Genomic DNA, 72,089 nt, shown 5'->3' with positions numbered 1-72,089 from the left:
TCAGCGGTAGAAGAATCAGCGTCAAGAATCCCACTGCTTTCATGTGAAGTGTTAGCGTGATATTCAATAGTTTGAGCCACAAGACACTTAACTTCATTGTACGAAGAGATTTCCTTTTCAAAGTGTGACCATCATCTCTTGAGCAGTTGAGCAGTTTTGGACCAAATGATAAAAAGAAAAAGGAAAAGAGTTTCCAATGCCAATTCTACCTTTTACATCAAGACTTAGCATCCTTTCCCTTCCTTGTTATAACATGGAACATGCTTCCCTTTCAGATTACTTCCATATGCACCATTGTTTGATGATTGATGTAAAGCGACTATAGGACCTTTGTTTACGATATCGAGCATATCAAAATTCATGAACTCTAGAACATTCATGGCCTTTTATTTCCAATTAGAGAAGTTGTATTGATCAAATGGAGGGATATTGTTACAAAAAGATGACTTAGGAACTAAGGAAGACGACATGATTACTTGAGTGTATCACAAACCTGCTCTGATACCAACTGAAGGTTTGTGATTGATCAGATACAATTCACGTGCGAATGAAATAATCAACAGAAATAAATGACACAAGAGCTCTCTAAATGTTCCTTTCACAAAGAAAAGAGGTTTTATCTTCACAAAGAAGACAGATTTCTCACCAAGACAATTGACACAAAGCTACGAACACTAGCACAACATTAGGGTTTTCCCTAATATGGTATATATACTAATCTATACATGTATATCCCTTGATTGACGGGATTGAATCTAATCTGTACTAAGAACCGATCTTATCATAAAGATATGGGATCTAATCTCGTATGTATTTATCTATAATAACTGCCTAATATACAAAAGATTACAATCGAACAACTATACTATAAACTTAAGTTGTTGAATTTGTTAAGCTGGCGCTGGCACTGTTGACTTGTAGATGCTGACACTGATGGATCAGCAGATCATAAGGTATGACCTTACACTCATCGGCTGAGAAATTAACTGACATTTAAATTCGATAGGTAGTTGCTCATCATGGGGTACTTGTGTCTATAGTCTTGGATCAGGATGTTCTCTTTACTTCCATGTTCTCAAAGAGGCTTCATGAGAAGATAGGTACAAAACTACACTTTGGTACTACTTATCATCCATAGAAAGATGGCCAAAGCGAGAGGACGATTCAGACTCTCTAGGATATGTTGACGGCCTACATCATTTATTTTGGTAGGAGTTGGGACTCCTACCTTTTGTTGGCTGATTTTTGTATGACAACAACTATCATGCCATAATTAGCATACCTCCCTATGATCTTCTATACAGGAGGAAGTTGCTCGTGAGAGGTTGGGCAGAGAGTCATAAGGAGTAGATAGGTGGTACTTAAGACAACCAGGCTTATTCAACAGGTTAGACAGAGATGTTGATGGCTCAAAGCCGGTAAAAGAGCTATGTGGACCAAGTTACCACGGATGACCAAGGGACTCGATGTGTTTGGGTTATTGTTGATCGTTTGAACAAGAGAGTCCATTTCCTTACTATTCGGGAGAGCTCGTCGGCCGAGAAATTGGTTGACATTTATATTTGAGAGGTATTTGCTCGTCACTGGGTACTTGTGTCTATAGTCTTGGATCAGGATGTTCGATTTACTTCCAGGTTTTGGAAGAGGTTTCATGAGGAGCTGGGCACCAGACTACACTTTGGTACTGCTTAACATCTGCAGATAGATGGCCAGAGTGAAAGGATGATTCAAATTCTTGAGGATATGTTGATTGCCTGCATCATTGATTTTGGTAGGAGTTGGGACTCTTAACTTCTTTTGACTGATTTTTTGTACACAAAAAACTATCATGCCAACATTGGCATGCCTCCCTACAATCTTCTTTATAGGAGGAAGTGTCGGACCCAGATTTTCTAGGGAGAAGTTGGGCGATGAGTCATGGGGAGTAGATAGGTGGCACTCAAGATGACCAAGCTTATTCTATTGGTTAGATAGAGATTGTTGATGGATCAAAGCCGGTAAAAGAGCTATGCGGACCAACGCCATTCAGGGTCGGAGATTCAAGTTAGGGGTACAGAACTTTTGAAAGTATCTTCTTGGAAGGGTATTATTCGCTTCAGGAAGCGGGGGGAAGTTGAGCCCCAGTTTTATCGGTTCGTTCTGAGTTGTGGATACGGTTGGCAAGGTAGCATACCTAATGGATCTACCGGAGAAGCTAAATCAGATTCACAACACTTTTCATGTTTCCCAGTTGAGGAAACGTGTGAACAATGAGTTTGTTGTCGTTTCATTAAATGTTATCTAGCTTGATGATCACTTGAATTATATTGAGCGACGTGTGACAATTCTTGATAAGAAGACGATTGCCTCGCGCAACAAGGTGGTACCCTTGGTCATGGTGTAGTGGCATCATCGGAAGGGCTCATAGTGGACCTGGGAGCCTGAGGCGGAAGTGCACGAGCACTACCTGGATCGGTTTTTATTTGAGGATTTTGATGGCAAAGTCCAATTCTTGTAGACGAGAGTTGTAACAACTATTCCAGGTAAATGATTCATTTATGTTTTTGGTCAATTAAAACTATAAATTATGGATTTTGAGACGGTCAGGACGTGATGAAGGATACATCACGAATTTGTCATCGATGCGTAAAACATGCATCCATTATGTGGGTCACGATGTGACAAGCAGGTCACGAGGTGAAGAACATGTAACGTCCCAATTTTCAGGTCCAGAAATTTCGTTTTTAAAACTTTACTTAGAAAACACTAATAATTAAAACATTGTTTAATTAAACCATTTCACATTGAAAACCCCAATTCGAAATCCACAACATGTAAACAACCAAAATATCAGAGTATCAATCCCAGAATAAACTCATAACTGCGGAAATAAGAGTGTGTGTGATATGCTGCTACCGCGCCGACTCCTTTCCTTTAGCTGAAGAGGTACCTGAAACCAAAACTGAAAACTATAAGCACGAAGCTTAGTGAGTTCCCCCACTATACCACATACCATATAATCACATAACATACATAAATTGTCAGGCATATCTGGGTGCCCGATCTACCCCTTCGGTCCTCTCGATGGATGTTGCGTAGCATATCTGGGTGCTGGCCTCCCCTTCGATCCTCTCGACCGGATACTGCCTAGCATATCTGGGTGCTGGCCTCCCCTTCGGTCCTCTCGACCGGATACTGGGGACTATTTCACCCCCTACTACTACCACATAACACATATATCACATAGTCTATCTAGCATGGTTGGGCATGACCGCCCCTTCGGCCCTATTGACCAGTATTCTGGGGGACTATCTCCCCCTACTGTCACTAACACATAAACATAACACAGGTAGTAGCAACCCTAGATGAATATCACAAACACAATCAGCTAATCATACATCTCCTACTGGTGGGTCGGCATTGTGGCCTTAGACCCACCGCTACTGGAAGGTAACTCACCTCAAAATAGTTGTTGATCTGATCGGAAAATGACTGTCTACTGCTACTGCGGACGCCCTCCGGCTATAATTCCCACAAAACGATCAGTCAAACACTGCTAGATGTACTTAGGGTAAAATGACCCTTCTACCCTTGACCAAGTAGAAATCCAAGTCAAAGTCAACTTCCAGTTGATTGGACTCGCCGAGTCCTTCCCTTACTAATCCGGTCCTACTCGCCAAGTCCCTCTCCCACTCACTGAGTCACCCTTGACTCACCACTCGGGACTATGGGGCCGACTCGAGTACCGACTCGCCGAGTCCGCGAGCAACTCGCCAAGTTCCTCGAGCGGATCCCCTACTCGCTTCCAATCCACACCAGAACACCCCATACAAGGGTTTGGGGTTTTGGGGACTTCGCTACACGGTTAATTCCGCGTGCGGTTACGAAGGGTTGACCCTTCAACGCTTAAACCCCTCTAGCTCTGCGAAAGTTCATATGACTCGCCGAGTTTGAAGAACAACTCGGTGAGCTCCAGGCAATCTTCATAGGACTCGCCGAGTCTAAGACCATCTTCATAGAACTCGCCGAGTTCCACTTTGGGACTCGCCGAGTTCCTCGACCCATTTTCCAAGTAGGCCAGATCTGAGACATGCAATGCTTCAAAACCACAGATCTAAGGTCCTAGGGCATGATTACCACGTAAAGTTGCAAACTTTACGTGCATGCACGGCCCTATGAGCTCAACATGCAATTCCAAGCTCTTTAAGAGGTCCTACACTCAATAGGGACCTCAATCACCTCAACCACAAAGACTTTATGCTACTAGGATGTCCTAAAGGTCCAAATCTGAAGTCCTTGCAGAGCATTAACCATAAACACATAGAGATTTAGGTTCTTAAGGCTTAAAACCTCTTTTTAGGGACAAGAAGGGGGTTCAATGAACTAAAGATCAAGGTAGGAACTTTTCTACCTGAATAGAAGCCCTTCACAGAGTATATTCCGGATCTTCTTCCCTTCTTGCACTCTTCAACCTTCTCCTTCTTCTCCCAAGCTCCAAACCACCTTCAAAATGCTAAAAACCACCCACAAGGACACAAAGGGGCTAGGGTTTCGTTCTACATATCTATGGGAGTGCTAGGGGAAATGGAGGCTGGGTTAGATCGTTTAAATAGGGTGCAAACACTCGGGTTAGTGTTTCAGTCCAGACAGGGTCTACTCGTCGAGTCCCACGGGCCTACTCGCCGAGTAGACAGAGCTGAACCCGTGTCTAGACCTGCTTCTACTCGGCGAGTTAGTCCTTCAACTCACCGAGTCCAAGGTTAAAATGTAATACATAAGAAGAGTTAATAATCAAGAATACATACCAGGAACCAGGTGCTACAGAACACCTAGGTGTTAAACTTAATTCCAGGACCTATTTAATGGAAGTGAGGGCTAGGGTTTGCACAACATCAACCTCCATCACCTCCTTTTTCTCTCTAGAATTTTTTCACTTTTACCAATGTTTTAGGAGGTTTAAATGTCAGTATCTCATAAAGTTAACAACATTATAAGTTATAGCAGCTCCATTGTGATCACATATCCTAGATCTGGAAAGTTAATGAGTTGTGAGTCCATGCATGAGATTTGATCTCATTTTTCCTTCATTTTAACCTACCTTGTGTTCAAGACATGCATTGGACATGCATGTCTAAAAAGCAATGATTTTTATGGTGATTTGCGATGGATATTTTTTTTTGAAAGTTTGAGTGCTTGACTTTAAGGATTAAGAGCTTAAACATTAAGTTGTGTAGAGCTGTTCCCCGATGTGACGAGTTGATTGTCACGACGTAACCATGGACAGCTTCCCAACTGTTTTGTCCTAATGCTATCATGACGTGACCAATGAGTGACCACAACGTGATGACCAACTGGGGGCTGACTTTTACCGTTGACTTTTGACAATGGTTAACTTTTGGTCAATTTAAGGATTTTAGGGTGTAGACTAAGAGTGTACTTCTTTATTGTTATTAGTTGTCTCATTTTACCTGTCTTCTTTGTGAGAGTTGTTATATGTAGCTGCTATTTGCGAGATGAGTCTTCTCACTGTATTACTTATGCCATAGTGTGTATGCATGCTGACCAGTTGGGTCTTACTTGCTGATTGATGTTATGTGTTACTAAGTTGTTGATAGCTCTACGGCATGCTCTTAGCCCAATGGGATTGTTGATAGTCATCATGGTTGCTGATAACTCACAAGGCATGTTGTTAGACCACATTTAACCTATTGGGACTGTTGATAGTCTCCAGGGTTGTTGATAACCCATAGTTGTTTATTTATGTTGTGTTGTATGTGATATTTTTGGGAACTCACTAAGCCTAATTCTTATAGTTGTAGATTTAAATGTGTTTCTAAGTACTTCAGATGATCGCAGGAAGGCGAATGCTTCACTGTACACACTCTTCGGTAGTTTCTCATGCTTCCATATTTGTGATACTCTAATTTTGGGATGATTGTATTTTGATACTTATGCCTTTCTTAACTTGCCTTTCTCGGAAACTATGTTTTATCTAATTTAAAAATGAAAATTTTGGTTGTGATTTTCGGGACGTTACAAATATTTGTCTGCTTGTCGTACTCTTGGATGGTATTTTTAGGATATATGATCTGCTATTCAGAGGTTAAGTACTTCAATAAACAAATTTAAGGGTAAACTCATTTCATAAATTTTTGCTCCTTTTTGTTTCATGGGATCAATGATCCTTATATAGATATTATTTTATAGACACGACACTTGACTAACTATTGTTAGTCAATTACACATATTATTCTACATTACTGCATTATTACAAAAGATACATACCTAACAAACACATATAAGATGTTACTATGCATAATTAACCTATGTGTCATACACAAAATACATTTGCTATTACATTTGAAAAAAATAGATATATCATAATTATTAAAAATAAGTAATTACAGTATCGTGTTTGAACAGTAATGTCATGTGCTTGATCTCTCCCCCGCGAATACTCGAAATTTTGATGCCATTGTCCCCCTGATATGGGCATATTTAGTTATAAAATCCATGCATTATCTTAATACTTTATATTGTTTTTGTTTCATTTAATGAACAAAAGGTCCTTAATTAGATTAAATATTTCATTTTCAGCAACAAAGACATGCTCGAAAGGAAAATGAAGCGGAACTAGCGATTGGAGGCTTGGATCTTGGATTTTGAAGAAAGAAGGATGTTGCTGGACAGCTTGACCCCTCGTCAGTGTTTTGGCCATATCTCATGAACCGTAACTCCTATTGATGAGATTCAAAATGTTCTGAAAAGTAGACACAATTTCGGACGACTTTCATGTTTTGAGAAAATGCTAATTGGAAACGTACTCGGCGAGTAGGTTCGATTACTCGGCGAGTAGTATCGAACTTTCGCGATTCTGGACGCGCTGACTTGCCGTACACGGGTTTTAAGTGACGGACTCGCCGAGTAGGTCACTGGACTCGGCGAGTAGCCCCTGTTTTTGTGAAAATCTATATAAAGGGACTTTCAGATCGATACCCTAGGATATAGATGAACCCTTGGAGGCCAATTGTCGACTAAAGGTGCTGCTGGAGCGTGGGAAGCAAGGGAATCAAGCCTACATTCAATTTTAAGGAGAATCAAGTCAAAATCAAGTTTAATCTTACCTAATCTCTTGTTTGAACTATGTTTTTACCAATTGATTTCGTTTTTGTGCTTGTTTCTGCTATAATCATGAGCTAAAAACTCATAACTTCTGTTTAGGTAGATGAATTTGTGAGCATGGGTTGATTATTTGATTAGGATTAATTTTAATTGGTGATTATGTTTTATTAAGCTTGTTAAAGAACCTTATGTGTTAACAATAACTATTCTTTTGTTAATAAATTAGTAATTAAGTTGTATGAACATCTCTTAGTTGCTAGTTTCATATGATTTACGTGATCACATGGTTGTATGTCTAGGAATAACGAATGTGAAACTAGAATTAATTAGAAGATAGGTAAGTTAATGTGTGAGCTTGTGTGATACACCATCAACAAGAGGTTAATTGAATCAACAATTTGATTAGCTAATTACAAGTCTTTCTAAACCCGAATCAACAAACTAGGAAATTGAATTAAATTAGACAACTGTCCATTGTTTGAGTTAGTTTGTTTCCTAAGGAATAGTAATAGCGAACGTGAAACTAATCATCTTAGTCGGTAGCCAATGAAGAATTAATCTGATAAATTGAAATCATCCATGGGAACAAATGAGTCGAACCTAAACAGAAGTCCTCTTTATTATTGAATTTAGTTGATTTTTATTTGCTTAGCTCTTAGTTTCCCCATCTCCCCTCTCTTATTTTCATGGTGAACTGACACATTTGCCTTGGTGCGAGTTAAGGGTCTATGTGTGGTGAACTTGACATGCTTGGAGAACCCCCTTGGTGCATCCTAGAGAATTTTTTTCATTCCATGCGTTATAAATTTATATGAACAGGAAGACGCAAATGAAAAAAATTCGGAGAAAAAAATTTGTTGTATAGGTTATTTTTGTACAATTAGCAAGATTAAATTAAAAGGAAATAGAAAAACATTTGTTGTAGAATTAGGCTTGAGAGAGTGGTGCCACCGAAACCGCACTTTCTTCATTGCCACATGTGTGCCACGTTACTTTTTACCACACAGGTGTGGTTTCTTGCCACACACAAGGAATGGTGCCACACTTTTTTTTAATAATTTAATTAAATAAAACTTTAATTTTAATAAAAAAAACATAATTTTTCAATACTTCAAAATAAAAAAAAAACATTACATTTCATTACTAAAAATAAAAAATAAACACACACACATAACATTAAAAAAATCCTACAAATTTAAGAAACACATATCAAACGATTAAAATAACTTTTAAAAAAACACAAATAAAATAACTAAACCATTTTATATAAAGTCGTTCTCCGAGAACTCGTCTTCCAAGTCATCCGGTGGATCCAAATTAAGGTTAATGTGTTGAATCCCGTAAATGTGTTCCACCAAGTCCTTGTAAAGATTGTGAAATCTTTCAGTGCAACGTATCTCTGCTCTCTAGTTCATATACTCTTCGCCACCAATTTCTATTGGTTGTGTCTCAGGTATGGTTTCTTCCTCGTCAAACACATATATCGTTCTTCCTTCGTCTTCAATAATCAGATTATGCAATATGAGACATGTATACATGATTTCTTGAAGTTTTTCTCGCTGAAATAAATTGCTGATTTTTTCGATATGAACCAATCTTAAGAGCTCCAAAAGCACGTTCGACGTCCTTCCTAGCTCTTTCTTGAGCTCTCTTGAATTTTTTTTCGTCTATAACCATGTGGACACGTAAACGATTTAACAAACATAGCATACTCGGGATAGATCTCATCAACAAGATAATAACCATACTTATATGGCGTTCCATGCACTTCAAAAGAAGAATTTGTGCAGATCTGTCATGTATGTTGTTAAATATAGACGAACAATTAAGAACGTTGATGTTGTTAATCGAACCGAGAAAACCAAAAAAAGCATGTCAAATCCACACATCATGTGATGCAACTGCTTTAAGTATGACCGTTGGGTGATCATGATCACCTTGGGCAAATTGTCACATGGTGTGAGGTAGGGCAATTTTCTCATGCCTAATGGAGACAATCTAAACTATCCAGAATTCCAAGAAACTCATGCATACTATCATGATGAGCTTGCAATCGTAAGATGTCATTAGGTGTAGGCTTACGTAAATATTTTAGACCATAAAACTGAATCACAATTTTGCAAAATAAATGGAGACTATCTCGTGCAATCCTAGCAGACATCCTAAAACTCTCGTCCAATGCATCAGGCGTAATGTCATATGCTAACTGACGAAGTGCGGCTATGCATTTTATTAAGGGAGTGAAACCGGGTGTACCTCTAGCATCGGAACGTTTTTGTTGGAAAAACTGCACTACCTCATTACATCTTCAACTATAAACGTTTGTACATTCTGAAACGCCTACGTAAATTGTACCCTTAATAAGTGACATTCTTTTGAAAATAATCTTGTACCAAACATTGGTTGGCTTCTTTACAATTTATGCAAATATATATTCGTGTTCTCCATTGAGAACTTTCAACTGCGTTATTGCATAAAGCATCATACGTTTGTTCCGTCATTTGAGCACAAGCAATAGCAGCATAAAAAAATAACTTGAAATTCTTCAAAAGATGAAGAAGATGAGATTTTCTATTAATTTTGAGAGAGTAAATAATAAAGAATGTAAAAGTTTGGTTTTGGTTTGAACAAATGAAATGGACTGTTTAATTTATAAGGAAAAAAACTAAATGTTAACAGTTTTGACCGTTCAACGATCAAATTTACCATTACCCAATAAAAAACAAGGTCAAAAAGGGTGATGTGTAGCTTATTCGAACTCAAAACCGTATAGGGGGACGGTGTCCCCTACCTATGTGGCAAAGTGTTATTTAGATGTATTTGAATATTGGAGTTTGTGTTTTCTTTTGAGTTTCAAAACCTAATTTATCTTTTTGTTATATAGATTATTGGAGTGGCTCAAGAATGATAGTGTTATGAGTTGTTAGCGTAACTTATGTAACAAGTAAGCAACATTGCACCAATTATTGCATTAACTAAGTGGGGATTTTTTGTTTAAAGAAAATTATTACAAACAATACATAAGTTCATTTTAGTTTCAAAAACCCAAAATCTAAAACAGACATGATATTTTTATACTTAAATAGAAAATGCGAACTTAATTTCTGTTTATCATACTCAAGTTCTTTATTTTATTATAAGTTTATATTATGAAATTTATTAAATATTTAAGATAATGTTTTTTAAGTTACATGTATAAAACTAAATAATTTATTTTATGTACACTTTATTATGTGTAAAAAAAGTTTAAATATAAAATAATTGATTTGGAACTACACTATAGTTTAAATTTTAAATAATAATTAAAAAAAAACTCATTCACTTTCGAATGAAGTGATCATGTAACCACTCCTTCAAAGTATCATTTTATAAAAGAAAACTGGCGTTTAAGTTTTTTTTTTTAGCAAACAAAAAAAATGAAAATTGGAATGTTCGACTAGGAATGATGAATATAAAATGAGTTCTTGACTTAATTGATATTGAAGTTTTAGGAATGTAGTATTTAAAGATTATTTATCGTTTAAAAAAAATAGTTCTAATTAAACCCTTCAAATGTCAAAAACAAAAAGCAACTAATTTATTTAGCCATGTAACTAATTATATCATGTTGGATACAAGTAAAACTTTTGATTTAGTTCATCAACAAAAACATCATTATCTAACTATCTCCTTTCTTCTACAATTTTATAACTTTTTTAGAATACATATGAAAAAAATATATATAACCAATTATATATTTATATATAGAAAAAATCTTATATTATTATTTACATTTCAAATAAAATAAAATTATAAAATTGAGAATAATTGACCAACTAAAAATATGATATAACATACATGTCTCTTTATCAATAATATATGAAAACAAGTCGATGCTTAAATATTTAAGATAATGTTTTCTAAGTTACATGTATAAAACTAAATAATTTATTTTATGTACAATTTATTATGTGTAAAAGAAGTTTAAATATAAAATAATTGATTTGGAACTACATTATAGTTTAAACTATAAATAATAATAAAAAAAAACTCATTCACTTTCAAATAAAGTGATCACGTAACCACTCCTTCAAAGTATCATTTTATAAAAGAAAACTGAGGTTTAAGTTTTCTTTCTTAGCAAACAAAAAAAAAAGTGAAAATTGGAATGTTCGACTAGGAATGATGAATATAAAATGAGTTCTTGACTTAATTGATATTGAAGTTTTAGGAATGTAGTATTTAAGGATTATTTGTCGTTTAATAAAAAATAGTTCTAGTTAAACCCTTCAAATGTCAAAAACAAAAAACAAATAATTTATTTAGCCATGTAAGTAATTATATCTTGTTGGATAAAAGTAAAACTTTTGATTTAGTTCATCAACAAAAACGTTCGTTATCTAACTATCTCCTTTCTTCTACAATTTTATAATTTTTTTAGAATATATATGAAAAAAATACAACCAATTATATATTTATAAATAGAAAAAATCTTATATTATTATTTACATTTCAAATAAAATAAAATTGTAAATTTAAGAATAATTGACCAACTAAAAATATGATATAACATACATGCCTCTTTATAATAATATATGAAAACAAGTCCATTGCTTAAATATCTAAGATAACGTTTTTTAAGTTACATATATAAAACTAAATAATTTATTTTATGTACAATTTATTATTTGTAAAAAAAGTTTAAATATAAAATAATTGATTTGGAACTACACTATAGTTTAAACTTTAAATAATAATAAATAAAAAAAAAAAACTCATTCACTTTCAAATGAAGTGATCACGTAACCACTCCTTCAAAGTATCATTTTATAAAAGAAACTGACGTTTAAGTGTGAAACTCAAACCAATTAGTGAAGAGACATATTTCAAAATATAGATGGTAAATATATTTAAAGTTATATGGTTAAAGTGTAATAGTGATAAAGTTCAATGTTTTTAGTTGTTGGTTTTGATACCTTGCTATAGTTGAAGAAATAAATTAGCCATGAAAATCTTTAAAACGGGAAATAAGTTTGTTCAGTAGGTGCATTATTTAAAGGATTTAAAACCGCAGTAGGTCATAAAGGTATTGGTTTTACAATGTAGAATAGACTTGTATTTTATACAACATGAACACATGACTATAAACATGAACATTAAACACTTTAAATACTACAAATTAAAAAGTAAAAGTCATTAGATATCATACTAATTCATAGATACAATAAATAATTACAACAATTGTTCGTATTTTTTTGTTTTAATATGATAGTTTCTATTGAATATTTACAAATTATTGTTTATTAACATAATATGAGAGTTTTATTAAATATGGACGAAAAGAAAAATATATAAAGAGAGTATAGGTTAACTGTACGTACGGTGTGAAAAGATTACATAGTTTCAATATTGTTTGGCATGTGTTCCTTCCTTTGCTTTTCCATGGTTTTTGTATTTCTCTCGTTTGGGACGTGGTGTTTTTGGTGTATCTGTGAAATGTAATATGTTGTTACATGTAAGATATGAATAAACTGATTTAAGTTGTTTTTACCTCTTTGTTCCATCTGAATGCGTTTTTCGGTTTCACGTGATTTAGTAGGGGTGAGGGACTCCATAGTTGTTGAGGTTTGTTGTTCCATTGTTGTTGCAGGTGTTGTTTGTGTTTTTTTGTTGATATGATTGTTGGTTGCGGAGTATGTATGTCAGTGATTGTGGTGACTGTGAAATGGATATTATTAGTGGATGAAAGTTTTGTGCATTTCACATAGACATTCTTTGTCAACCCTTTACAACGTTCGAGTGGTTCAGGCAAAGTTTTTCTATCTTGACTGGGAAAGCGGTCAATGAGTTCTTGTGCACTTGCATTTACCAAAGTACGGGTTGCTTTGTTAGACATGAAAACTATTGTGGTATCTGTATTGTCTACGAGTACTGTTGAGATTTTATATCTGTGGAAAAAGAAGTGATGTGCGTGTGTGTTTTTTATAGATACTCTTCTACAAAGTATTCATGTATAAAACCACCCTAACACATTTATTTGAGCAGCGAGATACAATTCAACTACTAGCACAAAAGACAAATGAAGGAGGCAAAGAAACTTCATTAATAGTCTTTCGATGTTATTGTATTAAGGACTATACATGCACTGAGCCATACAATATCAAAAGGTGTTAAATCACCCAGTACACATGAATATTGGTGAAGCATCAACAATTGAGGAAATTCCAAACCACAGTGCCCTTCCTCTAACATGGTTCCGCTTCAGTCCAAGATCACACTTTCAAATTATAGCAGACAAGAACTTGGAGCATCCAGGTACATTTATAACATCAACCCAACACATCATCACTTCTATGGAAAGATTTCTAATGTTCTAAATTTCTTACTAATATTAAACTTACAATTACATTCAAATTTCATAGGCGTACTCATTGACATGAAAGATCGCGAAAAAAAACAAAGAACCTTTCATGGTTATCACTTTAAGTGATGAAAAGTAAGTACATATCTCTTCATACCAAAACGTATTACCTACTTTATTTCCTTTAATAAATGTTGATGACAACACCAGTTCAAGTGCGGAGGAGATTACCATACTCTTATGGAAGGAATGCATAGATTCGCCAATGGTAGACTTGCATATGTACATAGGACTACCACAACACATAGTAATAGATACTACAAAGGCATGTAAGTAGGATAAAGTTTACTGAAACAATGAGGTAACCCAGATTTTGAATAGACAACAATGTCATAGATAACCCCAGTAACATCATCACCACATACAATACAACCTAAACTTCTAGGGGCCGGTGGCCCATATCTTTTGCCAGGTACAACATTAAATAAACATACACCATATGAATCTAAATTCATTGACTGATCTATTTCTTTCGCTATCTTAAATGTACGAACATACTCATTATGTGTATGTAACATATGGCTTAAGGATTCTACAACATCTGCAGATAAAAGTACTTCCCCCTCACCATGAAACGAATGAAGTCTATTAGCAACCTCATTTTCAGTATCACACATGTACAATTGGAGAAAACGGGTTTGATGAACGTCTTGAGGATAAAAAGATCCTATCCAATGGTATATCTGACCACTAACCTTAAACACATATGGTGCACGACCTTTGTTGATTGAGTCGTCTTCGTTTGCACCAAAAGACGTCATAGAGAACATGGAATTATACGCTCTTATGTTATGCATGAAGTGATCGTCTTCGTAGAATTGCATAAGCACATTAGGCGGACGAAGAGGGTAAGGAAGAACTACATTACCCGACTTACAACATTTTGTATATCGTGGATGATTGGCTCGGGATAAAAACAATACTCTCTCATCATACAAAAAGAAAAGCCCCACAATACTCACATATGCAGGTACAATTCCCACAGTCATAATAAAAAGGCAATGTTGGTATCTCTTCCAAAAGTGAACTCCTACGTGATCGACGTGAACGACAAGGTACTATCGTATTGGAAGTAGAATCCATATGTCGTCGTTTTGGAGCCATTTGAAGAAAGCATTTACTGAAATGGAAATCCAAAAGTTATCGACATTTAACATACTTTATATGAATTTAAATTGGAAAATTAGACTTTAAATAAGTATTTTTGAAACAAAATTTTCTGATTAGTAACTTTTTATTGGAGTAGTTTTAACACATTTGAGAAGAGATTAATAGGCTGTTTAGATTGTATTAGATGATGAAATCTTTTGTAAAGATACATGGTAGAGTTGAATTTTAAAAGGCTATATACTAAAATTTAAAATTTTTATATTAACACTAATCTAGTACTTTGCAAAGTTTCATGTATTTTATTTAGAAGTTTAATTACAATTGCATACTATATAAATTCACGATGTGAATAATTGACCTAATTATATAACCATATAAAGAGCAAAGTTACATCTATTTTGAGTAAAAAGTACGGGTCAATATTATCATTGAGATATAGAGAAGAAAGTTAGCATTATAACTCCTCAAGTGTTTGTAGTTATCAAATATTTACTAATAGTGATAATCTAATGCACTTACCGTTTATAATAGATTGTAAAAAATCCATTATTATATGACTGTGGTTGACCATGGGTTCAACACTACTTGTTTTTTAATTAGATTAACTTTTATATAACCATTTAGCTTTAAAAATTACAATTAAGTGCATTATGTGGTTATGTGAAAATGCAATATAAAATCATAAGATATATTGGTTAGGGTTTTTACAGCTTTTCTTAGGTAAAAATTCAAGTAAAAAAAAGAAATAATAATGGTCAGTGGAATTTTTGTCAATGCAAAAAATGAATGCTAAAATCGGTCTAAATTTTTAAAATGCATTAATATAACTTGATTGTTAGAGGCATGTAGTATGATCTTAGAAATTATTAGTAGATTGAATGAAGTTGGAAGGATAGGATCAACAAAATTGCAATATATCTAAATCTTTCCATCGGACATCTACTTTTTTTTTATTGAGTAATGGTTATGAGTAATATAGAATGTAATGAGAAACTTACCTTTTACAATATTTTTTTATTTACATATTTATTGTATGTTTATGAGCTAGATAGTTTTATAAGGTTTTGAAAACTTTGTGATAGAAAACCTATCACGTAAATTTTACATCTAGCATTATTAAATACGGTTAAATGCTTTATTGTCGTTTGGTGAAAATGTAATATAATTTCTTTCTTTTTTTTTTCAAAATAAACTACTTGTAAACCCATTTTACCTTCAATTTATAATTACTTTTACAATGAATTTCATACTCATTCCCAAGGGGGTTTTATATAGTTTTACAGATTTGGTCGTTAAATAGTTTTTGGGTTTCCATGTCAATTTGTTACAAAATGGTCATGTGTTAAGAATCTATTTAATTTTCGCTCATTTTTTTTTAATCATATAAGTTGTAAATTCTTAAATTTATATTTTTGTTTTAGTTTGAAATTATATTATTCCCTTTAGTTTGAAAAATATATAAGTATGATTATGTTTTGGTATAGGAATTTTGAATCATTGCAAGTAATAGTAATTCGTTCCAGTTTTAGACAAAACATGGTAAAAGTCCAAACCCATGGACTATTTTTGTAAATATGTATTGAGAATTTGTGTTTCATTGTAATATTGACTCCTATCTTGAAATGCCATTCTATTTAGTTTTTTTTTTATTAGTATAATGCTATCGTAGGTTTAGTTTTGCTATAAATTGTAAAGTTTAGAATTTGAATCTTTTTATTGTCAAAACTTATTTGTGTTGGAAATTGAAATTTACATTTTATTATATGGATTATAGATTTGCCGAGGCTTAATATGGTGTCAAAGGAGAAGGGTGATCTGGTGGTTGCTGCATCATTTTTATTTAAATTGTTTAAGTTTTCTTTTTTGGTCTTGTTTGAAACAGGAGGCAGAGCTTTGGATGAAAAAATTACAATTAATATTTCAAGGATTTGAAGAAATTTTTCATGGAAATAAAGAACCTGGAAAGTTTTTTTGTGATTTAGTTGAAAAAACGGTTCTAGGGGCATTTTGAGACAAATTTGGATATAATGTGTACTCTATATCTTTCCATATAACAGCAACATAGTTTAATACCAATAACCTTGTTTTTTTTTCTAAAAAATGGCATAGTCATCAAAATTATGTAAAAATTGATTTTTTTTTTAAGGATTTCAATTTAGTACAATTAGGGAGAATGATTTATGACATTGGACTGGCCCTATATAAACGTATCGTTGGATAATTCCAAATCTGGGACAAAAAGAGTTCCAGGGGTATTTTAGGAAGTTTTTTGTTTGTATTCTTGACAGGAGGCAGAGATTTGGATGAAAAAATTACAATTGATATTTCAATGGATTTGAAGAAATTTTGCATGAAAATAGAGAACCTGGAAAGTTTTTCTGTGATTTAGTTAAAAAACAGCTCCAGGGGCATTTTGGGAGAAATTTAGATATATAGGGCTTATGCATCCTTCACAAAATGTAAGGCCCATACAATTAACAGGAGGGTTTCACACCTAGATCTATAGAGTAATTAATTTTTTTTTTTATTTGGAATATATGAAGATGTTGTCTTTTGATTAGAAACTTTTACTTCCAAATGAAAAAAGAAACATAATAAACCTAGGAGGTGTTGATACATGTTGATATGGTCTCAAGTATATTAATGAGATGTCACCACCAGTGGGTGATTGATATTGCCATATTTATACTTATTTTTAGGCAGTATTTAAGTACATTTTTATTAATAAATTGATAATATGTGTAGAATAGTGATATTTATGAGTTTAAATTGTTATTTTCAGTCAATACAAAGGATTTTCGAAGAGAGGGACCAGAGGTGACAAAATGGGGAACATGGGAGGCTTGGAAGACAAGAAAATAATAATTTCATAATAAGAGCTTAATCCACGATGTGGCGGTGCATCCCACGACGTGGCACGGGTGTTCCAGTAGATAAACATTGCGACGCGGAGGATTTCCTTGAAGGATACGTTTTACTTGGAGCCCACGACGTAGCGCATATGGCCACGACGTGGCGCAGGTTTTTGAGGATTATATAAGTTCTCCTATTATTACGAATAAAGGGACTTTTGGCAGAAGAAAAGGAGTTCCAGGAGACGTTTCAGACGAGAAGAAAGGTCCTGAAAGAGGGATTTCAACACCAAAAGAAGTAAAGTTTTATATTTAGTTGATTATAAACATGTTTTTCATTAGTTTTAGTTGTGCTAGTTTAATTACTATGATGAGCAGCTAAATCTAGCTACTTTTGCTTAGCTAGATGAAGCTTTGAACTTATGAATAGTTATATGTTTATGGATTAATTTGAGTTGGTAAGAGTTGTTTGTGTTTGATTTGTATAACCTAGCATGTTATTATTTGCTTATCTAATTGCTAGATTGCATGTTCTGTGTAGCTTAGTGACTATGAAACCACATGAACTTGTTTACCTAATAATTTAGTGAACATTAAATTGTTAGAGCTAGGATTGACCAATCTTAGTTAGTAATTAGGCTAAATAAATCTTAGCTGTGCTAGAGAACGTAAATTGTGACCATAATTGCGTTTATACAACAAATCTTACATAGCATATTCACATTCATAATTAGTTCTGTGTTTAATTATGTGTGAACATACATGGTTTAACATGAATTAGTTATTTATTGGTAAGATAGAACTAAATTACTAATATAACTAAAACCCAACTTAATAACCCATAATCATTAGCTAGCCATAAGGAAGAAGTGGATTCAACTAAGCAAGAGTGTGTTTTTATTAATTTGATTAAGTTCATTTGATCTTGCAAAATCAGATAAAACCCCCTTATTAAATTTGTTAATAAATTAGGTTAATTTATTAGTAATTAGGTTAATTAGTAACACCGTTCCCTGTGATCGACACCCGACTTACCTAAGCTATACTGTAATCTGACTAGGTACACTGCCTATAAGTGCATAGTTAGTCTTAGTTTGTTAGGTTATAAATATTAAAATTAGTGGGTACTTTCGTGCACATCAAGTTTTTGGCGCCGTTGCCGGGGAACGGTGCAGATTATTAGTTTATTTAGTTGCATTAGATTAATCGTTTTTTTTTAGGAATAAAATCTGCAGAAAGCTTAATTGGTTATTTATTTTGCTAGTTTATCTTAGTTTAATTATTGTTTTGTTTGTCACAGAGTTCACGACGTGAGATTTAGTATACTCACGACATGAAATCTGAGAGTTCATTTTTAGTTTTTCTTATTTTAGTCCAGTTTTACGTTTTAGTTTAGCAAGTTGCAGGAGTTAATGACCAGAGGCTCAAACACACCATTGGTGCCACCACTAGAAGATCCCGAGTTTGCAATTCACAAGAAAAAGACGCCCTTGCAAGAATTGAAGTCAGCCTTCTCTAAGAAATCAGGAAAGAAGACAGGAGAGTCAAGTTCCTCAACGAAGCATGAGAGCAATCTTGAGCATTTGGATCATTCACCCGTGCAAACCGAGTACGAAAGCGACACTGAGCCAGAATTTGAAGAACACACGAGTAAACTCGAGAACGAGCCAAGGAACGAGATGGCAAATATTGAAGAAATGTCCATGGGAGCTTAAAAGAAGCGGATCCGCGAAGATGTGGGTCCCGGATTAGTCCAACCCGCAATACCTGCCAATGCCACATTCGAGCTGAAGGGACACATATTGACTGCGCTGAAGGACATCCCATTTTTCGGGAAAGACCATGAGGATGCTTTTAAGCATCTAGATGAAGTCAATGACATTGCTGATTACTTCAATGTACCAAATGTCAACAGGAACACCGTCCTGCTTAGGATGCTGCCCGTTACTTTCAAAGGAACTGCTAAGGAATGGTTAAAAGCACTCCCACCGGGTACAATCACCACTTGGGCTCAAATGCGTGAGCAATTCCTAGACCAGTTTTGCTCGCCATCCAAGATAGCCAAACTCAAGAAGGCAATAGCCAACTTTGAGCAACAGCCGGGGGAGTCACTGTACGAAGCGTGGGAGCGGTACAAGGGCTTACTCAGAAACTGCCCGCAACATGACCTAAATGTGCAGCAAGAGATGTCAATCTTTTATGATGGGGTCAATGTGATGACAAGACAACTCCTTGATTCTCAAGGACCGTTGACAAGGAAAAATCCAAGGGAGGTCAAGGAGCTAATTGAAGAATTCGCGAAACACTCCCGCGAATACCATAACCCGAGGCAGGATGGAAGCAAAGGCGGTGGAGGAGCCCAAACTGAAGAAATTGCAGCTGTCATGGCCATGCTGAATAACATGGATCGCAGGATAACACAAATGGACCAGTCGATACACGCTATAAGAGCGATGCAATGGTCCACACTTGACCAAGGACTGCAACGTGGATGAATTTGGGAACAGAAAAGCTCAAGTGTGCTACTCTAATGGGGATAAGTTTGAAGAGGACTGGAGGAAACCGAAGAAGGAGTGGCTTCCATATGAAGAATATAGGAAGCAAAAAGAAGAGAAGTATAGGCAGACAGGTCGAGGCCTCTATCAAAAGGAGCAGCCACCAGCCGAGAAGAAACCCGACCTAGAGACCATTTTAATGAAATTTATGGAAGCATCGGAAAAGCGACACGAGGCCACGGATTCCGCTATCATGGAACAACAAACATTGATCAAGAACCAACAAGCCTCCATCCATAACCTTGAAGTACAATTTGGTCAACTAGCAACTTTAGTTCATGAAAAAATTTCCCCGAAGAGTCCCGAAGTACAAGCCCAATCTCACGTAATGGCCATCAATACTGAAGAAGATACAATATCTGAGTTCCTGGAGGCATTGGAAGAAGAACCGAAACAGCCCAAGAAATTAAGGATCGACAATGGAGAAAGTGCTGAACCAGGCAACCCACGACGTGACTCTCCTCTCGCCACGACGTGGCGCAAGTCTGAGCAAAAACCCTTTGCGCCTATTCCAGCTTATCATCCACTTATGCCATTTCCCACCCGCGCAGCACTTAGTCGACTGGAGAAGGAACATTTAGAGTTTGTGAAGCGTGTGAAAGGGATCCCAATTAATACTCCCTATGTTGAATCCTTATCCAAAGCTTCCGAAAACCAGAAATTACTGCAAGACTTGATAGATACGCGAAGGCAATTAAAGAAGCAGTCTACAGTGATTCTGAGTGAACAAACTTCAAAAGTTGTTTTGGGAGAAACACCAGAAAAGATGGGGGATCTTGGACGCCTCACTCTTCCATGCGAGTTTGGGAATAAAATGAAGGTTAATGCTTTAGCCGATTCTGGGGCTAGCATTAATTTAATGCCTTTTTCATTTTATCAAAAATTGGAGATTCAGAAGATGAAGGCTACAAAAATGAAGATTCACATAGCGAACCGTTCGGTGACACAACCCCGAGGCATAGTGGAGGATATTTTGGTGAGAATTGGAAAATTTATTTTTCCAATAGACTTTGTAGTCATGGACATGAAAGAAGATCCAGATGTTCCGATAATCCTAGGACGGCCATTGCTCAACACTGTTGGTGCCCTTGTTAATATCCGCGAGTCGAAGCTAACTTTGAGGGTTGGAGATGAACAAGAAGTCTTTGGGATAAAGGATGACTTTCAAGAAAATAAAGAAGAGGTGTTCACAATTAATGAAGAGAATGAACTAGAAGAACTGGAAAAGCTTATGGAAGAAGAGATAAAAGTAGTTCATCAAGTCAAAATGACAAAATCAAAGGCATTTGTTCCATATTGGATTGAAGTCATAGCCTACAAGAGTCCGCCTTCTTGGGTAAGCAAAGAGGATGAGGAAATAACAAGTGATGAAGAGGAGGTCACTTCAAGAGTAACAAAGCCGGTGGTGAAAGCAGAAGAGAATGACATAAAGTACAAGGAGGAAACCACGGGCACAAAACGCAAGCTTGAAGAAAAGGGAAAAGCTAAAAAGGAGAATTCAAAGAAGGCGTATAAAAGGAGAATTCAAGCTTACAAAAGGCGGTTCAAGGAACAAAAGATCTTGGTAGAGGACTCTTCCGAAGATTCAACGTAGAAGGCACGGAGTCCAGCTCAAGACTCCAAGAAAAAGAAGCGCTTCTCGGGAGGCAACCTGAGTTTGGTTTGCATTTTCTTTTTAAAATTTTCTTTCTTTTCTTTTTAAGTAGGAAAGACATCGATTCATCATCTAAAAAAAAAACCGGTAACTAGTAGAAAATTAGCTGTAGGGAACTTTAAATAATGATTGATATGCAAAATAATTAATTAATATGATAAACATTATTGAGACTTTTGCATCTGGCAGTCTCCACGACGTGGGCATAGCCCAGCCACGTCGTGGGAAAAAGGGAATGCGCGACTGACAAAAACAACAATTTAAGGTCCACGACGTGGGCATCACCCGCCACGTCGTGGCCTTTAAAAATCAGGGGGGACCAGTTGTTTAAAACCCTTTGACTGATAACTCTCATTCCCACTTGAGGCTGCCGCACGAACGGAAACATTGTAACCCCACAGCTAATTTCGTATTCTACTTCTAATTTCCTTGCAAGATCTTGCCAATTAATCCATTTGGTACGTGTTTTCTTTATTATTTTGTAGTAATTCTTCTAATTTCAAGTTTTCATGGTTAGGGTTTGTATGATTCACGAAATTGGTTGAATCTAATGGTTGATTTTAGATTAAATATACCTTTAATGGTCATAGGAACAAACCCCAACCATTGATTTTAGTAGAAATCGCATGCAATTAGATCGATCAGCACGCTGTGAACGACGCGACCCACGACGTGGCGCAGCCTGGTCACGTCGTGACTTCTGTCAAATTATTTAAACTGTTTAATGTGTTGGTTGTTTGCTGTTTTGGTTTGTTCTGATTGCAGAAATGGGACCACGACGAGCTGTTCCGTAGGAAGAAGACCCGATAGATGTCGCAAGCATACATCCTTTATACCAGTTTCCTCAAAACATTCCCCGACCGTTGTTAACAACCTACGAGAATCGGCTTGGATGGTTATATAATAGGGAGTTTGCAATAGCCCCGATTATTGATTGGGGATGGCTAGGTGGAGTGGGCATGGTAGCGGAGCTGGGACGTTATTGGTCAAAGACTTATGTTGGAGATCAATTTTCGTTTACTTGTCACGGGTGGAGGAATTTATTCACCATTCAAGAACCCGTGTACCGGGAATTATCGGTAGAATTTTTCTCTACCGTATGTTTCGAAGAACGCACCCTTGATGCCACCTACAATAGAGCACTTGTTTTTCGTTTGGGTGGTGTATATCGTGAGTGTAGCCTTCGGGAATTTGCTTGGCGTATGGGGCTCTATACGGAAGTGGAGACGCAATCTCCGTTTTTTATCCCTTTCTTGCTTGGATGTGCGCGGAATTTTACTCCGGGTACCTTGGATGTGCAGTTTTGGCGGGGCATTTCTAACCATGAATACAACACTCGTGACTCAAGTGAGTCACAAATTCGGAATCCTGTTCTCCGATTTTTGCACCGCCTCATCACGTTTTCAATCAATCACAAGCATCATGGTGACAAGGTCCCCATCCAGAATCTATTTTATTTATGGACTCTTATTACCCCGGGGGTTTGCTGTGATTTGCCTTATATGTTGACAAGGTTTATGGGGAAGAAAGCGGCCAACTCTAGGCCTGGGAGCCCGATTACTGGGGGGCATTTGGTTACTCGCCTGGCTAGGTCATATCATATTTTGACCCATGACTTTGTGAGGAATCTTACTCGATTCCCGGATACCGACTTGACCATTCAAATCTTGGGTGTGATGCGAGCAGTGGTGAATATCGGGGGTTGTTTTATGATACCACCAATAGATAACGAGGAAGAGGAGGGGCAGCCGAGACAGCAACCACCCGTTAGGCCGAGGCATCGAAATGTGCGGGCTAGAGGCGCGGTTGAGCGAGAGCGTGCTGCTTCACAGAATGTGCAGGGAGTGCCCACCGACCCTTTTCAGAGTCGGGTTGGAACATATTTGGATAATCTACGGGGTCATGCCATTTACCATACCCAGCTTACCGAGGGTATTTATTCACATTTGGGTGTGACCCGCCCACCTGCTATGCCACCGCAGTATCCCTATTTTCCGACATGGGAGGAGTTATGGCGTCCGCAAAATGATGAGGCAGGGCCAAGTGGAGCACAAGATCAAGATGATGATTGATTTTATTTTATTTTATTTTATTTTTTTAGTTTGACTTTGGTGTGTAATGTAAAACCTTATTAAAACTATGATGTTACTTTTTGTTTCTTTTGGGTTGTTCTAACTTTTCAGATTAGCGTTGGAATTCTAAGGAGCATAGTCGGTTATCTTTCGAGTCGTGTTTGTCTAGTCAAGGAAGCTTAGAGTTGTGAGTCCGAGTCCACAATTCAAGATAAGTATGGGGTATATTAGGAGAGAGGTTCTAGTTGGGACATATATTTGCATAGAAGTGTCGGACACCAGTTAGCCATTGGTCAACGATGCTAGAGTAAATAACGCCAATAAGTCATTTTCTACTGATGCTTAGTTCCACGACGTGAATTCCTTATGCCACGTCGTGGCATGCTTGCAGTTTGTAGTAGTTCAGCATTTTGGTGTTCGTAGTTTACACCCGAATCACGACGTGTCCAGATATATGCCACGACGTGATCCAGTTTATCATTGCCATATTTTTCATTACCAATACCCACTTTGACGAATTGAAGTTCGAGTCATGTTCGTGGTTTATTTACATATTCACCCAGTTCTACACCGAGTTTCTATTTTTGGAAGTCCAATTCCGCATTTTCCACACTTTTCGAGATGCTCATGCCGCTATTCCAGGGGAGTCTGTTCCTTTTTCTCCCTTTTCTTTAATTTTGATTTGTTTTGATACATACAATGAGGGCATTGTATGAAATAAGTGTGGGGTAGGGGTAGAAAAAGTAAATTGCTAGGAAATTTTGAAAATTCAAATTTTTATTAATTGAATCTAGTAATAATAATTTAAGCTATAATTGCTAGTATTATGTGGGATGATCCGGTGAAAGTTCAAATGTTTAGTTAAACCAATATACGTTATAGTGCATTTGTGGCTTCCCTTATTTTAGTGAAATCATGGAACAAAAACATAACCCCGCTCGGTTTGAAGGATGCAATATGTTTAGCAGCCTAAACCTGAAATGTAACCAGGAAAATTATTATCATTAACCAATAAAGGTTGAGGTTGAGCGCCTCTGCTTAAGCATGTAGGTTTTGAGCGAAAAAAGAGAGGTACATGTAAAAAAAAAAGAAGAGAAAGAATTACGAAAAAGTTTGAAGAATTTTGGAGCAAATAAAGTGAAGATCAAAAGATCAAAATTCTGAAGAAATCCAAAAAGTTGAAGATACCATAAATGAATTCAAATAAGGTGTGAATTCAAAGAAATCGAAGATCAAAATGTTCAGAAAGTGAAGCATTCAAAGAAAGCTCCATAGTGGTATCGGAAAATTGTAATTCTAGATTATGTATGCTTAGGTTGCTCAACTAAAAATACCTTGAGGTTATGAGGTTTTCTGAGGATGGATTCGGAGGGTTGCATAAAATGAGCATTGTTCGGAAAAAGTGGGCAAGTGTTTATGAAGATTGTGAGTATTTAAAGTATGGGGGGGTACTTAGGAAAATTTTAGACACAAATGCATGCGTTGAGGTCTTGGCATAATGGCTGAACTAGAGTTGGATTGTTCTGTGTAGTGTTAGTAATTAAGAATTAAGTGTAAATTTGCTTGAGGGCAAGCAAAGCTTAAGTGTGGGGTATTTTGATATTGCCATATTTATACTTATTTTTAGGCAGTATTTAAGTATATTTTTATTAATAAATTGATAATATGTGCAGAATAGTGATATTTATGAGTTTAACTTGTTATTTTCAGTCAATACAAAGGATTTTCGAAGAGAGGGACCATAGGTGACAAAATGGGGAACATGGGAGGCTTGGAAGACAAGAAAATAATAATTTCATAATAAGAGCTTAATCCACGATGTGGCGGCGCATCCCACGACGTGGCACGGGTGTTCCAGTAGATAAACATTGCGACGCGGAGGATTTCCTTGAAGGATGCGTTTTACTTGGAGCCCACGACGTGGCGCAGGTTTTTGAGGATTATATAAGTTCTCCTATTATTACGAATAAAGGGACTTTTGGCAGAAGAAAAGGAGTTCCAGGAGACGTTTCAGAAGAGAAGAAAGGTCCTGAAAGAGGGATTTCAACACCAAAAGAAGTAAAGTTTTATATTTAGTTGATTATAAACATGTTTTTCATTAGTTTTAGCTGTGCTAGTTTAATTACTATGATGAGAAGCTAAATCTAGCTACTTTTGCTTAACTAGATGAAGCTTTGAACTTATGAATAGTTATATGTTTATGGATTAATTTGAGTTGGTAAGAGTTGTTTGTGTTTGATTTGTATAACCTAGCATGTTATTATTTGCTTATCTAATTGCTAGATTGCATGTTCTGTGTAGCTTAGTGACTATGAAACTACATGAACTTGTTTACCTAATAATTTAGTGAATATTAAATTGTTAGAGCTAGGATTGACCAATCTTAGTTAGTAATTAGGCTAAATAAATCTTAGCTGTGCTAGAGAACGTAAATTGTGACCATAATTGCGTTTATACAACAAATCTTACATAGCATATTCACATTCATAATTAGTTATGTGTTTAATTATGTGTGAACATACATGGTTTAACATGAATTAGTTACTTATTGGTAAGATAGAACTAAATTACTAATATAACTAAAACCCAACTTAATAACCCATAATCATTAGCTAGCCATAAGGAAGAAGTGGATTCAACTAAGCAAGAGTGTGTTTTTATTAATTTGATTAAGTTCATTTGATCTTGCAAAATCAGATAAAACCCCCTTATTAAATTTGTTAATAAATTAGGTTAATTTATTAGTAATTAGGTTAATTAGTAACACTGTTCCCTGTGATCGACACCCGACTTACTTAAGCTATATTGTAATCTGACTAGGTACACTGCCTATAAGTGCATAGTTAGTCTTAGTTTGTTAGGTTATAAATATTAAAATTAGTGGGTACTTTCGTGCACATCAGTGATGTTGAAAAGACCATCCACATAGGTTAATTACTTTTTTTGGACAACTATATCAAAAAGTATTTTTAATCTTTTTTCTATAGTTGTTATGGTGGATGCATGTATGTATCAATTCATGTCTATGGTTGCCTTTACCAATCAAAATTATCATTGAGTTTTTGTTCTTTCATATTCGATTCATATTCATAGGTATTCAGGGGCATTTTGGGAACTTTTTTAACTGTTTACAGGAGGTAGAGCCTTGGATGAAAAAAAATTGCAAAAAATTAAATGGTCTCAAGTATATTAAGTTGATGTCACCACCAGTGGGTGATGTTGAAAAGACCAACCACATGGAATAATTACATTTTTTTTGGACAGCTATTTCAAAAAGTATTTTTAATCTTTTTTCTACAATTGCTATGGTGTAGGAATAAAAAGCATTTATGTATCAATTCATGTCTATGCTTTGCCTTTACCATGTCAAAATTTTCATTGAGCTTTTGTTCTTTCGATTCAAGTTTTTAGGTATCCAGGGGCATTTTGGGAATTTTTTTACTGTTTATAGGAGGAAGAGTTTTGGATGAAAAAAATGGCAAAAAATTATATGGTCTCAAGTATATTAATTTGATGTCACCACCACATGGATTAATTACTTTTTTTGGACAACTATTTCAAAAAGTATTTTTAATCTTTCAACGATTGCTATAGTGTAGGAATCAAAAGCATTTATGTATCAATTCATGTCTATGCTTTCCTTTACCAAGTCAAAATTTTATTTGAGTTTTTGTTCTTTTATTAATCAATTCATATTCTTAGGTTTCCAGGGGCATTTTGGGAAATTTTGTTAACTGCTTACAGGAGGAAGAGATTTGGATGAAAAAACTTGCAAAAAATTATATGTCCAAGAGTAAGTGGTAAGAGTGTGTAACAGTTAACGGTACAATATTAAAAAAAAAAAAAAAAAAAAAAAGGGTATGAATGATAAAAATTTATTGTTTGGGTCATCAATTGTCATATGGCCACACTAATTTTTCATCAGATATGGGGGCATGAAGTTTCTGAAAAGTATAATGTTCTGATTACTATGTGGGGATGAGGGGAACGGGTTTGAAAGATTTGCAATCAAACTAATAGAGAAAGAGATTACAATCAAAAGAGAGAATGAGATGCATGTTAAACTAATTGATGAAAGTGGACAAATCACAACGAAGAGCAATTATAGAGAAAATCAAAATCAATTAGAGAGAATATATGACATACCGGTATATCAAACAATAACAGAGCACAATTTATTGGTGGCGGAAATTGGTTGGCGACAGAAATGCGAAATCTTGATTTCTTGGATGGCAATTTGTCGATCGTCAAACCCAAAAACTTGGAGACATCGCTCAAAAACATGATAGGATTAGAAAGAAGTGCAATTGAATGAAGATCATTAGAAAATTTAAACAATCAACAACATACCGAAATTCCTAACAAAACAGGTTGCAGACGTTTCGTTACAGGCGTTTTATGACAATTGAGTGCAGAGGTCATTGGCGACAGAAATCGAACAAATCAAAATCCTGATTTCTTGGTTGGCAAATTGTCGATCCTCAAACCCCAAACGTTTCAGACAGCGCGCAAAAAGACGATAGGATTAGAAAGAAATGTAATTGAATGAAAAACATAATAAAACTGAAACAGACAACAACATACCGAAATTTCTTACACCACAGGGTACAGACGGTGGAGAAGGTGTTGGAGAAAATGATGTAATTTCCTGGTGGCGGACGAAACGTGCCTGAAATACGTCAACGGATTCTTCGAGTTGTCGGCACTCTTATGAAATCAAAACGATGTATGGTTTGCAGGAACGAAAATGGATTCTATGAGTCGTCGGAACTCTTATGGAATCAAAACGAAACGTCCCGTTTGTAGGGAAAACAGGGACCAAATCTTTAATATTAACGAAATGGTGTGGTTGAAATCTAAATTGCATAAAAGATACTGTTGGTAAACACGATGTCTTTTAATATATGAGTATAATAGTTCTAGTTAAACCCTTCAAATGTCAAAAACAAAAAGCAAATAATTTATTTAGACATGTAAGTAATTATATCTTGTTGGATACAAGTAAAACTTTTGATTTAGTTCATCAACAAAAACGTAGTTATCTAACTATCTCCTTTCTTCTACAACTAAGTGTGAGCCCCATGTATTACATGAGTGTATTTAAAAAAATTAAATATGTATAAGCATTTAAGAAATTTAAATTTATAAGAAAAATGAGAAAAATATTGAATTATTAAAATTAAAGTGTTTTTTTTTCTTTTTTAAATTTAAACAAATCATTTAGATAAAATAATCAAAGCAAATCAATGAGATTTTATTTTAAAATTTTGAAGTTATAAGGAAAGTGTATTAATGAAATTGATATGCATTTATTATTAAATTTAAATATTATATGAAATTTAATAAAATAGGAAAACCATAAAATTAAATATGGAATAAAAATTAATTCAAAATAACCACAAAATGACATGTGGCAAAATGAATAAGAATGTGACAAATGGCAAAAAAAAAACCTTCATTTATTAGAGAAGATAGATTTTATAATTTTTTTAGAATACATATGAAAAAATACAACCAATTATATATTTATATTTATATATATATATATATATATATATATATATATATATATATATATATATATATATATATAAAATCTTATATTATTATTTACATTTCAAATAAAATAAAATTGTAAATTTGAGAATACTTGACCAACTAAAAATATGATATAACATGCATGTCTCTTTATCAATAATATGTGAAACAAGTCGAAGCTTACATTTATTTCAATTATTTTTGCTCAATTGTTTTCTCTATATGGAAGTATGTCGTTGATTATTATCACCTAACCACCACAAGACGTCTTGCTACACTATACTTCGAGGATTGAGTTTGACAATTCACCAAAATTGTAGACTAAACAAGTAAAAAAATTCTCTAACTCTTGTACTCTCGAAACCCATGCAAAAAGAAAAACCAAGCAATACATATGATCATGAATTCCTGCACAAAATAGCAAAACCTTCCCGACAAATGACATGTTATCAAAGAAGATAAAAAAATAAAACTAAAAATGCAAAAACAAATAACGAATAATCAAATAAACTAAATTAATTGAAAATCATTCTCCGACAACGACACTAAAAACTTTGATGTGTATTTTTAATGCACTAGTTTTCTTTATTTGTAATTCCTAGTCGATTTATATGGCTACTTTATATCTTGCTCTTCAAATATATAGATCCTTACTAGGGATGAGCAAAAGGACTGAACCGGCCCGAACCGGACTGGAACCGGGAACCGGCTTCGGCCAAAATCAAGAACCGAACCGGCCCGGCGGTTCTACCGGTTCCCAGTTCCTACCGGTTCTTGCCGTGTCTTCAAATGTTGGAACCGGCCCTCGAAAAATAGCATCATACGGTTCCGGTTTTTACCGGTTCTACCGGTTTTTGCCGGTTCTACCGGTTCCGGTTATATCGGTTCCGGTTCCTACCGGTTCCCGGTTTCAAAAATCAACAAAAATAACGTCCCGGTCCCGGCCCGACCGGTTCCATCGGGTTCCGGTTCCGGTACCGGTTCCGGTCGGTTCCCCGGTCCATATGCTCATCCCTAATCCTTACTCCTGATCCTTTGCACTGTCGCCTGCTTCATTAAGGATCATCTAGAATGCTCTTAACTTTGGCTTTGGCGTGTTCGGTCTTGCTGCTTCATTTTTCTTCGGGCAATCTTTTCACATATGTTTATTGTCTCCGCATCCGTATCATACCTTATCATTAAGCGTACAATCCCTGGAAGTGTGACTGATCCTCCCACTCTTATAACAAGTCACTTCTCCGTCGGATCTTCCGAAGTGCTTCTTCTTTCACTTCTCACACCACTAGGTTCCACTACTCCCATACTTTTGGTCATCCATGTTAGACTTCGAGAATGTTCCTTTCTTGTCGGATCTTAAGGATCCCTTAAGCTTCCTCTTTTCTCCTGCCTTATCTTTTTCTAGACCCTTTTCTCTTATTTGGGTATCTACATTCTTAGCTGCCCAGATGGCAGCTTTCAAGGTGATTTCTTGTTTACCATTGGACCAAAGTCTACTGGTAATCTATTTGCAAACTTGTTGACCTTCTCAAATCCTTCAGATCTTCGCTCCATATCAAATTAACACCCATCCGGTCGCCTTTTAGACCCTCAAAACGGCACTGTTAGGGATTATTTTCGTAGGGAATGAATTAGGGTTGAAGATATGTTATCATGGTTACTTTTCGACTCTGTTTGGAGGTTACAAACACCGCCACACCGTTAGAGATGGTTTCTTTGTGTCCACGAAATTTTCTGATGTCGCCACGCCGTGGGAATGGCTTTGTCATGGCATGGAAACTAGGAATAAAAATTTGGCATAAACACGAAAGTTGTCCAAAAAAATTTCTAGTTTCTAGAACATCTTAAAGCTCGTCAATGGAGTTATGAGTCATGAGATATGGCCAAAACCTTACAAGAGGTCAAGCTCCCAGCAACATCCTTTTTGCGTCTTTTTCAGCTCCTTTCTCCTTCTTTTGCATCTCAGCTCTAGTTTTAACTGTAATTGAACATTTCAAAGCATATTAAATATCATATATCTTAAAATATAATATTTTTACTCAAATATATTAAGATAATGACCTAAAATACATAGTTAAATAACATCATATGATATGATAATTTAAAGGATTATTTAAGAAAAAGGACCACATTGTAAGTGAAAATTATTTTCATTATATTATAAGAAGTGAACCTAGTTAAGGTGTTGAAATTGTATTTAAGAAACTTTTTTTGTCTCGAAACATAGGGTTAAGGGTATTTAGAAATGACAAAACCCAAGGGACCATTATGGAAAATCCAAATATAATAGCCATAACAACATGAGAATAGCCCCATCTCTTTTTCCTCATATGCTCTTGCTGCATACTAAACCTTAACACCCCCCCCCCCTCATTTATGCCTTGCATGCATCTAGGAAAGAGGTTAGAGTGAGAAGGAAATCTAGAAAGCCGAGAAAGAATAGGGAAAGAAGACGACAAGAAGAACCCATTGAAGAGGAAGCTACCGACTAGAGGAGATCTCATTAGAGAGATGACTGGAGGTGGGAGAGAGGTTGTGGAATGAGATGTTCTTGCTTGATCTCTTGAGGTACTCTTATTTCCCCCTAACCTATTCTTTATTTTTGTCAATTAACCACCATGAAAACACCACCACCAACCACCATTGTTGTCGATAGCGGTGGCCTTTAGTAAACCACCCAATCACCATCATGGACTCACGAGTTGGAGGTGTAGTTATGAGCTTCCAAATCTATGGCTAAATACTAAAAGCTAAACACCCGTCTTCTTCTTTCCCTTTTTGGCAAATATTTTGGTGTGAGGGTTTTATCTACCATGAAACCAACCTAGCCCCACCATGTGAGCACCATTTCATGGTGGCTAAGTTGTGACTCTTGTTCATCCCTTGCAATAGTGGATTAAGTGCTTAATGGGTTTATATTGAAAGTTACCCCTCGGTTTCATTCTACTTATCTTTAAGTGAGCTTCCAAATCCATGGCTAAAGACAAAAAGCTAAACACATTTCTTCTTCTTTTCCGTTTTGGGAAATAATTTGGTGTGAGGTTTTTATCCACCCTAAAACCACATTAACACCACCATGTGACCATGGTGGATGAGTTGTGACTCTTATTCATCCCTTGTAATAAAGGATTAATTTCTTAATGGGTTTAGATTGAACCTTACACCTCAATTTCCTTTTAGTGATGTAAGTGAAGAAGTATGATTTAAATGTAATGATTTTGACAAAGTTCTTAAACAATTAAGTGGTTTATTGTTTGATCATGGAAATACTTGGGTTAAGCTTTCATTCCATTGAAATGAATGTTTATGAGCTTAACCACTAAGTACTTAATGGGTTGAGTGGAAAGTAGACTAAGTGTTGTTAGTTTTGCAAAATTCTGAAATTGTCCCCTAACTTTGGAAATCATATAAAATCATTGGATTATCCAAAATGCATATATAATATATCCCTGAAAAGGTATATGTCTAGCTTCATTTACCAACAACGCTTAATCTGGTTTTGTCTATATTTATGTAAAGCTTTCATCTAATGCATACTGGTCCAAAATATATGATGATCACTTTTGGTCATTTTAAAAAAAAAATGTAATTATATATAGGAAGCTCCAAATTAAATAAGGATTTTTCTGTATTGATAAGAATGTGCTATTTCATTCCTAAAAAAGGTATTGGTTTTATTTCATATTAAATTAGATGGAATTTACATTATTTGCAGATTGGTCCAGAAAGATGGTTGTTTGCAATAGCCAACTTGTAAAATATATAAATAATTCTAGAAAAATCTAATTGGTATAAGGTCTTGCACTGAGTTTTGCTGAAAGAGTATATTTTAACATATATTTATCCATGGAATGAGCCTCACTCATTCTAGGTTGTTGGTGACCATCTTCACCGATCGGTCCTAAAAGTGATTGATTTTTATAGTAAATTCGTGAAATCAATGAAAATAGCATTAAAATAATTATAGAATGTATTTTATATCCAAAAAAAGATAAGGAAATATTCTTCAATAATAAATATTAATATTTGATGGTAATGGGAATGGGAACAAGGATAAGAGGGATAAATCGGTCCACAAACGGATTTGTGTAACGACTTTTAAAGTAATAATAAATTGTAAATTAAGTATTATTAAATATTACTTGAAATATTAACTAAGTAGGGGTTATTGATATGGACGGTTGGTGTTCATTAAGTTGGAAGTTCATATTAGCAAGCACATGTAGTGTTGCTCTGTCTACTTTGTTGTTTAGGTGAGTTGCAATAAATTCCTTATTATGTTGAATATGCATGTGTATGTGTAATGTTGACCATGATAAGCTCTTCAGGGGAAGTGATCAAGGTTTTGATGACCACGATAAGCCCTTAAGGGGAGGGGGTGCTATTAAGATAGTAGGTCATGACAAGTCCTTCGGGAGAAGTGACATGTTCTCAGGGTTGTAGTGTCTGAGTAAGCCCTTCGGGGGAATCAACCTTCAAATATAGGGTTGGTACCAACAATTTGTATTTATGTGATATGTTTTTTGTGGTAAGTTACATGTTATGTGGAGGTATATGATTTATATAATGGGTGAGTACTTTGTATGCTCACTAAACATTTTTGTTTACCTGTTGTTTATTAATATTTTTCAGGACCCTTCCGAGTAGGGGTGCAAATGAGTCAAGCTACTCGCAATCTACTCGGGATCAGCTCGTTAAAAGCACGACTCGAAACCGATTTTAACTGAACTTGAGACGAGCTCGAGCTTAATATTAAGCTCATTTATTAAACGAGCTCGAGCTCGAACCTATGTCACTAAGCTCGATTAGGCTCACGAGCCTTTATATAATACAATTTATTATTATTTTCATATATTAAAATAAAAACATATTTGAGAAATTAGAGATTTATGGTATTAGTAAACGAGCTTCTTAACAAGCTCGAGACGAGCTTAAGCTTATTTAGGCATGTAAAACGAAAAATGAGCCGAGCCCGAGCCCTAGCCGAGCTTGTATAATTCTTTACGAGTTCGAGCCAAGCTCGAGCTCAAGCTTCGTATAACTTAAACAAGCCCAAGCCGAGTCTGACCAAGCTCGGGCTCGGCTTGGCTCGTTTGCACCCCTACTTCCGAGGTAGACAAATGAAGGACTTGACGTGACTACAATCAACATTTCGCATTCTTGTGGATTTTAAATATTATTGCTTTTTATTACATTTTGAATATGTAATCTAGGATTTTGACTTCCACACTATGTTTTTAAATCACCTTCGTTTTAGTAACTCTGATTAGGGGTGGAATTGGTACGGTACCGAGTTTTTTTTTCTCCAAACCGTGTACCGTACCAATTATAGTTGGTATAAGATTTTAGCTACCAGTACCGTACCAAGTATACTTGGTACCAGTTAATTTGGCTACCAACAAATTTGGTTAATACATATTGGTATTTGGAGTCAGACCTTTTCCGATCCTATCTCATCAAAGTCGGGTAACAAAAAGAAGGAACTTTCTAATGTATATACCAAATTTTTAACTAATATCTACTATACATAAATATAAGTTGAATTTGTGGACATTTGGCTGTTGCTTCACTCACTTCTGGTAGTATTTTTTTTGGAAACCACTAAAAGGATTAAAAGATGTTCACCCCTAGCAAGTTGTTAAAGGAAACAAATGGAAACAGTAGAAGGAATGAGAAGTTAGTATTCATTTTTAAGTTTTAGTGTATGTATCACCAATCTCGTGCACATCAAAAAATAAATATCAAGAAATTTGTCGGTCAATGTGTTAGTTTAGTAATTTTAATACTTGTTGGTTCTTATTCTAATTAAAACATGAAGATATGAGAACTCTTATTTATTTGTATTTATGAAGAGATATATATATATATATATATATATATATATATATATATATATATATATATATATATATATATATATATATATATATAATTGGTTGGTATGGTACAACCGTGGTATTCAAAATTTCATACCGTTAATTTACCAAGACTACTTAATTGGCATAGTATTATCAGCCAAACATATTGTCTACCAAACAACTTGGCTACCGATATGATTGGTTCGGTTGGTAACATGTTGGTTGGTTTTCTGTGGTACATATTTGTCAGCCCTAACTCTAATACTATATTGAAAAGTTTTAACGAATTAATGTTTTAATGTTTTTGATATCAAGAATACTTTTTTTTTGAAAAGTGGAAAAACTAAAACTATGGTTTTCAATATAATATTTTTCAAGGTGTTTGCTTCTTCTGATGGTAACTATTAAAAATGTATCGGATTCACTCCGGGTCGATTTTCTTTTATTTTTTGTTTTAACGTAATAATCACAATATTATCACATCGTCATAATTTGTGACACGGTAAATTTGGGTTGCAAAAAGCCACATGCACTCAAATTTATATATTCATAAAATTACAATATACCCCAATAAAACATTTAATCCATATTCTAATAAAAGAATAGTTTTATTCTTTTTTTGACATGTGTCATCTTATTAGATCTCTTAATTAATGCATATTTTATTTTTCTTTTGTCATGTGTGATTTTATTATGTTTTCTAATTAATACTTGCTACTTGTCAACCTATTGATTATTTATTTTAAATTTTAAATTTTAAAATTTAAATTTCTCATTCTATCTACATTAAATTAATAGCATTAAAATAAAAATTAAAATAAAATTAATACAAATTATAAAGTGATATAATTTCACATATTTATTTAAATCAATGATTATAATTTTATATAACTAAAAAAATCTCTTAATTAATAATTTATTTAAAATAATTGATTAATAATTTTGAATTTTTACTATAAAATTTTAACTAATTTTGTAACCATGGTTCTTACGGGTTATAAACTAGTAGTGAATATAGACCTATAGTTAAATAAGATGCATATCTCTCATATATTACTAACAAAAAATTAATTATTATACCAATAAAAAGCTACACTCAATTATAAAATACAAACTTATGTGCTACCTATTGCAGTAATGCAAATTATTCCACCCCAATAATACATGAATCTAGGCACCATTAATCTTTGAGAATAAAAAATTAAAGTGATAATAGTAATATATCTATGAAATATATAAAATCTTTTCGAGTAAAAATAGTGACAAAATGAAAAAAAAAAATAGAGACATACTGTACAGGACCATCTTGTGATCCATGCAAACACAAAATCTGTCATCATTTATTGGTAATTAATAGATGGTTTTTATATCATAAAGTATTTAGGTAATGGATTTACCATTGATAAATGCATGCGAATTGCCTGAGGTTGTGGGTGAAGCGACCCATAACGAAACACTCATTTTATGTATAATCATTATTATGGTTTAACAATATTCTCATATGATACTAAACATAAATGGGTGTGTCTAATTATCGCTCTCATTTCAATCAATCTCATCATATCTTAAACATAAAAGAGTTCTATATAACACATAGCAATGTACTTTCTTGGATGTATTCATTATAGAAGTATACTTTCATTTTGCTAATGCAATAAGATAATGTATCTTTTTCACCTAATGCAGTCGATTAATTTTCATCAATGGGAAAAATATAGAAGGGAATATTGTTCCCATTATCAGGGTTTGCTAAAGCAATCTTGTATGCGGTTTGCACGTTTTTGTAGGCATCATATCATATATTTTTTTATATTTCAAAAATTTTATATGGAACATTCTGACTCGTGTATTTAACTTCACCCAATCATAATGATTTTTTTTATATATAAAAATAGCCACGGAATGAAAGATATACAAGACACCTTACCAAAGTATATGAATCAATTATGTTGAATCTTTTCACAACTTGGATAAAAGCGAGGAAAAGTTGAATTAAACAATTGAGCAATCCTTTCAGCTTCTGAAGCTGATATTCTTTCTAAATCTTGTTCATTAGGATGTACATGTGAATCAGTTCAGAAGAACACAAAATAGTGAATGATAGAAAAGGCATTAAGAAGAAAAGAGTAAGAATTTTTACCTAATTCTTTAAGCCACTACCACAAACCAAATACTATTTCTCTTTGAAGCATAAACAGGGCTGGTCCAAATGTATATGGGCCTGGGGTGAAAAGAAAAAAACAGGCCCCTTAAAGATAAATATAATAAAGATTCAAAAAAAAATATCATTTATTACACATTCAATTAACAATAACAAACAAGCCAAATTGCTTATCTTTTGAGCAAATTTAAGTTTGAACCAACTTTAGGCCCTAAAAATTATTTTGGTAATAATTTTTTATATATATACACTATATAACCCATAAATTTTGGGCCCCCAAAAGTCGTGGGCCCTGGGCGGTCGCCCGGGTTGCCCACCGTCAGGACCGGCCTGAGCGTAAAGACAAACACTTGCTAACGCATTGTATAAATGATATTATAAGCTTTTAAAATACTTGTAAAGGCAGAATCATTTCTAGAGACTAAGGGAAGGAACCAAAGAAAACAATTCCTAGGGAAAGAGATAAAAAAACTGAAAAAAAAAAAAACAAAAACAAAAAAACAAAAAAAAAAAAAAAAAGAAGAAGAAGAAAGCCTCAAACATTTTCAAAATTACATGAATGAATGATTTTCAACAAGTTATAGTCACATTTGAAGAGGACGAATTGTTTGTGTGATTAATTGAAAAGAAATAACGTATTGGTGTGGTAATTTGCATCATTGATGAACGAAAGACATCGATTTTAGATGTAGACATAGGTAAATTTATTGAAGACGATGACGCCTCCTATAAAATCCAACATACTCTGCGTTTGCCTTTCTTCCCTCTCATTTCTTTCTGTGATCGCAAGTCGCAAACACACCCATAATATTGTTCTTTCAATCGATTTAGGGCTTGAAAGAGACCGAACAAATAAATTCAGTTGAAAGAAGAGGAAGGCATCGTTGCTCTTGACAACAACTTTCCTGTTGCTAGAAAAAGAGGTCGATAATGAAAGTAACATGGACATGGCTTTAAAACCTAACGTATCAATATGCTCGGTAACCTTTTCAATCTTCCATCGTGGACTTCTGATGACCATCTACACATCCATTTGGGACATGTTTTCAGAGCGTAGAAGATGCACCACCGGTGAGGCATGAGGTGGCCGTTTTGTTCCATGACGGTGGGTTGAGGTGGATGAAAGAGGGGTATGAGAACTGAAAATGGGGTCGATTATGTAAGTTGAAGGTTTTGATTGTAAAGAGATGAGAATTAGCATCCAATTACAGAGTTCAAAAAGCAAATGGAAGGAGAGAAGTGAAAGAAAGTGGAGGGAAATAGAATGATCCTTTCCCTCCTATCTTTCGTTCTGATTTGGAAGGATTTGGAAGCAAAGAAGAAAATGATTAATTGTCATTCCAATTCTTTTCAACTCAGGAACACAAAAGAAAATTTTGTTTTCCTTTCAAGCGTCGGGTACTAATTGTATTTCTACAAATTAGTTTCTATATACAAATCAAATAGTTTCTAAAGACATGGTACTTAGGGCGTGTTTGAAATTGCTTTTTAAAGTGTTTATTGGCCTTTTTCGAAAAGTTTGGACTTAATGACTTTTAGAAAAGACCTTTTTCGCCTATAAAATTAGTGTTTGGCAAACATTTTTTTATTTATTGGTTTTTTGAAAATCCAATAAGCTAATAATTTATTTTTAAAAACACTCCTAAACACCCACCTAGTGATGTAAATCCAAAGGACAAAATGATAAATTGTTTTTTATAGTTATAACTTCTTGACATAATTTATGGAGTGGTCATAAAAGGTCTTAGTTAGAAAAAATAAAATGAGTCTTATATTATTAATGTTATGAGTGTAGGCTCGGCCCAAATATGTAAAATATGAACATTTTCATCAATATAAAACTGTTATTATCATAAACTATTTTAGATGGAAAATTTACCTCCATAGAAGTGTATCTCATCCATTTTTAGGGGTAATAATAAAATCTCCCATGTTTTTTTACTTTAGGTTTTGTTTTTCTATAATCACGAGGAGTAAATACAAAAATAATAAATAAATAAAAGTTTTGCTTTTCTATAATCATGAGTAAATACAATAATAATAATAATAATAATAATAATAATAATAATAATAATAATAATAATAATAATAATAATAATCAACTATCCACACACACATTCATATCTTCATGAACCAATTTTAACCCACTCATACAACTTCATGTGCACAGACATCCAACATCTAAGTGCACAAACTTCATATTCAGCTTAAAACTTAACCCTTCTAGTATACAATTCTTAACAGATAAAGCTCAGCAACAACTTTACTGCAATATTAAAACTATTATGAATTAAGTGAAAAACTCATTCAATGTTTAGATTTGATAATAAGAAAATGTTTACAAATTCAACATAACAACTTTCATTACAAAAGAGGAAATAAAATTCAGGAAAGTGAAAACAAATGAAATAAAAGTGAATTTATATACCTTTGATTCTCGAGTTTGGTGGTGAAGAGCTCAAGGTAATCGTTAATACTTTGTAAACAAAAAAGAGTGACCAGTCATGATTTTTACTTTATTATGCTAATTTTTGCTGTTCAAACATAGGTAAATCGAAAATAAAAATAATAATAGCAGCAAAATGCTTATTTATTCAACTCTCTGATTTAATTTGCATGTGTAAAAACCATGAACGACCATAAAAATTATAATATTACCGAACAAATAGGGACAAAATGTTATTTGTGTTGCAAGAAAACCAAATATTATGACTTTATGCTTTATCTGATGTATCAAAATGCAAAGGTGTTTCTGTGACATCCCCAAAATCACGGCCAGAAAAGACCGGTTTTGTTTATACTTTATTTCAAAATCAGAGTAATCTTTTAACAAAAGAGTTGCGGAATTTGTCCCAAAACAATATTATGATAAAGATTTATCAAAAGCATTTCCATATAAATGTATTTCATTAAAAAGACTCGGGATGTCATGTTCGATACAGTACATAAGTATAAACAATACAACATAGGCCTTACTACATTATTCCGTAGTTACAGGCCTAAAATCCATTAATCTCTTATCCCAAGACATCACATCTATGCTCATGCGCCACTACCTGTAATACAAGAAACTGGGTGGGTCAGGCTTGGGAGCCTGGTGAGAACATAGGGTTTTCAACACACAATAAATAAGTTTATTAACTTTATCAAACCAAATAAACCCGATTACCCATTCCCGTTATCCTCACTTTACGTCCCTAAGACATCTAACACAAGGGACCTAGTCTAAGGACTATCATCGGGATGGACACTACTGCTAGGGGGATTCCTCAGTCGTAAATGTCCTTAAGGCAACCATGTGGGGGATGGAGTACATCCGATGAGCACACAATTCAAATAAACACACAGTTCGAATAAACACCTACAGGTTGCGAGCCTGCTAGTGTTCCACTGGACTGTCTAGAATAGTCCGTGGTCGTCATCTATACTCCGCTAGGTGACTGGACCATCATTAACATCTATAACGAGGCCTCTCATTATTTTATTTTGTCACACAGCAACTATTACATCTACTCATGTTTTACCCAACACATTTTGTAGATATAAAATACATATACAGTTTAAATCATTGAAAACATGTATAAAACGTTCATCCAGCATAGATAGCAAGTATTCAGATAATATGCACACATAACAGGTAATTTATATAAAATACTTCATATCTATGTGTAAGCTGAAAGTAACTATGCACTCACAACATGTAATATATATTAAATACTTCATATCTATGTGTAAGATGAAAGTAACTATGCACTCACAACATGTAATATATATTAAATACTTCATATCTATGTGTAAGATGAAAGTAACTATGCACTCACAACATGTAATATATATTAAATACTTCATATCTATGTGTAAGATGAAAGTAACTATGCACTCACTTGAGAAGGTGGTGACTCGGTACTCGGACAGCGCTTCGTTTACTTTAAAATAATTTCCTTCGACAAAACCTAGTATTATCACCACTAGATTTTAGTCTAATATTATCGTGACTAATTATTATTATTATTATTATTATTATTATTATTATTATTATTATTATTATTATTATTATATAAGCGTTTAAACAATACTTTTCAACCACTATGTACAGACAGGGGCCAGAAAACACCGGAGGGCAGGACCATATTCGCGTATAGCACTTCTGAAATCCAACAACCTTATGCGGCCCTTTAAACCAGACTCCCCGTACCGCGAGTAGTTAAAAAGATATTATAACGACACTTGTATAAGTCATAATAATAGCTCAAATATTTATTATAAATTTATAATAACAATACTAATTTTAAATATAAACTATATTTAAAATAGGGTAAGCATAACTTACTTACAAGGGGATCTTAGCTAGGAGTCGGGCTCTGCAGGGGCAGAACTTCGTCGCTAGATCTTTCTAAGAAAGATTCGTGCAGAGCTTCAGCGCTCACCTTACTATACTAAAACTACAGAAAGAGAAGTCGAGTTACGAGGGACCGAAATGCTCGGGGGATAAGGAGAGAAAGACTCTTGAATCAAGAGAATGGTGCAAGAAATATGAGAGCCCAAGCCTCTTATTTATAGTGATTGAATTTACAAAAACTACCCTCCATAATTACTTAATGACCTTATAGTTATATAAACAACGAAACACCCCTTCATAATACTATTTTAAATAGATTTAACGATATTTGCACTAAACTAATGTCGAAAGAACTCAACATTAGTCTTATAATGACCGCATCGTCGATACCTTTCTAATGATATATACATATGTATATATATGTGTACGTATATATGATTTATACTTTATTTTAATACGTAAATATGCTATTATAATTTGTAACTCGTTCATACGAACTCCTTTTTTGACGTTATTTATATCCACGCATAGGTGGAGACGTACTCTACAACTTTCGTTTAGACTCCGTCGGCTAATTTTGACTTTATTTTTAAAGTTATATTTTTAACAGGTCGGGACAGGATTGGTCTGTTAAAATCTCATAACTTCTTTATCCGATGTCCATTTTCATCTGTCTTTTTATCGTTACGCTACTAATAACGAGATCTTCGATTCTCGTTTAGGTTGTGTCGGCTAAAAACCGCCCGATCTAATACTCGAACTTCGGGTTGTACACCGCTAAGCCGAAACTTCGAAAAATCATAACTTCCTCATAAGAAGTCAGATTTGGGTGTTCTTTTTATGGACGCTCTCAGGTTAACATATTCTACGAATTTCATTTAGATTACTAAGTCTAAAAGAAGCTCTACCATAAATTCACTATTTACGTCTCCCGGTCCCGTGCCGGTTTTACCGTAAAACTTCAACGGCCAATAACTTCTTCGTTATAACTCGGATTTCGACGCTCTTTATATGTACGGAAACCTTGTAACATATACTAAAACTTGGTTGAGATTATTTATTCTTAATAATCTTTTGTCGAAAAGTCATTTTCGACCCCTATTGCCTCTAAATTGACTAGCTCGGATCTATGGGCGTTACAGATTCCCCTTTACCACACCTAATATTCAAAAAATACTCACAACTCTAAACCCTCTCCAAAGTTTCCTGATTTGATTTGGTATGACCATTTGCGAGTAAATAACATCTCATCCAAAGCAACAAAACCCAAAAACATATAACAAGGAGAGAGAGAGAGAGAGAGAGAGAGAGAGATTACCGGGACAGAGAGATAGACATCCAGAGTGGGAAACCATAACACAACATACAGTCAAAATAACTGACAATAAATGCATTGGAAAGGGCGATCTACTCTCTCCCTACAAAAAAGAATTGAACATGTTTCGATATTCCAGTCAACCAGAATACAATCATAAACTAATAAAAACTATAAATTATATTCTATATAGATATTATAAGCAAAGATAACCATGTTCTTTGAAATAATTAAAATAACAAAGTGTATGCACAAGAAAAAGGGAAATGGAAAAAGGAAATGACAGCTTTGTCAAGAGTGAATAAGCTAGAAACCTGATAACTTGGACTTGAGCTTTTATTTTAAGAGTGCTAGCATCAAAAAACCATCTAAAACTTTTGATAAATCCATGGACTTTTTCCATCCCCAGTCATGCTATTTCTTTAAGAAGCGATGCAATGTGTCTGCAAACATGCATTTTCATAAGCTATAATAACTTTCCCTGATCAAAATGAGTAATTAGAACAAGAAAACAAAGAATAATAACATACCAAAATATTTTGATTTAGCAGTGATGGATGTCTACCCTCCTTATGCTAGCTGAAAGGTTAAAAACAAATCACTAAGTCCATTTTTATCATGTACAAATTTAAAGACAATAAAAAGAACCTAGAAACTCTTCATTCAAAGAAGATTAGATTTCATATTGATGTTAACTTATTATTTATGTTGTCCAGGGAGTTTCCAGGGGTAGCCGTGGAAGTGTTATGGGTTAGGGTACACATGGGGTAAAGTGAGGTGGCAATGGGCTGACGATCATCAAACATCAATATATACATGGATTTGTAGAGCTTTTCTTCCACAATCATCATTTTAATAACCTGAAAATATATTTATACCAAATTAAAAGTTCAGCCTCTAATGTTTCTTTATGACAATCGTCAAACATCAATATTTATTTTATTTCTCTGTGTAAATAAACCCATCAAAATCAAAATACTTATGTAATAAATAAGAACATAAAGAAGGATTACCGCTTAAAAATCTAAATAAAACCTAGAAAAGGAGGTCATACTCACCTGTATCTGAAAATAAAGAAGAGTGAGTGAATTTTTAGGCCTTCAAATTGTATTCGGATTCAAAAATCATACAAAAAAATGGTTACAAATAGCAAAATCAGCTAATGTTTACATAATAAATTTAATTTGAACTGAAATGTTTTACAATACGTACTTGGAATCAAAAATCTCAGTTGTGTCTGCTCATTTTTTCAAAACTTCAACTTGGAACCAGATATCTACTAACATTCACCACCTGCTTTGCATACTACATACACATCTAACCTGATTTCGGACACTCGCACTTGTATACAGGGGATGAACATATAGAGAAATTAGAAATGGGATGAATAATTTCGAGTAAGTGAATAAATCATAACTGCTTCTTAATAAACCTAGATCAAGCACCAAAATTCTCTTGTTGCTTCTACATCTCCTCCCCTCAGCGTCGATCTTTCGTTATCTCCATATTTTTTATACTTTCTCGTTTCATATTCACCCCTAAAACACATAGACCATATAGCAAGTCGGAAGACGAAAGGGATGGTCGCGTATGCTGGTGACCCGCGGTTGCTAGTGGGTGTATTTAGGGCAGGTTGTCTGCTAGGAAAAAGAGAAGGAAAAAGAGTGGTGGTAGTGATGGCTATGTAAGCTGATGAAGGAAATGGAAAGGGTGAGGACCAACACGTTAGGTGACGATGTTGGTTTTTATATACAAGGAGAAGCTATGAAGTAACAAATTCCCCGTATTTAAGGTTCTTTAATTAGAATGAGTCTTTTAACTTCCATCTAAAATTTGGGGATACTAAGATATAAGGAGTCGTTTTATTTTCTGACTCTTTCAATGGTTTACCAATCTAATTGATTCTCCATATTTAAGGTTCTTTAATTTGAATGAGTCTTTTAACTTCCACCTAAAATTTGGGGATACCGAGATATAAGGAGTGGTTTTATTTTCTTTGACTCTTTCAATGGTTTACCAATCTGATTGATCTTTCTGTAATGCATAAAATTGTTGTAAATGTTGCTTTAATGTCAAAACGTTGATATATATATATATATATATATATATATATATATATATATATATATATATATATATATATATATATATAGTCAAGATCAAATAAGAAGAATTTTTTTGGTAGGAAGGTAAGAAGTTATGTTTCTACATATTTTTTTCGCGAACAAATAAAATGAATCATTAGATAATTCATTTGTAAGATGATTCACAAGAAAAAATTCTTAAAAAAACATCTCAATGATTCATTTATACAATGATTTTGTTGTTATTCACTAAAATTATCATAAAAATGAATTTTTTCTTAATTTACTTAAAAATGAGTCATAAAGATGTTATTTTGGGAATTTTTTCTTGTGAATCATCTAGTGATTCATTTATTTTGTTCGTCAAAAAAATATATAGAAAAAAAAAACGTCTTACCTTCCTACCAAAAAAAATTTCTTACCGCATCTATATGGGGAAATGTTCAATAGAGAACAATTATTAATGAAGGAACCAAAGAAACAATTCAAAACGGCGAAATTTAAAGCGATCAACGGCAAAAAAAAAGGGGGGGGGGGGGGGGGGGGTTGTGGACTTTTACAATTGATGCACATGCACTGAATTATAACAAAATCTACTTCCTTTTTTTAGTTTAATTTTTTTTAGGTTATGTTTTTTATTGAAAAAAAAACCGAATATACCATTGTTCGTGATTATTTGTCCTCGTTACATAGAAATCAATATTTATATATAAAAAACGAACTTTAAAAAAAAAAAAAAAAAAAAAACTCTCATTTTTTATTTTTTTCTTGAACAGTTAATGTTTATTTTTTTGTAGAAAAAAATAATAAATATATCAAAATTCATATTATTTGGTACTCTCTAAACATAGACTTATATTAATGTTTAAAAAAATCGAAATTTATGTTTAAATTTATATTATGAATATGCTCAGATTCGAATTGTGAACCTGCTCAGATTCTCAATGTGAATAATAATAAGTCAGATTCGCAATGTGAATAAATCCATTTGCTGATTTTCACAAAACTAATTTATGAGTAATGAAAACGTTAAAATATTATAAAACTACATGGAATATATTTCGATTCATATGTAAATTTCACTAAGTTAACTTGCGAATGATCAAAAAGTTGAAATACTAAATCAAACATATTGTGAATGTTACAAATTAAAATATTTATAGTTTAGATTCATAGTGTGAATCTGAACTGGTTGAGTTTTTTCACATTATGAATGTTACAAATTGAAATATTTACAGTTTACATTCATAGTGTGAATTTGAACTTATCGAGGTTTTTATTTATTTATTTATTATTTTTTTTATCGTTGTTGATGTTTATTAATAGAGTACGAAAAATTAATATTTTTGGCATAATATATTAGTTTTTTTTGGATAAAAATCAACTTAAATATTGAAAAAAAATAACAAAATGAAGTGAGTTTTTTTTTCGAAAAAAAAAGTTTGTTTTTTATATATCAACATGGATCTGTATGGAAAGTTTACGAAAAATCATGAACAATGGTATGTTTGGTTTTTTTCCATAAAAAATGTGGCCAAAAAAATTTTAACGAAAAAAAAGAGGTGGGTTTTTTTGGTAAGAAGGTGGATTTTTTGGTATAATCTGATGTGTGTACGTCCAATGTACAAGTATATAACTATTTCCTTGGTGGTTGATCATTATAATTTCTGACGCTTATGATTGGTTCCTTGGTTCCTTCTTAATTATTCTTATCTATTGAACGCCATATATATATATATATAGGGTTAGGTTATTTTGTTTTTACTAACTATTGTGTGCCAGAATGCACAAATCTGGACCACCGGATGGAATAGAATCAAAGATCATGATCTGAGGGTCTATGATATCACAATAGGGTAACATGTACCATATAATCACACAAATTCCAGCATAAGGGCATTTTAGTCAATCAACCTATATTAAAAAAGGAAATTTTTGGATTTTTAGGGATAATGAATTCCTTTATATTTTAAAATCTGAATATTTGAAAATAATTCAAATTTAAATCTGATTTTATTCTGTCAGAATGTCAAACATTAATTAGTAAAGATATTTTCGAATTTATTCTTGTGGAATATATTTCCAATGCATATATTTTTGATAATTAACCTGATTTAATAATTCAACATATATTCTTCATATACATTCAAACGTGAATACAAAATCATACATATTCTTACAAACTAATAGTCTTATACAATTTAATAAAGTTATACATATTCTAACAGAATATCATCAAAAATGAATAAAAATATTAAGAAATAGCATTCTTAAATATACAATTATTAAGCAAATACACATGCTCTTCATCAAAGGTCCAAATAATGCACTTGATTCAAACTATGATGAAAATGTGATATATTATCGTAATAATGTAATTCTTCGCAAAATATATTTGTTGTTGACCTCGATTCCAAATCTTTCTCTTGTATGATCAATATTGAATTCCTTCTTCAAAGCCATTCTGAAAGAATAAAATGCATTATTCATTAGTATTACCAATGAAGTTAATGTACTTGTTGTTAACAAACATTCTCAAAAGATATTCTAACATAATGTATTTCTACAAATAAATTCTGACAGAGTACAAGCATTACTTATTTTATAAAAACTATATATTATAGAATGATAGCATATTCTAATATAATGTATTTCATTTTTCCTATCTTGTAATTGTTTTTACTTTTCCTATCTTGACAAATAAGGAGATTGAAATCGAATTCTGCCAGAATAATAGACATTCTAAGAGTTTTGACAGAATACATACCACATGATCAGATTCTAATAGAATGTATTTCATTTTTCCTATCTTGCAATGTTTTTTACTTTTACTATCTTGACAAATAAGGAGAGATTAAAATAGAATTCTGTCAAATTCAGTCTCTTCAAACCCTAAATCCACAAATAAATAAATAAATAAATAAAAAGACAATCAACTTTCAAATATTAACAAATTTGGAGCATTCTAAAAGAATAACAACTGTAATTTTTGATAGAATGTAGTAGACATCAAACAATTTTAATTTATTCTAATCGACATTTCATCGAACACCTTTTAGGCACACACTGTATCATCACAGATTCTATCAGTTGTTACTCATTAGTCAAAGATTTCATATAATATAAACACACATTTATACAGATAAATGCTTGCAGCAATTTTGTATCCTACAAATTCATATTCCAAATTAATAAAAAAACATATTTCTAGAAAATCACATCGTACCTTGGTAGGCTGGTCTTTGCCTCTCTCCTAATCGATCTATCATCCACAAACGGTGATGTGGTGACCAATAACAAATCGTCTAGTATTGCAGGAATCGGAGAGAGGATAGACACAACCGTTGACTGAGTGGACACCCTCTAATTACCTGCTGCTTGAAGGAGGCATCTTCGTTGTTGCTGCTTCTCTTTTTCGTCTCCGGTCGAAATCAGCGACGTGGGGCGAGAGGGATAGAGAAAGGTGAAGATCGACACGTAAATCAAAGGCAAATCAACCTGCCCAAAAGGAACAATCGTGAAAAAATGAGAGGTGATAGGGGAAACCACAAAAATCGATAGAAAAATGTGTGTGAACCGTAGCAATGGGATGGCCGGCAATTTGGTTAGGGTTATGAAGATGCAAAGGTAGGATTAGAGAAAGAGAGGGAGAAGAGATAATAAAGGGAAAAAATTGATGCACACATTTGTAAAAGAAATATATTAGGTATTTGTTTTGTTCCCTTAATTGTAGGGATTTATTTAAATGATCTCATTAATTGCTAATGCAAAAAACTGAAAATACCATTTTCTATTTAATTAATTATTTAATTATTTGTAATTTTCTGATTGGTGCATTTAGGCACACAATAATTACTAAAAACATTTGAACCTAGCTCTCTCTCTCTCTCTCTATATATATATATATATATATATATATATATATATATATATATATATATATATATATATATATATATATATATATATATATATATATATGTTATTTTGTTTCTTTCATCTATTGTGTGCCCATAAGCACAATTCTGGACCAATAGATGAATAAAATCAATGGTCATGATCTGCGGGTCTACGATATTACAATGAGATCACATATATCATATAATCGCTCAAATTTAATTAAAATGGTATTTTAGACAATTAACTATATTTATAAAAGGAAATTTTCAAAATTAAAGGGATAATTCTGAGTTTTTTTTTTTAAAAAAAAAACTCGATTCTAGTTCTAATTAGTTTTTAATCATAACCGATTATAACTTATTTTATTCTATCATAATACAATTCTATTAGAATGAAATTTTATTATAATGACATTCTGTTAGAATAACAGTTTATGATATTCTTTAAAAATAAATAAATAAGAAGAAAACATGAATAAGTACATTATGAAACAATATACAAAATCTATTATTGAACTAATAATCTATCAAATAATTACATTCTATGATTGTGATACAAAAAGAAAATTGTTGAATAATAACAACATTCTGACAGAATAACAAGTGTAATTCTTAAAAAACAACAACATTCTTAAACTGTGAGTGTGATCAATCTTTGATTCATTCTTCGCGTCATTCCTATAATGTCTTCAAGCCATTCCTATAAAAAATGCAACAAAAACATCAAAACCCAACAAAAAACATTAATTCATTTTGAAAGAATAATATTGCTAAGATTCGTTTTATACATTCTTGCATAATACATTCTATTATAAGACATGTTTGTTCTACGTATTTTTCTTTCCTCTCAACATGAATGACAAACTCTTCAAAACCTAAAAAAACCATTAAAATCTAACAAAAACACTAATCCATTCTAAATTAATATTATTGATAAGATTCGTTTTATAAATTTTGACAGAATAAATAAAATACATTCTGCTAGAATACATAAAATGCATTTTCCTAGAATATACTATTCTTTAAGAATAATTATCATCAAATAAAACTATATGATGATAACATTCTGTGAGAAACTTGCTATAATCAAAATTAGTTTCATGATCCATCAAACAAAAAAAATTCAATGAAGATATATATAATCAAAATTAGATCACATCTAAAAAAATAATATGTATACATGATGCATCAATAATCACAAAACATAATAATTATCCATCGTTACTCATAGTTAAGAATGAATAATATCATTACTCACAGTTAAGAATGAGATGGCGAGGAAGTATCCCAAACAGAGTAATAATGAATGAAGTTAGATAAAAATTTATAGACTACATAAAAATGTAATTTAATGAATGTTGAGTCAAATTCCGATAGACACAAAATTTACCTAAATTGAAATTGACAATTTGTAGGTAAACCGATAAAAAATAGCTTCCGGATATTTCGCATTATAATAAGAACTTACCAATTAAAAACAAATAAACAAAGCAATTATTCTTACAATTTGGAAATGGTTATATGGTGGATCAAAAACATAGCAGAGAGAAATAGAGAAGACCATTATGAAGACGACAAGAATTAAGTATATAAAATTTTTTCCTTTTCATCCATAAACAAAATAATGAATATAGAACAATTACTTGAAAAAAAAATACTTACCTCAATGAAATATCTCTAAATGCCGAGACTTGGAAATCAAGAATGTTAGGCAAGAACGGAATGCAAATCATCATCTTCAACCCACTACTAACAATCGAGCATATTGATACTAACGAATATGATGGATTCAAAAAAAACTTTGGTGATTAACAAATTGTATTTTGATGAAGGGGAGGGGAGAGCTGAAGAAGCCCTAATTTACACAGAGGTGGATAGATGATGATATGTTCGTTCATATATTTGATGAGCGATTTTGGTGAAGAGGGGCGGTAATATTTTTTGGCCAGCGATTATAAACAGAGAAGATGTTGTAGCCGGCGATTTTTAGAGAAATAGAGAGAATAGGTTATATGTGTATAGGGTTTGTAAACTAATATTCTAATATAACGGAATATTAATTAACTTAATTTTTACTATAAATAATTACGCTTAGATTACTATTATACCATTTTATGATTTATTATTGAATTTATTTTTGTTTAATTATGATTGGTTGTTAAAGGCACACAATACTTATTAAAAACATTTGAACCTATATATATATATATATATATATATATATATATATATATATATATATATATATATATATATATATATATATAGGTTCAAATGTTTTTAATAAGTATTGTGTGCCTTTAACAACCAATCATAATTAAACAAAAATAAATTCAATATATATATATATATATATATAGGAAGTCCATATAGTTTTAAAATTTACAACGACATTCAAGTAATATTTAAAGCTTAAAATGATATATTGAAAATTTTCTTATAAACTATTCAACCGTTTAAAAAAATGTCATAACCATTTGAATATTTTTGTGATCAATCTTTTATATTTATAAATGGTCGAGTGTAAGATGCACCGATATATCCATCGTACCTTTATTGATCTTATTATTTTTTACTGGTAACTTTAACATTTTAATATAAATTGATAAAAGAAACATTATGCTTCTTCATTACATGTTTTTTTTTTGAAACATCAAATAATTTAAATATTTCCTCTAACTGGAATTAAATCAATAACCTCTTAATTCTCTCAATTATCTCAATTAGTTAGATTATGAACATCGATGCTAGTCGTGGGCAATTTACTTTGTACCTACTATTCCGCCTGGTTTTGGTTCCTAGTTTGATTTTATTAGTAGCCATGATTGGGGCTATGGTAATGACTATGGATAGGACTATTAAGGTGAAAAGAAAGAATGTATTCCGACAAAATACTATTGATTGTAGAGGACTATAATGAGGGGATGATAGATCTACTAAAGGAAAGTAGCTTAATATTTGTTCTAATCCAATTTGTGAGATGGTCATCTTGGTCATATAGATGTCTTGACATCCTGATTTTATTCTCATTTTCAAATGAGTGTCACATTCCATTTTTGGTAGAACTTCAAGCCTGGACCCGTTATACGATGTATTAGTAGAACCCGTGGGATACGACGCCTTTCTCCTTGAGTATCCTGGGATTGAATACCGCCACCTCCTGGAGGTTCCCGAGAAAGCTATTTCAGCCTTCCAGAAAAACCAAAAAATGCTTACTAAATTTTTCAAGAAAAACCGAAACCTTATTCTCGAGTAGGAAGGATATTGCTATAAAATTGTTTATTTTAATAGATTAGCTCTACTTTTAAAATAATTACTATTAACTTTTTTTGAATGGACAAGGTACCTTTTCCACGTAAACACAGTGTGTGATCCATGTTTCCTTCTTCAGGCGCTGTAACGAATTCCTTAATGGAGTCGGTTCAATTCATTCCCCCATGGACTCTTTCATGCTTCTTACATTTCTTTGCTTGATTTTTGCTTTACAATCAAGTAATCGATCCAACACTGTTTCGTGATTATTTCTAAAACAATCAAAATTCGCCTTCCATTGCAGACGCAGATTTCGCATTCACAGTTGCGTGATATCAGGTACGTGGTTTCACCTAGGGTTTTTGAATAGACCGTATTATCTCTTTGATTCTACAATCATGATTCGTATGTTTGTACGTGGAATAGACGATTAAATAAGTGAAAATAAAAACCGTGTATGATAAATGGCGGAGAACGATGTAAAGGAAGTAGTTGAACAGAAGAACGATGATTCGCCGAGAAAGGAGAAGAGGAGTATCTTCTCTCGAATTTGGAATGGATTGGCTAGGTTACATGGTGATAATTTTGAGAAGAGATTGCAACATATATCTAAAGAAGAGGCTACTGTTCTCGGTAGAATGAAGAAAAGATCTAAGAGATGGCGGAGAACTGCTAGGGATATAATTGCATTTTCTGTTCTTTTTGAGGTAAACTCAATCCTCATCATTATCTCTTTAATCTTCAATAATGTCTGATATATTGCTTGATTAGCCTACCAGGCAGTTATCTCCCTTGCCGATTCAGTTACTCTATTTGCTATTTGATACAATGTATCAGTGCTGCTTATATACATATGCAGCAGACTATAAAACTCGAACCTATTGTTTCTTCCCAAGGGATTGTTTCTGTATTTGATTATTATCATGTTCTATTTTTCTCAATTAGACAAGTCAATTATAATTTGGTGTCCATAGATATGGCTTGTGACATAATTTGTGAAATTCAAACAATGACCTTCAACTAGCAAGTGGTATGTTTCTTGTTTTTCTTATTCTTCATGTGAACAAATAACTCCAAAGCATGTAGATGAAAACACTAGGTATTGTTTGTTTTGATTTCAGATTGCAGCAATCGGATATGCCATAACAACAACAAGATCAGTAAACTTAGAGTGGAATACGAGAGCTCTGCGAGTTTTACCAATGTTTGTTCTGCCTGTTTTATCATGGGCTTTGTATTGTGGACTTCAAAGCTTCAAAACTTTTCGTAAGTTCACTTCACAGTTCACACATATATAACATTATTCATTACCTGAATTCCATATTCCACGACTTAATCAAAATTTGATATGTTTATAGGCGATCAAAGGGATGAAAGATCTTTAGAGAAGCTTCGGGCTGAAAGGCAGAAGAAAATCAATGAACTTAAAGACAGAACTAATTATTACAACACCCAACAACTGATTCAGAGATATGATTCAGATCCAGCAGCAAAGGCAGCTGCTGCATCAGTGCTTGCATCCAAATTGGGAGCTGAATCAGGGCTACAGGTGAACCTAGATGACTCACATCTGTCACGTCTGAATGTTCACCTTGGCACAGGGAAGAGCAATGATTTTGAGGTTCTGCAGTCTAGTGGTTTAAGGAGAAGAAACACATTGGAAGGAAGATCTCCTGGAAGTGGAAGTAATTCAGAAAAAGAAGGTTTTCAATATGCAGGAAGTGAGGTTTCTGAGATTTCTTTACCTAGTGAGCTTGTTGTTGAGCATAGTCCTGTGACTATAAGTCCACAAGATGGGGGTTGGATTGCTAGACTTGCTGCATTGCTTGTGGGTGAGGACCCTACCCAATCTTATGCACTTATATGTGGTAATTGCCATATGCACAATGGTGAGTGTAAACTTATTTTTTCATCTGTTTGGCTTTCATGTAAATACATTAACAACATAATAATGGCTTAATCGCAGGTCTTGCAAGGAAGGAAGATTTTCTTGTGATTACTTACTATTGTCCACACTGCCATGCGTTGAATAAACCAAAGAATTTGGATGAAAATTCTTCATGTCTTAACAGCCCTAATATGAGATCTCCAATGGCACACCACCATTACCATGCATTGAATAAACCAACAAGATTAACTGAAAATAATTCTTCTGAAACCAACTCCTCCGAATCTGAAACCACATCTTCTTCTAAAACAAGGAACTCTCAGTCTGATGAAAAGTGTTCAGATGCCAAAACCCCTGATGTCAAATCTTCAACTAAACCAATTGCTAGTGCTAATAAATTGATGAGTGAGAATGTATCTGCTAAGGGTAAGGTGGGATTACCCAGAGTGGAGAGTGAAAAAAAACTTGTTGAGGATCTTGCTGATAGCTAACAAGCTCAATACAGTTTATATTTGTTTTATTAACATGAAAGATTTACAATTCTTTGTGTAACTAAGCCATGACAAAAACTCTATAGTTTGACTTTTCAATTTCTGTTTTTAGAAAACATGTTTGTTTATAATCAAATGTTTAAGGAGAACGACATAATTCACTAACATCACTACAAATGTCATTTGAACTTATAGGGTCGTACAACCAGAGCAAAAACAATCACTAATTACATAAATGATATATGAGTTAGACATACTCTCCTCATTGTCTTGTAAACGTTACATCACAAACTTTTCCCCTTCAAAACTAACATTGATTAGGTTTGTATATAACAAAAGAATGAGATACAAACAGAAAAAACTTTATCTAAGGCTGTGCTATATTTTCCTCAAAAGAGTAAAAAACCTGATGCTAGTCTTCTTCTTCAGCTGGCAAAGTCGGGCTGTTTGCACAGCTTTCCTTTTGATGAAGTTCCAACATTTTCTTTTCAGGATTACAAAGCCCTACAACATTAAAATATTCATGGCATTAGTGAAATCTACATTGGATTTCTCAACAAGTTAAAGCAGAAAAAAAAAAAATACTAACCTGAACACTTGGGGAGATCCCACACAGCTATAGACGTTGGTGTACATTCAGTTTGGCAAAGTTGACGATTGTCCTCATGGTTGACATTCATTGCAAGCATCCATGCACCGATAGTAACATCCTCATTGCTGAACATCCGGAAACTGAGAAAATATTTTAATAAAAAAAAATAATCTAAATATCAGTAACATAAAGATATCTTATACTACAAATATCAATATGGTAAGTGAAAATGTGAATAAATTGCCTGTTGTTTCTTAGAGCAACCAAGCTTGCAACAACATCTGCAGAGAGAGCATAAATTGGACCATAAGCATGAAGAAAGTATTCCGACCCAAGCATATACCCTAGAGGTTCATACCTACAAATATCAAATAATTCAGTATCTTAGTCACTAACATCTAAAAATAGAAGAAAAAAATAGTTTAAATATGGGACGCTTTCAAAGACTAACCACTTGAGTTTTGGGTCAGTGAACACGGGACCTTTCTTCATGCATCCAAGATAAGTTTGTGAGTGAGGACGCTCTTTAGCCAAGAGCAACGAGAGCCGATCTAGCAAAAACACAAATCATTTCGGACAAAAATGTCAAATACTAGTTTCTTTTGCATTTGTATTTTCTTTCGTTTTTGCAAATAGAAAGGTGAAGTCAAATCTTTGGAGAGATTGATCTATGTTTATTGTAATAATTTTTATCAATGAAGCTTGTTTTTTCTCCGGTTTTGAGATTTTCCATGTGTATGTTCAATTTTCTCTATTGTTTTTCATTCTGCCATTATGTTTGGATTATGTAACAAGAAAGGAAAAGAAGAAAATCAGAGGCAGCTTCATGGAAAAACTCACCTGGTCTTAAATATATGTCGTCATCAGCTTTAACATAAAATTCAGAATCATAGAGTGCAAAGGCAGCTTTGAAGAAGGCTAACCTGAAACAAATGTACATATTAGTATGAACTTCAGTACAATTTGTTTATTTACTGTGACTAATAGCACTAACGTTTTGTATGGGAGCTTACTGTACTCCTCCATAATATCCAACATCAAGAAGTCGTCGTATTCCGCCGCCTCTTTCCTCAGCTCCGCCATTTTTGACGCATCGTCGGTTTTGCCGATGATAAACCTGAAGGCTAAGCCGGTGGCCTCTTCCAAGCTGCATACAGACACAGTAAACTAAAGATCAGAAATTAATCTACAATTAACTTATGATCCGATCTGATTGTGCGTTTACAGATTTATCGGGCATTCAATAATCAAAAAAACAAAGAATAAACGTATCGAATTGTGTTAGAACTTAGAAGTAAGTACCGTTGAAGGCCTTGGTGATCGGAAGGCATCCAAGTCTTCCGCAACGACTGCCGTCGACCAACCGATCCAAAACCGGTCTGAATTCCGACGAATCCCATCACCTTATGCCGCTTCCGATCTCCGTCAGACACCAACCCTCCGGTGGAACCACCGCTTTTATCCCACACGACAGACACCGATAGAGGTTTGCTGTAGTTACATTTATCGCCTCCTCCGATTCGTCCTCTTGAAACGACGACGGCGAACGATAATAAACCGGCGATTCCGATGACGAAACAGAGTGTTAGTACGACCGATCTCCGAAGCAGGTTAGATTGAGGACGAGCTTGGAAGAACTTTCTAGATGAAGGCATCGGCATTGGCGCCGGGAATGGTAATGGCAATGGTTGATCTAGGGTTTATGATGTAGCAATCGAGATTTGTTATAGTGATGAAGTTAAGTAATCACTTTCAGTTGATTTCTAGTTGCCAAAGTCTTGGACAAAACAAAATACTTCTTACCTGGAAAATGTGTTTCGTTAAATACGATCCAAGGCACATTTTAGAATCATAGTAGTAACATATGAAGTTTTTTTTTTTTTTTTTTTTTTCCTAAAAACAATTAAAAGTGTTTTATTTTTTTCTTTTAATTAATTAATTAATTAATTTATTCATTTTTTCTCTAGAAAAGCATGGTATTGGACTATTGGATTAAACCCAAAACCATATTATAACCTTCTAAATTTTGCAAAAACTTTTTATTATTTGAGAAAAAAAAATGTTTTTATCATTAGAAAAAAATATTTTTTTAGAAGTCACTACTCACTACTAAAACTTATTATCCAATATCTTTTTAATTTTTATTTCATGTTTTGTCATATTTGATCTCTACATTAAATAATATTATATGTTATCCGTTAATGATATTTAGATATTAAATTTCTTTTATAGTTAATTAATTGATTTAATAAAAAAATAAAAATAAATATACTTTATAAAATAAATATATTTTATAATAAACTTATATAATTTATAAATAGTTATTAAAATTGTCAAAATTAAAAGAGTAATTCATTATGCACGATTATAATTATTTGTACACGGTTAAATGAGTGATGTGATCGTAGGTAGTTAAGCTGTGTCCCTTTAATTTACAGTACACACACACACACACACATACACATATATATATATATATATATATATATATATATATATATATATATATATATATATATATCTTTTTTTGATTTTATATTATGAATTTTCGTAGCTTTTTATGTATTTTCTTTGAAATTTTTTCTGAAAAAAAAAACCAAAAAAAATCGATTTTTTATTTTTTTTCATCGAATTTCTAAAAAAACTTGCGATTTTTTGGTATATAAATTAAAAAAAACAAATTGTGATGTCTAAGTAATATATATATATATATATATATATGGAATTTACAAATTGTGTGAATGTATGATTAATTTTGATCCAATCGCCTGAGATAAGTATGGAATTTACAATTAGTTTATTTATTTTTCATTAGTTGATAGACAATATATATGGAATTAATAAATTTCCGTTTGAATTTTTACAAGAGATAATTAACTAGAGAATAGAAAAAGAAATTTCCAATCACCATAGATTTTGAGGATGATTGTTTCAAAAATAGAGGAATCAAGGTATTTTATATGTTTACAGTTAATGTTAGTTCTTTAAAGAATGAATGTTGATTTAATAAAAAAATCATTAAAATATGAATTAAGGTTTCGATTTTGGAGGTTAATCGTACGCGACTAAGGTTCCAATGTTGGAGGTTAATTGTAGCGGATTAGATGATTCTTAAAGATTATTTATTTTCAATACTTATCAGTAGGTTCAATTGATTTTGCGTCTAATCAAACACATTCTTTAAGAATGTATTTATTTTTATACACACTGTATGTTTAATTGATTTTATGTGAAACTGAACAATTCTTTAAGAATATATTTATTTTACCACGATTAATTTTGTGTGTATCCGAACACATTCTTTATGAATTATTATGTACTAATAATTTATTTTTTGTAAGAATCATCTATTATGTTTATCAAAATTATTCACAACAATAAGAAACAAATATTTCCATTTACATGTTTTGATTTTGCATGTTAGTGTTTCTTACTAACCAAGTTCTAAGATAATACATATTCTTTAGGAATGCACCGTATTCTACAAGAACATGGAGAACGAAAACCAATAGCACTTGGAAAAGATGATGAATAATACTTTATCAGAAAGATTCCTTATCATTGTGTTCTTTCATAATACACATTCTTTTCATTTTTTTAGAATAACCATTCTTTCAAAATTCATACCAAGAATGGCTTATTTACTACATATTCTTTAAAAAAATGATATATTTTTTAAATTTTGATTATATGTAAAATGAATATTTTATATTCCTCGAGAATTTCCATTTGGTGTTATTACATTGGCTGCGTAAAAGGAATATTGCCTTTTCTTCAAAATATGATAAACAATATTCATGAATTATTCTAAAAGAATTAAATCTATTGCATGTATGTAAATCACTTTTTTTAAATGATGTTTAATTAGCCATGCTTACTTTGTAAAATAAGATAAATAAGTTTTTAATAAAAATCTCATTAAATTATGCAATTAGTTAGTAATCTTTCCTTTTTAAATATAAGTTTATAGACTAAAATACACTTACAATTAAATAAGTGTAATTATATAGTATATGATATCCTATGTTAATCATATGTACCCTTAAATCACATTCATTCTTTTTTTAAATCAAATGAACAAGAAATAGTTATACATTCACACAATAGTTGTAATTCATATTTAATCCTTACCATATATATATATATATATATATATATATATATATATATATATATATATAATTTCATAAATGATCCATATGGATTTGATTTTGTCTTCAAAACATTTTTTATGAAATCCTTTTTATATGAATGGTCCATTTGGACAAAGTTTTGCACTCGATAGGTTCTTCTAATGGGTTTTCATTAGATATAACCGTTAATTTGAAAGAACTTTGGATAAGAACTATTTATGATATTTTGTAAAACTTCGCTTAAGGACTATTTGTGAAATCTAAAAGAAGTCTATCAAATTTTGTATTATTTACCATAAATAAAATTAATATAAAAATCTGAAACATAGAAAATAGAATATTTATATTAAAAAAAAACTTACTAATTTTAATCATCTTGTTAATATATTTTATTTAATATATAAATAATTTTGTTGTCTAAACTTTATCTAAAATATTCAAACTATAATAGATCATTAAGTATTTTTGTTTTCGATTTTTTATCAGAAAAAAAAAAGCGAAGTATAAAAGTTTGTGACTTTAAGTTAAAGGTAAAAATATGTTTCATATTTAGTTTTATAATATAAACACGATAAATCTTATATTGGTTCGATGTTAACTTTTGATATTTAGTTTTAAAAAACCTATTTAGTCTTATCAAATTTTGAAAACATTCTTTAATAAAGACATAAAGTTTTCAAAGTAAAATTAAAAAACATTTGATATCTAATAATTTGACATTAATTCCATTAAAATCATTTCTTTAAAGGAAAATATAAAAATATTTTATATGTTTAGAGATTTGTGTTTTAGAAATAATAATGTATCATGTTTTTTTATAAAAAAAAATATTTTTCTAATAAGAAATAAAGATAAATCTCGAAAAGAATATCATATAAAAATTAAAAATAGATAAAATAATGTTTTTATACTTTAAATTTTTTTTAGATAAAAAAAAATAAAAAATATATATTTAATGATGTATTGTAATTTGAATATTTTAGATAAAATTTAATCAAACAAAATTTATTTATATATTAAATAAAGTATATTTTTATGATGATTAAAATTAATAAGTTTTTTATATAAATACTAGTAATTGAGTCAGTGCTTTGTCATGGGTTTTTACGTGTTTTTCTTGGGTATTAGAAAATGAAATGGCGAAAGGGATATTTTATAAAGTTAAGATGGATGCAATGAAAGTGATTTTTTAAAAAGTAAAAATGATGGAATGTGTCATTTTACAAAATAAAGGTGTTGTTACGGATTATACAAAATTGATGGATGAAAGAAGTAATGAAATTGATATTTTACAAAGTTGAAAATGGAGGGGGTGAAATGATATTTTAAAAAGTATAGAGATAAAAATATTATTTTATAAAATAGAATACTTGCAAGTGATGAATTATACAAAATTGAAATACTAAAGTTGCAATTTATGCATTAAAAGTTATATGATTAGCTAAGTAAATTCATCTTACAAAGGAAAGGTTATCATTTTTATATATCTATAATTACATTTTCTATGTTTTAGTTTTGTTTATTTGATTTATGATAATTAATACACCAAATAGATTTCTTTTAAATTTCACAGATAATCCTTAAACAAAATTTCACATATGGTCTTTAGGGAAGTTTCAAAAAATATTATAAATTATCTTTATCCAAAAACATCCATATGAGGAGGACTACTTGACTGCAATGTTTTGTTCAAATAGATTATTTATACAAAAAAAAAAAAAAAAAATCCATTAAAATTGTTTTAAGGACACAATCAAAACAAAAGACCATTTGTGAAAATTTATCTTTTATATAACCCTTTTATACATGTTTCGTTATATATCTTTTACTTTTAATTATAGTCAAATTCGAAAAAATGGTCACTGTGGTATGCATTTTTTCCGAGGTTTGATCCAAATCTCGACTTTTTTGGATTGCAGGGGCAGAACTTCCGAGTCGAAAGCTCTTTTTCTCGGAGCCGTCGATCGCTCCTGAGCTTTTTTCTAGCGCTAGGGGAGTTTTGGGAGGTTTAGAGAGAATGTAGAGAGAAAAAAGAATAGGAAAGGTGTGAAAAAAATAAGAGTGAGAGTGGTTCTATTTATAGGGTGAAATATGACTGAACTTGATGCCACGTGTCACCATCTGGTGGCAATACTTGGGGAGAAACCAATGGCCAAGATTGTGTCACGTCATCCATTTTCGCACAACACATTTTCGACTTTTAAAATCAAAAATTTTAGAATACGAGCTCCGTTTTTAACGTTCTTTATATCCACACGTATGTAAAAATAAGATTTACAACTTTCATTTCGACTTCCTAGGCTAATTCTCGATTGATCTTAAATTTAACAGTAGGAGAAGATTATACTGTTAAATGTCCGCGTGAAAGCACATAAAAGGTAAAACCATTTAATCTGTCTACTTCCCTAGAAGTCTACAACAAAACAATGGGAGATGATATAGCCACATAATTTTTTGATGCTTCCACTTAAAAAATAGAGATTAATTACTTAAAAAGGGAGCAACCTTATTTTTGTTTCAAAAAAGGCACATCAGGTTCTTACCACGCCCCATCATCCGATGCCAATTCGTAGTCCTACAACTATTATAAAGAAGTATAAACAAGAATCATTACAGGCAGAACTACAGTGGAGTGGCTAGCATATTGGCGTTTCATCCAGTCTAGGTTACAATCAATCTGCTCTCGACACCCCGTTTCCATGTTCAAGAATTGTGGCGCCAATATCGGTGTTTTATATTGTTTGATATACCATCGTGTTATTGATAACAAAATCAACACAATCAGAGCACGCTTGTCATCATCTAGATCGTTTCTTTTCAGTTTATGTCTTTCCTGGTTTACTTGGCCGGAGCTATTCTGTTCTTGTCTGGTTACTTTGTCATGTCCTTCTCATGTGTTTCCATACTCCATCTGATGGAAGCCCAAACCTGTTAATGCTTGTTGTATTTCCAATGGCTGTTTCTCCGTTATTTATCACTTTCATTCATGTAACGACATCGGCTGTGCGACACATGACAAGCACCATCTGAATGGATTTTCGTTTATTGCTCTACTCGTCGCAACTTATATCCGATAATGATCATAATCATCTTTAAAAACATCTTTGTATTACAATCATTGGATCACATTGTTGGATAAATCCGTTTTACTCCCTGCTATGTTACTGTACATGAAATAAAATGAAAACCACATGCTGGGTTTGTATCACCGCTTTAAGTTGCACTCACAGCTCAAAAAAAGAAGCTCCACCACCATTACCCACCATGGCTCTATTGGCTTCTAATGAAGGTACTGCACTCGTTGAATTGAATCTGTCAGCTTCTGGCTATTATTTGTACGGATGGTGCTGGTTAAAAGAATCGACCAAGACACCAAATGAGGAAGAATTGTATGTTTGTTGTGTGTGGTGTGGAGTTTTTTGCGTTTTTTTGAAAAAAGATTGGTATTTTTCTCTCTTAATAAATAAGGGCATAATTGTCCATCTATATAGATTTTCAGTGGAGGCATCAAAATTTACCGTGGCAATATCAGCTCCCCAAAACAATTAAAAGTTAAAACCAACAACAATCAGGTGATGTCACGAGTACTCTAAAAACAAAATTAAATAAAAAGTTGTTGGATATATAGGGCAAGTAAATAAAGCAAGGTATGTACATGTACACGTTAACATGTACATCTATCTCACGTCGTTTTCACCATTGCATCTACCTCTAAATCTAAACACCCACAACCCACCCAACCCCATTGTACAACATACTTTTACTACACATTTTCTTTTCCTAATATAAAAAAAGAAAGAAAAAAAAACCCCTACATAATATCGATGCAAGTACAACTTCCATTTTTGCATCACATAATATATAATAATTGCCGATCAATCGATCCTTAAACTGCAAAACTTTATGGAAACTGTCTCTCTACCCTTGGACACTGACGACCTTACTGGATTTGGATATTGTCGACTTCTGTGTGTTGGTCTGTACCTATTCAGAAGAGAAAATAAAATTGAAGTTTGGAAAGTGGGATTTATGAAGAAAAGGCAAAGGAACGTACTTTGGGTAGTGTGTTGATAGTACATGGGCTTTTTAAGCCATATGGTTCCTGGGAAAACCATGAGGTTGGTTTTTGTGAGGCTCTTTTTTTCATGGGATTCCAAGGCTGTGAATCCAAATCCATCCCTCCACGTGTCCACCAAACTCGGGATGGCAGATACCACCAGCTTCTCAACCTTCAATGACTTTAGCATCTGAAAATCATAATTTTCCTTTATGTAAGTAAAACGAATTACAGATTTGGTCCCTGTTGTTTCGTTTTGTTGCTGTTTTGGTCCTGGTTTGTTTGTTACTTTAAAACCTTTTATGTCGAATAAATTAATATGAAAAGATTACCTCTTCAATAGCAATCATGAGACGCCTACACATTCCCTGACGCCGATATTTGCTGCATGTTGCAATTAAAGGCATCTCCGCAACATTTACCCCATGAATCCTGAACACAAATTTCAAACATAGGGTTAAAAAGGTCAAAGGGTAAAATGGTCATTTACTATTCAATGCTAGAACATATCACCAATTTGTATACCTTAATGATGCTACACAAAGTATTATGTCGTTTTTCTCCAAGATCACTGTATAGAACCCCTCATAGTTCAGACGTGCAAATTCTGATCTGAAAAAAAAAAAAAAAAATCAAACGGAATAATTATCTCCAAAAGGTTGTGTTAATTAGTGAAAAAAATTCATGAAATGGAAATAGTGTTCAGTGTTCACCCCCAATTGTATAAAACATGTGGGATCATATCAATGCCTGTTCTTGGATCCACCATGGGAAGAAAACACTCCTCCATAATTGTAAGTGCAACTGCCAGTTTCAAATTGCATTCAGCTTTCAAAGCAACTAAACGTTGAGCAGAATGAATCTTTTGGTCCCCATGTATGCATTTCAGAAGGGTCCACGAGAAACCATCGGAAATGGAATTCATAATTCCAATCCGGGAATGAAGCCCGGAATGAACCTATAAAAAAATCAAGATCAAAAGTTATTAATAATGCCAAATAAATTCACAGATTCCAATTTGATTTCGATTCTTACCTCCTTGCAGCTTTCCCCACAGAACCATGTGGTTGATGACATCAACTCTCTTTCTATTCCGCTTTCTCCATGACATTCCTCATGATCTGTAAATAAAATGTTCGATTTTTTAACCAATTTGTTTTAATTTTAGACATTGACAAGAAAGAATAAATGATTTTATATTAAAATTTTACATTTATGTTCGCATTGCAAACATTTCAGACCACCCAAACTTGAAGGCTCGTTATCATTGACCACATTCCCACAAATCCAGCAAGAGCACTTTGAACAATACCAATTGCCTTCAGGTAGCTCCTGGAAAAAACAAGACGGATACAAATAGCCAAATAAATTAAGAAATAAAGACAAAGGGATTATGAAAGTAAAAATATAAACAAAGGGAAAGCAAGACAGACACACCTACCTGTACACATAAGCATGTTAGATGAAAAGTTGAGGGGCAATTATCACAGCAAATCAACTCACCACCATCACCACACAGCCCACAACTGTCATCATTTTCATCGATTTCCTCCACCTCAACAGTCCGTGTGGCGCCTCTCCTAACCTTATACTCAGCTGACCAAGCTTCCAGCTGGCACAAAGTGAAGGACTTCCCAGACTCCATAAAAAGATTCAAACACGGGCTTTTTAGGTCAAACCCTGCATGAACCTTGAACTCAGAAACCGAAAGCAACTTCTCACAGCATTTACAGAAAATCCCATTTTTGGTAACCAAACCATCTTTCACAACTAAATCATCTACTGGATTCCTGTATTGAATCACTTCATTTACATGAATAACCCCAAAATCAATCAACCAGGACAAAACCGTCCTTACACCAAGACCAGACCACCTCCCTTCCATGTGATTTTGACCAAACTTTGTTACACTTCTTGGACGCAATACACATCTTCCTTTTGTACCCTTGTATTTCCTCTGACCTTTTGGGGGACATGGTTTTTTCTTTATAATACCTCCGTTTTTTAAAATGGCTGAAAGTAAAAGGTCGTCATCGTTAAGATGACAACTCCAGTTCACTTTTTTCTCTTTTTCATGTCCAGAATGGTGAATGGATTTCTTCGACCTTGATTTTTTACAGCTTTCATAACTCTCTGTATTAGTAGTTTCAGTCATCTCGGATATCTTTTTTGATTTCTTGTTTTCTCTCAGTGCAAAAGAAGAACCACAGATAAATTCGGTGTCGATGTCGATGTCATCATCATCGTTAAGGTTGTTTGTTTGACACGAAATGATATCTGAAGAAAATGGAAACAACAAGCTGACATTATCTTTCTCATGTTTTTCTGTAATCTTGGAAGGAAAAACAGTTTTATCGATCGAATAAAAATCCACCACACTTCGTGTTGTTTTGACCTGTTGACCTTCTTTTAACCTGCGAAGGGTTTTGTCAATAAACACAGCTTTTGCAAAAGGGTCAAGTAAATACCACCAATGAGCTAAAGCAGTTGAAGGTTCCAAATTTCTGAGTTGTTCTTCTATTTCCACTAAAGTATTGGTCAAATCGGTGTGGAAGTCGGTCAAACTGGTCCACTGTATGCCATCACTCTCACCAACAGCATAATTTGCATCTTCAATCAGTTTCTTACCACAATAATTCCATGCCCTGTGAAATTCCCGAATCGGCCTTCCTTCAGGGGATTTAAAAACATATTCTCCATGCCCTTTACAATGAGTTACCCTATGACGCCTCCCTATAATCCATTTTGCTGACCTAAGCAAACGATGAATGTGGTAACGCAAAAGTGGTCGAGGATCTGAGGTGGAATCTTTTGGGGGTATTAAAAGCTCATCTTCATCGATTTCCACAAATGAAGAATCTTTCCATTTTCGTTTAGTGTGTCGAATCGGTTCAGGTTTGGTTACTAGAAGTTTGCTGACATGGCTCTCTTGAGAAACAGGTGATGCAATGGCAGCAGTTACAGTTACATTTACATTTACATCTACATCTACATCTACATCTACAGCATGTCCTTTTTGGTCATTTGTTGTGTCCCCAATGTCTCCAAGAGCTCCCTTTAGTAGATAGCAACTTGACTTAAAACCTTGACCAGATGATTCAACTAAACGACATGTTACGATTGTAGATGATTGAAATAAACAAGAGTCAACTTCTTTGTTGACTACTTTTTCTAAATAAGGTTGCTCTTCGAGTAACACTTTTCTTCTTTTAGCTTCAACATCAGGGTTGATGTTTGACAATATAGCGAACTCATCCTCTTTTATGTTTTGAAGATCTACTTGAGTTGTCATGACTGAATTGTCACTGTTGGAACCGAATGATACGTCTTTAGGCTTCTTGTTTTCATTTTCAAAAGTGATTGCTCCTGTTACAACACACTTTTTGCTACTTTTACCACTTTTGTCCCCGAAAAATACTTGTCTGAAAATGGAATCTTCGTCTTTTGAGCCCTCGAATTCATCATCATGTAAATCTTCGATACCTCGACTGAATAATGTTTTTAGGGATTTGTTGCAGTTTCCCTTCATTTTAAGATCCCCACTTGAATCCTCAATCTAGTTTTTAATAGAAATGAAAAGCTTTATGTGTGCGCATCAAAAAGGAAACAAGGTCATAGCTGAATTTGGAATGACCATTTAACCAGAAATATCACACCCTCTGCATTCTGCAATAATACAAGACCAAAAAAATAAATGATATATCTTAGAACAATATCAGATAATAAGATTTACTAGCTATGATTTAATACTTCATGCATAGACGACTTAAAGCAAGACTCTTTGAAGTGAAGTGTTACGTATGCTCCAAGCAATCTAAAGTAGAAAAAAGTTGACATTTTTAGTTGGGTTTGAATTTAAAATGGGCAAAAGAATTTCAGAACTAACAAGCGCTTATCAACTTGATTAATGGAAAACCAATCACTAAACCCATGCACGCCCTTAAGGTATTAACTCAATGTAAGATCCCCTCAATTTTGAAAGAAGAAAATATATCTATATATACAAATTCACTTTTCTAGATATAATGAACATACTAAAACCTTTGTAGGAACTACTCATTTCATACACAGGTGGTACGACATCTGCTTATGTGGGTCACACTAAATTACAAGACCAAAAGCTATTGTAAAAAGTTGTGACTTGTGACACTTGATATGAAGCTAAAATATTTGTTTGATAGATAACAATAACTTCAGAATGTCTCAAAAATCTTTAACATGCTACCATGTGAAAACTAAATACAGTTGTCAAAGTAAACAGTCAACAATTTAAACTGGTTTCCAATATGAAAAAGGAAAACCATGTTTCCTAATACCAAAGATTATATCATATCTCCAAAGAACATATAATATCTCCAAAGATATACCATACAGATTTTATACCAATCACACAAACACAAAGATATCATGGTTCATACAAAAGCAAGATATACCATACAGATTTTATACCAATCAATCTTATATGTGGTTCTCTTATTTGCCTAGCCAATGTGTGCCATATCCTAATTGATAATTCCACTTTGCAAACTTTTGATGGGTATAAAGAGTGTGTCATCCAGCTACATTGTTATACAACCGGGAAATTACAAGGTAAGACAAGCTCAATCGTTACAGAACTAATGACTATAAGTTTGTGCGATATCAAACTGATAGAGGATTGAGTTGAGATCATATATAACACATTCATGCATTAAATATACAAGAAACGAGCAAAACACCAGACACACAACTGAGAGATTTACCAGAAAAGGTAAGCAGTAAACCTAAAATAAAGATATACCATATACAACTCTAAAACCTAGATGAATTTTTTCTTCTGTCGCAAATTTAGAATTTATAAGTCAATTTTGGGGGAGAAACAAATGAATTCATAAATAGATCGGTAGCCAATCGATTTGTGCCGAGAGAGGAGCTAGACTTCTAGAAATAGAAGTCGATTGATGAGTTCATTGTAAAAGGAAAATCAAACAAAGCAGCTAAGAACATCTACGCCTCGATTCTATCAAATAAACAAAATTTCCAGAATTCGGGAGATAAACAACAGAAAATCACAAATATTTCCAGCATTCCTCAGAGACACACAAATCGATCACAAAACCTCCAAAATAAACAGCGGGGATCAAAACAGCCATGAATCGGAAACGTACAGTAAAACTGAGCTAAAATTGAAGAAAAATCGAACCTCTGGAGCGCAATTCAGCATCAAATCAGAATCTAGGGTTTGCGGATTTCCGAGAATCTTCGAGAGATAGAGCAAAGGCAACAAAGATGAGGAAAATTCACCAACTTTAACCGTTACGTTGATCTGAGAACCCTATCACACTTCTCACGAGTGTTGAATGGAGGAAGCAAAGAAGAAATGGCGGAAGGATTGGGCTTTGGGTAGCCCGAACAGCAGTGGTGCTCCGTGGCATAACAGATGGCAATCATGCGTCACCTTTGTCTTTGCTTACGCAAATATTTACATTGTTTTTCAAATTTTCAACAGGAGTCCATTAATACTTTGAATGTGCAAAGATAATTTGTTTCAAATTTTCAACAGGATTCCATTAATACTTTCAATGTGCAAAGATAATTTGGCCCCTTTGTCTTTAATCATATTATTACAACTAATATTTTATACGGGAACTGATTCGTACACAACATTTTTTTTCCATACACAACAATTTGTGCTTTAAAGTATTGTATTGTATAACTCTATAATGCATAAATTGTTGTGTACGGCAAAAAACTGTTGTGTACGAATCACTTCCCCTTTTATACTAATTACTTGATTAGTAAAGATCATTTAGTATACAACTATTTCTTTTTTTAAGTTGACTCCATATAATTTGGTTTTGTTGTTTATATTTACTCTTGTACCGTTTTACCAACTCACCGTTTCTACTGCTTTCTATATTCTTTTTCCTCATAGCTCCTCTACCGTGTTTTACTTCTCTCATTCGATTTCTCATCTGTTACTTGTTTCTTCATTCAGCATCGCCCCTTCTTCACCTCCTCCATCGCTACAAATGGTCGCTTTATCCCCTCCTTTGCTCCACCAGTTATGGTTGTCAACGACACCACTCATCAAACCCTAAATCGCCTATTTAGCTATCGATTTAGGGTTGGACTTAAGACCCCTAATTTTGGATTTTGAGGTCTCTTTTCCTATTTTATTTTTATGAAATAAATGACTTTTCTATAAGCACTAACCTTCGTTGAAGATCGTATGTAACTTAACGGTAAGGTGCACACCTGAATCGCCTATTTAGCTATCGATTTAAGGCTGGATTTGAGGCCTCTAATTATGGATTTTGAGGTCTATTTTCCTTTCTTTTATGAAATAGTTGACTTTTCTGTGAGCCCTAACCTTCGTTGAAGATCACATGTGGCTTAACGGTAAGGTACAAACTTGAAGATAATTTCTCTTTATTTATCCATTGATAGATTTATTGCACATTTTGTCATTTTTGGTTTCCATTTCTTTCCATTTTTGGAAAATCAGATTTGTTTGGTGATCTTTAATGAATGATGTGAAATTACTAATGCATGGAAGGTGATTCCGGAAGTAGTGATTCGAAGTGCCAACAACTGTAATGGTTGTGAGTCCGACTTCATTCATATTTTGGCCAACAAAGAGAGGAGTTGACTTCAATTTCTTGGATCCTTTCTTATTTGGTCAATCTTTTCCCTACATACGATGCCACCAAATGTCTGTATTCTATCTTTTCTTTCGATATACGATGGAATTTTGATTTAATTTCAAATTGTGGCACAATGAGCAATAATTGTTACAATTATGGGTAACATTTTTGGAAGGATTGTTGTCATGGAAATTGGTTCTGTTGATACGATGTTTGACTACACTTTTGCAAATGTTGTTCTATAGAAATAGATATTTGCAAGTAAATTTTATTGAAATTACTATCATACCTCTACTGCCAACATATGGTTGAAACTCATTGTGAGGTTTATGTGGTTAGATTAGTACATTGACTGCAATTGCTTATACTAATTTAAATGATTTGCCTCATTGGCTACTCCTGTAACATATAGGTGTTTATCATATTCAACAGATAAGTATATTTTCAAAAATGCTTCTGCAATTGGAATACAAATGATTTCTAAATGCTATTAGTTTTGCTATTATAAAATTTTTTCTTCTTTCTTTTAAATAATGATATGTTGTTAAACTGTTAAACATTGCCTAAAAAGTATGTGGATATTCATTTGTATCTACTAAACCTTCCAAAATCTTATTTTAAATTGAAATTTCTTATTAAGCAAGGAAGAAAATTGCAAAGTTTATGGATAATAAAATTCATTTAATGTGCACTAACATTGTTAATGTTGCATCTAGAATTAGTCATCTTTATTTTGAAAATATATGAGAACAAGTCGAGCCATTTAGTTATCAAAAGCATATATATATTCTTTGCAATAGTTTTAACACGAGGAAAAGATGGGTTATTTTGCGGCTAATCTTGCCAACAAACACCCAAGGTTTATGGCTAGGCTTTTTACTATATGTGTTGTGGAATGGCTTTTTTTATACCAAATACATGTTAGGAGCTAAAGACATAATCTATTTTTCACCTATAATTTATGATAGTTTCATACTAATGGAATGAAAATTGAGAATTAGGCTTAAAGGAACACTTGCAATTACGTCGTTAGCATATATGGTACTTCGGTTTGATTTTATGTTACAATGCTCTGTAAATTCACACAACTACAAATTTTCAATCAAAATGTAAAGTTATTGCTTTTGATAATATTGGACGCCATAGATGGAGGCACGGATATTAATATTTTCCCTGTTGTAACTTCTTCCATGTAAAAGAGATCAATAATTACTATGCTCCTCAATTCAACAAGTGAGAATTCAAAGACGAGGAAGAGGCAAATAAAGATTCTAAACTCTCTTGAACTTTTGCAGTTGGATTACCAAATCCCTGTAAAATCAATTTATATTGAAAGGTAAACCATCTACTTTTAATTTCTTTTTGGTTAATCTTTCACATGCATGAATTTGAATGTCCATCTATATAAGAGTTTTTTTATATTCTCATTTTTTTTTTCAAATTTCGTGTCTTTTTGTTTGATCATAACAATCCATAGAAATGTTTATATTTTAATGAAGGATCAAAGTCTTTATCATGTTATCTGCACAAGTAAAATTGCCCAACATTATGTAGACAAAATGTTTTTTTTCCTTTTTTAACAAGTTCAAAACAAAATCTATAAATTCAAAAGCTTTTAGACTTTTTCAAACTTGATTTTGTGGTTCTCCTAAATTACTTTGGGGGTTACCAATGCCACTAAATTCATCCCCTCTTCCAATTAGGTTATTCATTGTTATCTATGATTTACTAAATTGACCCCTAACTGATTTTTGTGGATAAGAATGGAATCTCCTAATGATGGAAGAATAAATTTCATACAATGGTAAAATGGTCAAATATAATAAATACAACCTGCATCACATGAAACAGGAAAAGAAGGTGAAAACTTCCTCCTTCCAACTTACGCAATGTAGAAGCACCAAACCAAAAAACATGAGAAGGGTAATATGGTCCAAACAAAAGAAATTCTCCCAAACATTAAACATGGAATCACCAACATCAACCGGATTGGAATATACATTCGAATCCACAAATTACTTCTCGGTTGTTGGGTAAATTACTTGGATATAGCATTTTTGAAAACAATAAGAAATTTATTTGGGGAAAGTGCAAAAAAAAATCCCTATATTACCA

General features: G+C 33.2%; 3 protein-coding genes, 2 long non-coding RNA genes and 1 other non-coding gene across 14 annotated transcripts; 1 reads left to right on the top strand and 5 right to left on the bottom strand.

The window, feature by feature from the left end:
* Positions 1–13,812: 13,812 nt before the first annotated feature.
* On the bottom strand, positions 13,813–28,331 carry LOC144998823 (uncharacterized). The gene is made up of 2 exons (XR_013660446.1): positions 27,891–28,331; positions 13,813–14,621 (listed from the first exon to the last, which is right to left on the bottom strand). It is a non-coding gene; the product is annotated as an uncharacterized LOC144998823 (long non-coding RNA).
* LOC144999010 (small nucleolar RNA R71) lies at positions 19,527–19,633 on the bottom strand. The gene has a single exon (XR_013660539.1). It is a non-coding gene; the product is annotated as a small nucleolar RNA R71 (small nucleolar RNA).
* Positions 28,332–39,408: 11,077 nt separating the features above from the next.
* Positions 39,409–44,820, bottom strand: LOC145046486 (uncharacterized). 8 transcript variants are annotated; one of them, XR_013682013.1, is made up of 8 exons: positions 44,165–44,817; positions 43,966–44,016; positions 43,483–43,812; positions 43,267–43,395; positions 42,956–43,055; positions 41,629–41,740; positions 41,183–41,251; positions 40,187–40,354 (listed from the first exon to the last, which is right to left on the bottom strand). It is a non-coding gene; the product is annotated as an uncharacterized LOC145046486 (long non-coding RNA). The 8 variants fall into 8 exon arrangements; XR_013682014.1 differs by having other exon boundaries at positions 41,633–41,740; XR_013682009.1 differs by lacking the exons at positions 41,183–41,251; positions 41,629–41,740 and adding an exon at positions 39,409–39,564 and having other exon boundaries at positions 39,727–40,354; positions 44,165–44,820.
* A 7,162-nt stretch (positions 44,821–51,982) lies between these two features.
* Positions 51,983–54,615, top strand: LOC145046482 (uncharacterized protein At2g24330-like). 2 transcript variants are annotated; one of them, XM_078994767.1, is made up of 5 exons: positions 51,984–52,526; positions 52,614–52,894; positions 53,309–53,453; positions 53,546–54,076; positions 54,154–54,615. In XM_078994767.1, the coding sequence occupies exons 2-5, from the start codon at positions 52,652–52,654 to the stop codon at positions 54,564–54,566; spliced, it is 1,332 nt and encodes a 443-aa protein (XP_078850893.1). In that variant the 5' UTR covers positions 51,984–52,526; positions 52,614–52,651; the 3' UTR covers positions 54,567–54,615. The 2 variants fall into 2 exon arrangements, with proteins under 2 accessions (XP_078850894.1, XP_078850893.1); XM_078994768.1 differs by having other exon boundaries at positions 51,983–52,894.
* Positions 54,616–54,720: 105 nt separating this feature from the next.
* Positions 54,721–56,978, bottom strand: LOC145046483 (Galactosyltransferase family protein). The gene is made up of 7 exons (XM_078994769.1): positions 56,461–56,978; positions 56,153–56,305; positions 55,999–56,081; positions 55,610–55,709; positions 55,403–55,516; positions 55,156–55,298; positions 54,721–55,070 (listed from the first exon to the last, which is right to left on the bottom strand). Exons 1-7 carry the CDS (start codon positions 56,817–56,819, stop codon positions 54,979–54,981), a joined length of 1,044 nt encoding a protein of 347 aa, XP_078850895.1. The 5' UTR covers positions 56,820–56,978; the 3' UTR covers positions 54,721–54,978.
* A 5,914-nt stretch (positions 56,979–62,892) lies between these two features.
* On the bottom strand, positions 62,893–68,833 carry LOC145046481 (increased DNA methylation 1-like). The gene is made up of 9 exons (XM_078994766.1): positions 68,531–68,833; positions 64,790–67,014; positions 64,560–64,680; positions 64,384–64,469; positions 64,062–64,306; positions 63,874–63,960; positions 63,681–63,780; positions 63,346–63,538; positions 62,893–63,275 (listed from the first exon to the last, which is right to left on the bottom strand). Exons 2-9 carry the CDS (start codon positions 66,875–66,877, stop codon positions 63,232–63,234), a joined length of 2,964 nt encoding a protein of 987 aa, XP_078850892.1. The 5' UTR covers positions 66,878–67,014; positions 68,531–68,833; the 3' UTR covers positions 62,893–63,231.
* Positions 68,834–72,089: the final 3,256 nt, after the last annotated feature.

This window comes from Lactuca saligna, chromosome 5, assembly GCF_052625555.1.
Source record: "Lactuca saligna cultivar CGN05327 chromosome 5, ASM5262555v1, whole genome shotgun sequence".
Classification (NCBI taxonomy): Eukaryota; Viridiplantae; Streptophyta; class Magnoliopsida; order Asterales; family Asteraceae; genus Lactuca; species Lactuca saligna.
This window is presented reverse-complemented; position numbering and strand designations above follow the sequence as displayed.

Coding starts and splice junctions, on each gene's coding strand:
- LOC145046483 (XM_078994769.1), bottom strand. CDS start 56,819: ATGCCGATGCCTTCATCTAGAAAGTTCTTCCAAGCTCGTCCTCAATCT. Junction 55,517..55,609: donor ACTGACCCAAAACTCAAGTG/GTTAGTCTTTGA, acceptor TGATATTTGTAG/GTATGAACCTCTAGGGTATA. Junction 55,071..55,155: donor GGATCTCCCCAAGTGTTCAG/GTTAGTATTTTT, acceptor TTAATGTTGTAG/GGCTTTGTAATCCTGAAAAG.
- LOC145046482 (XM_078994768.1), top strand. CDS start 52,652: ATGGCGGAGAACGATGTAAAGGAAGTAGTTGAACAGAAGAACGATGAT. Junction 52,895..53,308: donor CATTTTCTGTTCTTTTTGAG/GTAAACTCAATC, acceptor TTTTGATTTCAG/ATTGCAGCAATCGGATATGC. Junction 54,077..54,153: donor TAATTGCCATATGCACAATG/GTGAGTGTAAAC, acceptor GCTTAATCGCAG/GTCTTGCAAGGAAGGAAGAT.
- LOC145046481 (XM_078994766.1), bottom strand. CDS start 66,877: ATGAAGGGAAACTGCAACAAATCCCTAAAAACATTATTCAGTCGAGGT. Junction 63,781..63,873: donor CTTTGTGTAGCATCATTAAG/GTATACAAATTG, acceptor ATTTGTGTTCAG/GATTCATGGGGTAAATGTTG. Junction 63,276..63,345: donor CTATCAACACACTACCCAAA/GTACGTTCCTTT, acceptor TCTTCTGAATAG/GTACAGACCAACACACAGAA.